Consider the following 68332-nt stretch of genomic DNA (forward strand, 5'->3'; position numbering starts at 1 on the left):
TTTATGATGTAAGCAGGATATTATTCTTTTTGGTATAACCAGGAAGTTGCCTTTGGTTGGATTATTCTTTTTTATGTAAATAGTTGTTAATTGCAAAGCAGTGTCAAATGCATGATCTTTGTTTTTCTTACCAAGTTTTTTTATTAGTATTTGGCTATGTTTTACTGTGAAGGATTAAATATGTAGGGACACAACATGCACTCTTGAAAAGTCAGATGGGCAAAGTTCACAAAAGGATACCAATAAGCATGCAGTCTTGAAGTGGTGCTACTTATCACTTCCACCACTCACTAACTATTCTCAAAAGTCGTGTAATTGACAAGAAAATTAGAGTCTAACAACAAGAAGAAATATAGAGCCATCCGTTGAAAATATGATGAACCGTATGACATTCGTTATAATGTAAACTCCAATTACATTGAAATTCATAAACAAACAAATTCTGCAAATTAGTGCACGATCACAACCTCCTACACAAAATCATAAAACAACATTAGAACAGACCATTTCAAATTTTTTTTATAGAATGATAATCAAAATTTTTTAGATTATTACAAAAAAAATCAAAACAAAACCAAAAAAGGGGTCGAGTCAGAATACCAGTTTCTTCTGACAAACTTTTCGGGACGGCTAATCAGTTAATCGGCCGAACGGCCAAATGGAATTTTACTGACTCGGGTCGAGTCAAAAGAGTGGTTTTCAAGTTAGTCGGATGAACAATCCTAGTTCTAATGGGGCTCAAATTGTATCATTGTCTAGTCCTTCTAGAGTATAGGTTATGTGTCTTAGGTCTTTCATTGGGGCGTTATAGACTTTCTACGGTTGCAATGTCTATTTTGGTTGTTGTACTTCCAGATTTCCAATACCACCACATTCATGCCCATTGTAATCCTTTTATTTTTCGATGTATAGAATTTTTGAATTTCATTCTTCTATGGTTTCACATTCCTTGTTCAAATGTCTCTTTGTTATATAGTTTGGCAATGAATTGTCTACAGTTTGTTTATAACATCTATTCACATATTGTACTTTTTGTTTGGTTACATTGTTTAGTAATTATAGGTTTGTTGAAGGGGTTTTTTTCCCCCAATTGATCAGGCTAAGTTTTTGCTTGTAGGCTATAGGTCAATTTACATTTACCTGTTTCTATCCCTAATTGTCTCCATCAATTTTAGAACACGGTAATTTCTGGCTCTCTTCATTGGTGATACTGGTGAAATTCGAGCAGAAGTGAGAGAAAAAATTGACATAAAGGTAGCAAAGTGGAGGGAGGAAGGGAAGGTAGAGATCATACTCGGTGTTCTCTTCATTGATGAGGTGCACATGCTCGATTTCCTAAATCGTGCTTTGGAGAATGAAATGGCTCTAATGTTGTCTGTTGCTACCAACATAGGGATTACAACAATCAAAGGTACAAATTGCAAGTCCGCCTACGTATCATCACAACTCAAACTTACATAGAGGATGAAATCCAAAAGATTTAAGACATCAGGTGCTAAGAGGAAGACGTGGAAATGTCTGAAGAGGCAAAGTGCTTTTTGACAAAGATGGGGGTAGAAACAACATTATTGAGATATGCCATTCATCTCATCATAGCTACAACATTGGCTTCCCAGAAGCGAAAAGGAAAGAATGTGGAGATGAAAAACATTAATTGAAATTATCATCTGTTTTTGGATGTAAAGAGATCAACACAGTACTTGATAGAGTTTCAAAACCAATACATCAATAGAACTGGGGATGGGGGTGGTGATGAAGATGATGCAAATACAATGGTCACTAAAGTTATCTTGATCACTTGAAATTTGAAGGGTTTCTCATCCACCTAGTTTGGATTAACAGTAGTTTGGTAGTTTTCAATTTGCAGGGTGAATAGGTTAATCTTTTGCATGCTGTATCTACAACATCTTTATAGGACCGACTATGGTTGAATGCAGGATTGGCCATTGAGTGGCTTCTATCGGCCACCCAATGGTGACCCGAAAAGTGCCACTTTGAGGAGGTTGTTGTTTTTCATTAAAATCTCTTTTTTATTTTAAAAAAAAATCATATATCTGAGTAGATATCAGTAGGTCGACCCACATGTAAAATATTTGCATTTGGATCTATACTCAAATATCTCTGAATATCTTGACCTAGATGAACAGTAATATAGTATACAATTATGTAATAATATTATTTTGATTTTGACTTTTACTTTTGATTTGATGTGTTTAAATATAATAAAAAATATTATTATATTTAAAGTTGTCTATGAATTAGTTGTTAGCTTATCACTACTCCAAAAAAAAAAAAACCATATTTGCTTGAAGAAGCTTGTTCAGGTATGCATAAATGAAACATTCGCCGAGTAAGGAAAGAAAGAAAAAGATAAGATAAATAGCTTTGTTTGAAAAGTAAATTTATCTCAACTCATTATTACAATTTTTTCAAATTTTAACATAAAATATAATAAACAATTCAAATTTTTTAAATTCTAAAATAATAATAATAATAATAATATTAAAAAATAATATTCTAACAATATATTATCATTTCAACTCAACTCAACTCAACTCACTTTAACATTCAAACGCAGCTAAATAGCTTGGATCAAACTTGTGTAGTAGATATCAGATGTGCTTCATACTGCTCGTGATCCCAAGAGGAATAAGAGGGTCTTTTAAACCACGTACGTAAAATATGAGATATTTTTATCATTTAACTAATTATTCAGCTAGCTAGCTAAAGGATACTATCAACTAATTTTAATTTTCTTAAACTAAAGAGATTCTTCATGTCCCGCAGCACCCGTCATGAACTTCAAGCTAAAAGCCTTCAATACTACATGACTGCACACTTTTCAACAAAGACTCATGATCGTACGTAGCAATAAAAGCCATAATTTTATATATATATATATATATATATATATATGGTGTAAATAAGTAATTAATATGGGCAGGTGCTATTTAATGTATTTTGGAATTAACTGCAGCAGACATTAATATTAGACATGTGAAAATAAATTCCAATAATGAACATTAATGTTAGCTAGCTAGGTAGTGCATCAATCAATCTCGCAGCCACTGCCGCCCGCCCACTTCTAATTTCTACGTACAAACACAAACTTCATGCCTTAATTAGACCAATGACCATTAATATGATCATATAGCACGCTATATATGTTGAATTTTCCTCCTTCAGATAAGAAATATTACTAGTCAAAGAGCTGCCTGGAACATTGGCTTGTCTGCTTTCATACCCGAAAACAACAGACGTTGCACCACGACGCTTCCGTGCTTGCTAGCAAGAGCTCATAATTCTCCTTCAATCATGCACTGATTTAAGGTTAAACTTACACTATTTACCATAGAAATTTAAAATATGAAATAATAATTACATGTTACGTCTATTCCCTAATTTTAAAATATATATTTACCTTCTTTGAAAGATAGAAGTTGATTTAATTTCTTATAATTGGTAACATGATATATTTAAAGTACTACTAGTGAATCATTTACTACTCTCATACATTATGTGCGGCAAATTGGAAAAATGCATAAATTAAGAAAATACTCTTAAGATAGATAGATAGATAATATGAAAGAGCTATCTAGCAACATATATATATATATATATATATATATATAATATATCTTCCTATTTTGTAGCAGAAAGTAAATATCTCCATTGGATAATTAATCTACGTTCATCATCAAGTCTCCTAATCCCATCCCCAACACATTCTAATAAAAACTTGGTCGGTTTGATTTCAATCAGCCGCTGGATAATCAAAGGGCAACGGCGAGAGGGAGGAATCCAGTCTATCCCGGTGCATGAAACCAAATTTACGAAGCACCTGATTGTCGGCGAAATTCAAAGCCCTGCGCATCCCATCCCAGCATGACCCGCCAGCGTACATCTGATTGTGGTCCCCGCTGCATGGCTGACATCCCGTGAAGTGCGTTATGAACGGCCTTCTCCAGCTCCCTCTCCCGTTCCCCGCTTCTTTCAGATAACACCGCGCCCTATACGCACCGTATTGCTCGCTCTCTACCTCTGCGTGTCTCCTCCTCAATGTATCCTCCTCTCTCTCCATCTCCCTGTACCTCCCCGTTATGTTATCCATCGTCCCTATTATCTCGTGCCAGTATCCCTCGAAATAGTATTCTCCCTCCAAATATACCTTCTCCCCCCATTTCTCTTTCTCTTTGTACAGCAGGTAAATCAGGCCCGTCTGATCGTCCGACTCTGGAAACAGCTTGTCCTTGAACGTCGATCTCAGTATTTGGCCCCACTTCTTGTATTCCGATGTCTGCGGACCCATGCTCGCCCACACCTCCATGAGGTCCATCGACCACTGACAGTTCCTGATCAGGAACACACCGGCGTTCAGCCCCGTCCAGCTCTTGTCGTCGTAAATCAAGTGGGCCCAGCCGTGCACGACGAGGTTGTGATCCTTGTACCGTTCCAATGGCAGCTTGAACTCCATGTCCGTGAACAATGCGTCCGAGTCCACCCACCAGATCCACTCCGCCTCCGGATGGGCCACCATGGCGGCCCGAACCACCGGCAGCTTGGCCCAATACGAGCCCATCTTCGGGTGCAGCAACGCATTGTTGTAGAAGACATCGCACCCGTGGATCCGGCAGTAGTCCACCTTGTTCTTGAAGAACCTCAGCAGCAGATGATCTCCGATAGGGTTCTTGCACGGCGACGGCTGCGATCCACTCACCAAGAGAACGCGGTCCCGTGCTCCGGCGGCAAACGACGGGTGCTGCTTAAGCCACTCTTTTCGCTTCTCGTCCCAGTTCTCCAACGGTTTCCCAATCGAATAACTCAGCTCCGGTTCGTCGTAGAAGGTCGTCTCGACCGAGTCCTCCCCGCAATTCAGCCAGTCTGCGCCACTCGCGGACTTGGATTGAGAGTCGCCTAAGGGCCCAAGGTTAGGAGAAGGGTCGGTGGTAGGAGTGAGGAAGGACCAGAGGCTCCAAACCAGCAAAAGAGCGAAGAATGCTCCGCCGATAAAGAGGAGACTATCGCTGAGACAGAAAGAGGATTTGTTGCGTGGGACGGAGGGTTTAGCCATGGGAGAGGTGGTGTGAAGGCGTGGGTGGTCAGGCGACACCATCAAAAGGATTGAGCTTTGAAAGGAGGTTTAAATTTTGGGTTTGTGCTGTCACTCTCTGCATCTGACACGATCGTCGTGGCTGTGATTTTTTTTTTTTTTTCTTTTTTTGCGTCAATCTGTTGTCGTTTGGCTTGAATTTAGGGGAGAGAGAGGGTTCAACGCTTGGTTTTATTTTTACTACGGGCAAGGTGAGTGAAGGAACGAGTAATAAGCTTCCACAAATGGCGTCCCGAGATTGAGGTGTGAGAGAGAGTGACAGCAGAATGTGTGGTGTAAGGTTACGGTTTAAGGAGTGTGTCGGTTTGGTAGAGCCGGATTTGCTAGAATGCGCGACCGTTTGGACGGGATAAGGCGTGAAGTACGGTAACGGAGGGCCCCAACCGTTTAACAATTAAAAAAACACGTAAATATGTTTATAGCGTTGACAGGTGGAAACTTACCGACACTTTGCTTTCTATTCCTCGGGTCACCCTGTCTTGTCAGTGCTGCAAGTAACGGGCTTCACGTGAATGCTGTGCATTCTAAAGAACAGGGCATTAAAAAAAAAAAAAAAAAAAAAGAAAAGGAACGGAAAAGAAGATTATTGTTGGATTATTAATGGAGTGTAGTGTTCGAATAAATTAAAAATAAAAAAGGGTGCAATATCTAACTGGGTAACAATTTTTTTGTCTTTAATTATTGGTTTCCACGGCCAGCGGTGGACTTGAAAATGGATCTTGTATCAATAATGTATGGACACTGTATGGACACGTGGTGGATGTGGGTCAACTGGGATGTTTGTCACAGTTTATTTATTTAAATAATAATGCAATGAAAATGACATATTTACTGTACATTTAATACATCCTATTTTTATAATGGAACAAAGAATGATGAAATAGAGATACATAATTTCTTTATAATTAGTCAATTATTTTTTACCGAAATTGGGTTTTGAGTTTTATATCATTTTATTTGTTTAAAATAAAATTGTAAAATGGATTATTAACAAAATTGTGTTTGTAATATTACTCGTGCAAAAAAAAAAAAAAAAAAAAAAAAAGTCTTTGTCCATCCCCATGAATGAAGCACAATCCCCGTCACATTTATATGCATATATATAAACATGCGTGTGAGCAAGCACTTTAATACATAGATGCAACTATTTTCTATAATATATATATATATATATATATATTTATGGCATATCGAAAAAGTAAAAGTGAGAGCTTTACCAAAATATTGTCACTCAAGTCACTAACAATTATCGAGTTGAGTGCCTTCTTTCTGTGAAAGTCCTTGATGCCTTCACCCGAACCAGTGTCATTGGAAGTCAGAAACCCATTATTTCCTACTATTGAACAAGTTGATCTATGTTATAAACTTCTTTATTTAGTGTTTCTGCCTAAAGATGATGTAACAAAAGGCGCACATGGTGGGCAGCCAGCAGCATAACCTATAAATTAACTTTTTAAGCCACTTTATTTATGCATTATGGTTGGACATTTAAGCCAGTCGGAGGGGCTGCCTCCTTAGTGTCATGTGTGGATTCTTTGCACTACGAGAAATTAAAATCCTTCTCTATGTAAATGTGTCTCTCTAATCCTGACATTTTTACGTTATGAAAAATGTGAGTATTATTCTGATTTTATTAAGTATCACACTCCATCATCTATAAGATGATTTCAGATGAACAATAATGATGAGAAATTCTGTAAAACAACCACACTTGATCTGAATTTGTTGCTCGAGATGAACTAATATTCTGATCTAGTTTTTTTTTTTTTTTATCAGATGATGATTTTTGAAATTAAAAGAGATAAATAGTACTAGGATAATAAAAACTATTATATAATCTATTTTAATATTTTTATTTTTTCTAAGAAATAATATTTAAAAAAAAGCTTTTAAACATCTTCGTCAATTTATACAAGATGCCAAGATCCATCGGTTGTAGCTGAAAGTAGTCGAATAGAAACAGTGTGGTCAAAAAATATTTATCACAACCAATGCCAATTAATTATATGGCTAGAAATGTAACATTGACAATAATAATAATAAAGAATTAGACAGTTTATTATCATGGTTTGAATATTGGGAATATTTTACTATTATTTATTATTTTATTATTATTATTTATTTATTTTTTACTATTATTTTATATTTTATCATTATTTTTTAATTAATTTATTTTATTATTTATAGAATATATGAAAATATCTCACTATTTAAACACTAACCAAGAAGAATGAATAAAAGATTTGGTATTATCTGCTGCTTAAATTACGAAGAGCAATAAAACTGATTGGCACTGCCACTACTCTTTGTATATCCGTATTTATGGATATCTTCTGTAATTATTAATTTCCCAAAGTTTTTGTGTGCAATTTAAAATTTAAAAATAGTTTAGGCTTGGATTATCCAGTGATTTGAAGACTGACGAGAGAGGTGGACTTATCAAATGGCATTTTTCTTTTCCTTTTTTGGGTGGGTCCGTGAGATTTTAGGGTGCTTGAAAAAAGCAACGAAGTTGAGTTGGGTCAAAAAGTAGGCAAATTTGTGTTAGACGAGGAGGGAGTGAGGAGGCAAGCACCTCACCACCCAGCGGCAGCAACAAAATGATGCCTCCATCACACAAAAAGTGTGTTTAAAAGTGGAAATCATCCTCAAATCATGCATTATTTTAAGCATCCGATTCCAAAGATACTAAAATACGTACTCGTACGCAATAACCCAAAAAAAAGAAAGAAAGTGGACAACCTGTTATTTGGGATCTGGGTTGAAGCTTGTGGGGGAGTTGGCTTGTTGGCTTGAGGGATCGAGGAGTATTGCTTCAGGAAGTAACGGTATTAACGGCTAGTCAATACGGTGCATTGAGTATTAATAAAATGGTGCGCACCGGGGATGTTGGGTTTTAATAAAACGGTTCGTTTTAAGTTGTTACAGGTTATAAAGAATCGAGTTGCGCATCATCGTTTTGTTTCTCGATTGAATTAGGAAGTTTCTCGAGTTGTTAGTTAAGTCTATTAGTTTTTCTATAAAAGGGGGAATGATGTAAAGGAAAGCATTCTTGATCATTTGGTTAAACTACCATTGTAAGGAGTTTAGGGATTGCTTGAAAATCTCTCCATTAGTCTAGTAATATTGTGATTCATTCTTGTATCGTACTTCATTGATCATCTGCTCTAGTATTTAAATCTTTCATTGTTGTGCTCTCTGAGAACCAGTTCTGTAGACCTAGTGCATAAGTGAAGAACGTACGTAACACAACCCCCCAATACCCATCTAAATTTTATTGAATGCACATTAAACCACTTGGCCTAAAAAACTATACAAACACCTAACTCGCATGAAATTCTTTCACCGCTATATTTAATTTTTTATAAATAGTAGGACGGATGATCAAACGGTTGAAATTTCAAGGATTCTTCTGCACTTGGTTCCAACACGTGTCCGCAACGTATATGGGAGGAGGGGGATAGCCATAGATAGAATGGCGTATAAACTCAAGTTAATGGTCTCATGAATCCATGATACACTAATTCCGCTCTAATTAAGGTATCCCTATCTCATGGGCTGACAGAATAAAGTTTATAGAGGTGATTCCAGGATTTGGAAAGAGTTCATTATAGGGAGTCACCTAAGATTTCCATTTGACTCTATCTCTCCCTCCCCTTCCCCCGAACCATGTATGGTTGAGAAAGAGACAACAAAGGCTGGCCTTTACAGTTTCTTTTATTTTGCGATATTACAAATACTGAACCGTTCTATCAGAAAGCTTTCATAGCTCAGTTGGTTAGAGCACCCGTTTAGTAAGCGGGAGGTCTTGAGTTCGACTCTCAATGAAAGCACACCTGTCAATAGTTTTGATGAATTCGGAAACATTGTCAAACCAACAAATACATTGCCAACCAAACAAAATCCCACTGACAACAAGAGCAGGGAATCATTGTTCATGAGTCATTGGCAAAAACCATATTTTCGGATGACAAATTTATAATAGTTTTACATGATGATGAACATCCCTCAATTCCATTTTTATTCTGCTAAAAGTCACCTATCATGTGCACATTTACAAAGTAATAATCTGCTTCACCTATCCATGATGCAAACAACAGACACGACCCTCACCAACACGCCAATCTTCAAGTGCTTTCCTATTAACAACCTTGAAGATCGCGCCACCTGAGATAAACCAACCCTGCACGGTAATGAGTGTATGCTCCGGCAACCACTAGTACATGAAATAGTTGGTGGCTGTGCCCTGCAATGTCAAATTTCCCAGGCATCCATCGTTCAGGAATCCTTGTGGCATAAACAAGCGCTCCAAGCCCATAGAAAGCCCCCATCAGCAACTCGTATCCAAATGTGTGGAGAGCTTCGGGTTGGCCCCAAAACCAGATGAGCTTGTGCATGATTGGTGCTATCCCACTGAAGCCCATGGCACAGAATAGACATGCACGGACGGTACGGAACTGTGGGGTTTGAAAAACTGGAAGGAGAGAAAACAAAACTGTAGTAATTCCCAAGACAGTTATAAACCCAATGTAGAGGTTACAGAAGAAAGGGTTGCACATGAAGGAGTAGTAGACAGGAGGGTAGAAGGAGGTAGATATTAGGGCAGTAATTCCAGCATAATCAAGCCTGAGCATGATGTATGATAGGCGTTCAGAGGTGCAAGAGATGAGGTGGCAGGTGCTGCTCGCTAGCAAGCAAAACATTGCCCCACCCAAAAATGCAAAAAATGGCCACCGCGTAATTGGTCTCACCATCAAGGGTGCTAGAATGTTTGCCAATTCTTCCTTCACGCTACGCTGCTTTAATCAAAAAGAAGGATAGATTTTTTATGAGTAAAAACAAAGGATACATTAGTTAGTTACGTGTAGCTTTCGAAAGCAAGTCCATCAATGATATAAAATAAGATAATGAAAGACAAAAGCCAATCGATGATAATGAAAACAAATAACAGTATATGATTCAGAATGACTCATTTTACATGTGATATTAACCGCACAAAAAATCCATGTTGACAGGTATAATCTCCGTCTCTGTAATATACTCTAACCAAGAACCTGCTGTCCAACACATTTGCGTGAACTAGTGACAGTGATAATTAGTGTATCAGGCCATTTAAAAAAAAAGGGGGGGAAAAAGTCTCAATAGCCGAATAAAACAAAGCTGATTTAATGAAGACTTACAAACAGTTAGTGACAGCATTGTGAAAGAATCAACCACTTAAAGATATGAACTACCAGCATCAAATAGGTTCTATTGTAAATGTGAAGGTACGGAGCATAATTCTTTGTTCCATGATAGAATTACCCATAATAGAATCATGAGCATTTTTTTTGGGTAAAAGTAGAAATCATGAAAACCTATTATATGCATGATGGGCTCTCAAACTTCAGAGAATTAAGGTGTGAGTAGGTAACTGTGTTTATCAAAGACAAAATATACCATAACTGTTTTTTTCCTTACAAAAGGCTTGGATGTAATTTAAACTGAAGCACATTATGCCTTTGCTGGCATTGACAAACCTGCCTTCAAGTTCAAGCTACGGTTTGGTGAATATAGCTCCAGATAAAGAAATCAGGCCAAATGTTTTACACGACCTTTTTTTAGTACTGTCTTTGGTTGGGAAGCTTCAAACTATAAAGTTCATATATTAATCCTCTTTACTTTTTTTTTTTCTTCCTATCAAAATCATGAGCATCACGAAACCTTTGAAAGGAAAGTCTCTGAAATACGGCCAAACCACATCCATCCACACAACAATAACTACAAGTTCAAGGAATTCTGCAGTGGCAATACTGCTGTAAAGCCATGAAGGCAGATTCTACTAAAAAAAGCTCTGAGAAAGAAGCTGCCACAAAGCCAGATTTTAGTAAAAGAACTTAATGAAAAACATATGTAATTATCTACATTGATTAAACCAATCATGCAAGTGACTGTGTTTGAGTGTTTAGGGAAAAACATTACCAAAACACAAACATCAGTATAGTTGCCACTGGAAAATCGCTCAGGCAAACAATTATATAGGAGCTCCCTAATATGCCAACTCGAGAGTGATGGAAGATAATCCATTGAAGGTAATGTAGTCTTTAACTCCTCCCTAAGCCTGTGCAGATCAGGCATGTTGGGCAAGGAGGGGAGGCATGTCATGAGTTCTGCATGCACTTTGTGAAGGTCGGCCTTTTTCAGCACATCAGGAAAATGCTGTAGAGTGTGAAGATCCACAACCTTTGGAACCTTCATTGCAGTGTAAATGGTCAGGGAAAGGAAGAGGAAGAACCCGATCAAATGCCTGTACAAAATGCATGAGTTTAATGAAAAGAAACTTGGAGGGGGAGGGGATCCTTGTATCTTTCTGAACCGCAAATCAAGCAACAATCATGTATCAACGTACACAAGTGAACATTGGTAAATTAGTAAATGTGTTATAGAAAGATTAGAAAGCAAAGCATTATACAGCCTAAACAAATTTAGTACCACAGTCAACCCACTGCATCTGTCCAATTGCTAAGCATTTTTAAATTTAACACCATGTTTTTTCTTGGTAAATGCGGTATGTACTCATGCACCAAAGGGGATACCCTAACAAAATCATACAGTCAGTCACAATTAGCACTTCTGTTATTTTATAGATAAATACAACTCACCAACCCACAAGATTGATCCCAAGACCTCCTCTAAGCTTGTTTATGGGGTGAGGAAATGCAACTTAGTCCCATTCATAGCCTTTCAGCTTTTCATATTCTCTCTTCTATCGTCTTATATGTCATTTTGATAACTTCTATAACCATCAACTTACCTACTAACCAAAAATATCAATAAACCCATATTAGGCAAGAATGTTTTGGGTTCTACAAATAACCTTGGATCTGGTTGACTGTCTTGACTAAATCACATTCAACTACAACTGAAGTAAAACATCTTATCTGTTCTAAGATTGTCATTGATACCTTAAGTCTTTATAACTTTCGGAACAATGTCTGTCAGTAAGCATATTTATTCCATTTGTTTTCCTTTCAATGTTTTCCTTTAAAGAAATTGATGGTCTTCTTCCCAGCAACTCTCATTTCCAAACAAAAGATTATGCACACAACTAAAATACTTCTTTCCCCACATGTCCAACTAAAATGCTTTTATTAAAATTAAAATATGATGAATCCCATGAAACTCTTTTCAAGATGAGGAAACGGTGAACTTACGTCCAAACATTCAGTGTCTCGTTGTGAATGGAAAAGATGCTAAGCAGGGCCTGCTTCAATGGCCACTCGGACCGGTAATGGCCAACAACGAAATCATTGTCCCTCAAATAACCAGGCAAAGAGTGGTACTCAACTAGCTGGTACTTCACCTTCTGCCACAATCTCTTCTCTTTCCCTTCATTTGAAGAACGTGTCTGATGATTCTCCAATGCTTCAGAAGATAAATTCATATTCTCACCGCTTTGATGAGCGTCGTCCATCCTTTGATTAACCTAGCAGAAAAAACTAAATTAAACAACCCAAGAACGGAACAATGCTCTGTTTGGTCGCCGAGAAAATGGTGGGAAATAAAAGGAGATAAAGAAAACCCAATATTCTAATTTTCATCACGTAAAGCTCCAGCTCAGCATGTTACAGCAGACCCGGTTGGCATTAATTACAAGTTTTCGTTCTTTTCAAATAAAAGCAACGGAAAATTAAACCGGTAAAAAGATTTCGATTTGGTCTATTTTTTAACTAGACAAACAATGGAATCATGGATATGCAAAGAAAGAAAATCGGAGAAAAACAACCAGAGGGCACCTGAAATTGGAGAACCAGCAGCTGAGAATGAAAGAAGCCCCAGAAGACGATTCTTCGGGTGCTCCTTTATATAACAAATACAATAAGAATTCCAGGCGGAGATTCAGGTACAGATGATCATTGAAATCAGAATTGGAAAGCAAATGGTGACAAAGTGCGCGGCTTGGTCGATAATTCTTGGCGGTTGGAAATACCCACGGGAGTTATGAACAGAAGAGATTCTTCAATCAGATGCGGAGATGCCAAGGCATGATTCTTCGAGTGTCGACACATATTTATACGAGTAATGGCCGCACAACACATTTCCCACCGGTAAAATAAGGATATTTTTATAAAGTGATCTTAATTTTATAAGATATTTTATTAAAAATTCACATCTTTTTAAAATATTATTATATAAAATATTATGAAAAATGACGTGTTTATCATTTTTCTATTTGTATACACGTGCGGTGACGTTTTCCTACAAGAATTCGGAGTTTTCGGACCATTACATTTGTGGACCCCATCTACTGTGTTACTTTGGTACTGTTCTTGTCCATCAATTTTGGAAGCTAATTGTGGAGTCGGTTACTGATTAGGAGCGTTGGATCAAATATCCAACGGCTGGAGTTTATGTAACGTGCGTTAAGATCAGTCGTTAAGAGATTAAAGAAGATTTGATCGGATCGATACTCAAAGCTAGTTAGTTTTAAATTTTGAAAGCCTTTCTGACGCAGGTAGATGTGTTCTTATTTTTGGAGCTTTTGTGTTTTGTTTTGTTGGTGGTGTCCCCTAGGCATATAGCATAAATGGGGGTAGGTGGATAAATGTTTTGAATATCAGTAACCGTTTCGATCCAGACGAGATATTTTAATATTAATATCGTTTTAAAATAATTTATATATATATATATATAAATTATAAATAGATTGATTTGAATTGAGAGATCCAAAAATGAACCTACAATTTAAAGAAATAAAAAAAAATGTAAAGGTCAAAATATGTATATCGGCCGAAATTCGATATATCAGCTGATACATATCGATATATCGGCCGATACAGGCCGATTCAATCGAAATTTTGGCCAGTACGAAATAATATATATGCTTGTACTGACTACTTGACCGGTACAACATATTTCGACCTTACCGGCTAATACGAATTGGAGTTTAAAATACAAAATTGGATGGAAAGAAATCATCATGGACAATGAGTAAGTCGGTCGAGGTTATTAGCTCACAACTAGCTTTGGAAATTAAAGTTTAGTTTGAGTAGTAGTATAAAAGAATATCTCATTATTATTTATTATTTTATTTTTATATTTTATTTATTTTTTACTATTATTTATTATTATTTAATATTTTATCATTATTTCTTACTACTATTCACAAAATATTTAAAAATATCTAATTATCCGAACGCAAGAAGTGGACAACATAAAGTCATTTTTCAATTATGTCTTACCGATAAGCTCAAAGACTGATTTTTTTTTTTTTATGTTAAAAAAAAAAAAAAAAAAGTCTTTTTCCTTCTTATTGATAGGGAGTACAAAACTCTCATGGGCTCTTCAAAACTAACAAATTTTTTATTTTGTATATGTCGATTGAAGGTAGCATTTTTAGATGGGGAAAGTAAAAAGTAAGAGGGTAATTCATTCGAGGCTTTTCTACTACTTGCTTTCGGGCCTTTGTCCATATGTTGCCTGGACTGACCGCACAACTGGGTTACTTGACAAAGCCCATATCGTTATTATTCATTCATCACTACACATGAAAATAAATAAATAAATAAATAAATAAAAGAACTATTGAAACTGGTGTCGAATCCAACTCACTCATTGCTGCAAATTGAACATATATTTCCAAGAATTTTAACTATTCTCTTTGGCCATTCAAATCCACTATAAAAATCAATTTCGATCAGGAATTATACATTTTTTATTTGCAAAGACTACTAAAAAACGATGCCTTTTTGAAAGTTTGTATTTTTTGCATAGGATATAACAATATAGTTCAAATATTGACTTCAAAACAAAAACACAAACCAAATACAAAGTATTACAAATCTGAACAGTTATGATAGATTTATTATACGACAATTTCAACTCCCCATTGTAGAACTTAAGAGACAGATCACACAAACCTTGATTTGGACTAAACCATGGAAAGCTCTAGGGGTAATAAAACTAGATAAAATAGGCTTACCATATCTTCAAATAATAAGTTTGTGGGTATTAATATTTTGATACTTTTAGTCAAGATGTAATCCTTAAGTGATATTTGTTACTATAGTTATCCTCCGCCACAAGTGAGGTCTTTATTTATATATTTATAAAAGAAAAATCAATGGACGGTGGACACGGGCATTCTTTGCTAATGATGATTCTTGGAATCAAGATCCATCCTATCATTTAAAAGATAAATATACGACGTGACTCATAAAAAAATTAAAGCAGATAAACACATGAAACGCATTTTACAACCTTCATTAAATAATTAATGTCGGTTGAAAGATTTAGGCTATGTTTAGATATTGAGGTGATTTCAAATGATCTGTAAATAATAGTGAAAAAGTAATTAATAGTAGTAAAAAAAAATTATTCATCAGTCCCACATACTACACTTTTTATTTATTTATTTACATTTTTGTTGGCTTAATTCTTCTTAAACTAATTGAATTATTTTACTCATCATTCATATATCACATATTTTGTAAGAAAAAAAAAAAGTGTAGTGTGTAGTGTATGAGAATTATGAGTAGTAAAACTCGTAAAAAAATAATAAATAGTTTATGAATAGTATTAAAGTAGTACGAGATGATCTCACTAATCAAACGTAGCCTTATGCTTTGTTTTCAATCCCAGTGGATAGTAGCCCAGGTCCATACGGTTTTGGATCCGATTTTTTTCGTCATTGTTGGACCTTGGTGAAGAATGATTTGCTGGAGGCTGTGTGATAATTTTTCTTGGGTTTTTCTCTTCCCAGGTATTATACATCTTCATTTATTGTGTTAATTCCAAAGGTTCCGAACTCTTGTTCCTTTGAAAAATTTAGACCAATAAGCCTATGCTCAGTGGTTTATAAGATTTGTTCTAAGCTAGTGGTTGGAAGATTGACGATAGTTTTGAGTAGATTTATTTATACGGAGCAAGGTGTGTTCTTGCCTGGAAGAAGTATTTTTAAAAATATAAGCATTACTCAAGAGTTGGTGAATGATATTAACAAGTCGGCTAGAGTTGAAAATATTATGATAAAGATAGACATAGCCAAGGCATACGATACTGTTGATTGAGACTTTCTTTTCCAAGTCTTGAGTGCATTTGGTTTTTCGACTGAGGTTTGCAATTTTGTTAAACAATGTGTCACTACACCTTGGTATTTGGTTGTTATGAATGCTATGGCTAAAGGTTTTTTTAAGGGTGGATGGGGTCTTCATTATGGGGATCATATATCGCTTTATTTATTTATTATTGTGGATGAGGTCTTCTCTCGTCTTTTGCGTAGCAAATTTCAAGTTGGTTAGATTGGTTTATTTTCTCAGCCACGAAATGGTCCATTAATTTCACATTTACTTTATGTGGATGCTATGATGATTTTTGCTAATGGTGGTAAAAGATCCCTTAAGATGATAAAAGAAACTCTCAATCTGTATGCTAGTTGGTCGGGGCAGGTGGTCAATGAACAAAGTCTTCTATTTTTTTCTCGTTCAAAATTTCTTCTAATAGATGCTGTGAAATATTGAGCTTAACAGGTTTTAGTTTTTACAGCAGGGAGTTTTCCTGCTAAATACCTTGGCATCACTATCATTTCTGGTCCGATGAAGCCTATGTATTTGGAAGATTTGTTATTGAGAATTCGTAAGAAAATAGAAGGATGAAAGATGAGATTTCTATCATTAGGGGCACAATTAATTCTTTTAAAGCATGTTTTATCAAGCTTATCGGTTCATTTGTTGGCTACAAGCTCCGAAGTCAGTTTTCAAGTTGATTAATAGGTTGTTTAGCACTTTCTTTTGGGGTTCAATTGAGGGAAAGCCAAAAAAAAAAAAAAAGGATAAATGGGACTTGATGTGTAAACCAGTTGATGAGGGAGGAGTTGGTTTAAGAAATCTGATCGACATTCAAAAGTCCTTGCATTTTAAATTTTCTTAGAAATTGCTGACTGAAAATTCTTTGAGGACAAATCTTTTTAAGGCCAAATATGTGAAGGATCAGCATATTTCATTAGTCAATCCTTTGAAGGGGTCCCGATTTTGGAAGATGGTTATGGATTCAATTTCGTTTGTGCTTAATCATTCGAAATGTCATGTAAAGGATTGAAATATTTCCTTTTGGAGAGATAAGTAGTTGGAGCCAAGACCTATATGTGAAAAGCTCAGAATTTTTGATTTCCCGAAATTGAAAATTAAGCAATGTATGGTGGAGAATAGTTGGGATGTGGACCTCTTAGTACAACTTGTGGGTCGGGAATTATTGGACAAGATTTTATTTAATATAGGGGTACAAAAAATGATTCCGATATTTTGATTTGGTTGGAAAATTCGGATGGCAGGTTTACTACTTCAAATGTGTGAGACTTTGTTCGTGTAGTTGCCCCAAAATGGCAATGGTCAGAATGGATATGGCGTACTGTTTTGCCAAAGAAATTTTTTATTTCCATGTGGAAAGTTTTTTCACAAAGTTTGAGTGTAGATGAACATATAAGGCACATAGGTATAAATATGATGTCCAAGTGTGAATGTTGTGAAGAGGGAGCATCTAAAGACTTAAACCATGTTGTGTATGGGGGTAGAAGATCGATCTTGGTTTGAGTCGGTAGAAGCATAGTTTAGAAGAACAAATAAGGCTTCACAGGTAAGGAATCTGGTTGGTTTGATTCTTGTTATTTTGACTTGGAGTTTGTGGTCTTGGCACTGCTCTGCTCTGCTCGAATGGAAGGTCGAAAGGAACCCTTTGGTTCCTTATGAAGGTCAGTTAAATATTGGATCAGCTAGGTAGGTAGTAGGCTGCGTGTTGCAGATCGATTAAATCAAAGGGGCATTACAATTCTTTAGGAGTTGAAGCTGCCGATTACTCATACTCATTCAAAACAGGTTTATGCAGTCTTTTGGCATAAGTCAAGTCCAGGATGGTTTAAGTTAAATGTGGATGGAAGCAGTTGAAATAATCCAGGGGAATCTAGTGTTGGAGGAGTGTTAAGAAATCATGATGAAAGTTTGTAGTTTGCGTTTGCAACTTCTACTGGTTTCGGCTCTAATTATCAAGCAGAGCTGATGGCTCTTCTACTTGGTTTGCGCCGTTGCAAGAATTTTAGATTCAATAATGTTATTCTGAAACTAGACTCACTTTTGATTATTAACTGGCTGAAGGAAGGCATATCTAATGTTTGGTATTTGGAGGACTTTTGGGAGGAAATAAGAAACCTTATCTTAGTGTTGAGAATTTGGTATCAACATGTTTTTTGAGGAAAACTCTGCAATAGATTGGCTTGCGAGATTGGGAAGTAGGGGCTACAACTAGGAGTTTTCAGAAGGAAATATTCCTAATTTGCTTAGGGGCATATTGCACACTAATCGTAATGGGCTGCCGTATTTGAAAATTATATAAGTGTTGGTTATGGCTTCGGTTTCCTGCAATTTTTACATGGCTAAGCCTTGGTCTTGTTTTGTTTATTTTGATCTTTATTTCATTTTTTTGGAATAAGTTTGTAATGGGCATGAGTTATGTATAAAGTGTTCTTCCATCAAAAGCGAGAGTTTTTTCTAACCGTAGGATATTCCTTTTTTTTTAAAAAAAAAAAAAAAAAAGCCTTATGCGAGAAGGAATAAATAGTGTAATATCCATTTTATGTATACACGTATATCTGTCCTATTAGACATCCTCGAATTCAGTGGAATCTTTTCCTTCTTTTGCAGATCTTCTCTCTGAACCAATTCATGTTCTAATGCAATGAGATGCCTCCCAGTTCAACTATTTGGTAGAGACAAAATGTATTGTTTTGGAAAAATAATTTCTCATCATTACTCACCTTCTCAGACTCCACACCTTATAAAAATATTCTCATATCTTATAAAATATATCCCTACATTTTTATGAAAAAATTATAGATGTGAGGTGTATAATATGAATAGTAATTGATTTATAGCAAAACTTTTACTTTGGATACCGTGGTATTTCGTTGATTCTTTTGATCAATTGTGACGAAATCTGAAAAGAAGTGACGCGACATATTGACACAATCCAATCTGCTCATTCTCAAGATTCCAAATTGCCCAAAATCAGCTATGGAATCATCACCATAATTCTCGGAATAGTCATTGATTTGTAAATATTAATTCTTTCCTTATATTTGTTTATTTCCATACTTAATCTAGCCTCTTGTATCTATTTAAACAAGAACATATCATTGTATTAAGTAGGCCATTGAAATAAAATTATTCTGTTCCTTACATTTCTGACATGGTATCAGACTAAATACGATCATTTCCCCTTCCCGCAACCTCCATGACTTCCTCGTCATCTTCTACCATGTCTTCCTCTTCAACCTCCACTGTTACCTCTCCATATGCCCTCCACCCCTCTGATTCTCCTAGTCTAATCCTTGTCTCTGGTCTCCTTACAATAGATAATTTTCCAAAATGGCAAAAAGCCATGACTCGAGCACTCAACGCCAAGAACAAACTTAGTTTTGTCGATGGCTCTCTCCCCACTCCTGATCCGAACTCTCCAGAATACAAACAATGGAACCAAACCAAGGACATGGTTCTTACCTGGATTTTAAACTCCATTAGTCCATCTCTAGCCAACTCCCTTGAATACCACACCAATCTACGAGAAGTTTGGATTGACCTTCAATCTCGTTTCAGCCACGGCAATAATGCTTGTCTCTATCACCTCAAACGTGAGCTTTCCTCTCTGCAACAAAACACCACCTCTATCCATGAGTATTACAACCATATCAAACAAATATAGGATGAATTAAGCCATCTTCAAAACAACACTAACCTCAAGGATTTGCAAAAACAAGTGGACGATGAACGCGTCTTCCAATTTCTTCTTGGCCTAAATGATTTTTTTGCCCAACTCAGAACCCAAATCCTATGGAACCCCTTCCCCACATTACAAAATTTTTTTCTATCTTATTTCAGGAATAGCAGCAGCGCCTCCTGCACATCCGCCCATTGCCCTACAGAATCCATGGCCTTCGCAGCAGCCAACTCCGACACCACCCAAAGTCATCTCTGTTGCACTGAATGTGGCAAAACGGGTCACACCTGTGATCGATGTTAGAGAGTTATTGGTTACCCATCAGGCCGCGATCCACGCTCCAAGCCACGCCCATCTCTACTCGGCAAACCACCGTTTGGCTTGGCTCCGGTCGCAAATCAAGCCTCTTTCTCCTCAGACCCTTCGCCAGTACCGGGATTGATGTCGGAGCTCTACCAAAAATTGCTGGACTTGCTCACCCCGACACCCCCTTCCTCCAATTTTGTCGGTAATGCTATTTCTTCTCCCTCCTCCTTTGACGGCCAACACGACTGGGTCGTGGATAGCGGCGCTAGTGCGCACATGTGCCACGATTGCCGTCTGTTTTCTGATTTCAAATCCCCTCCCCCTTCTCTCTCAGTGAAGTTGCCGAATGGCCATACCCTCTCCATTATGGGTATCGGCTCCTGCAACTTGTCCCCAAATCTTACCCTCTCAAACGTCTATTATATCCCTGACTTCCATTTTAATCTCCTATCTATTCCTCAGCTTACAACTAACACAAATTGCATTGTTTCTTTTTTCTCTAAAAATTTTTTGTTTCAGGACCCACAGTCGACAAGGCTAATTGGGGCGGGTGATTTTTGCAATGGGTTTTATGTGTACCGGTCCAACAATGTTCTGGCTCTCTCCGTACAATCCACTGCTAATAAAGACTTATGGCATCGACGCCTAGGCCATCCTTCACGTCTTCTTATTCCTCAATTATTTAATAATTCTCATGTTATTTCAAATTGTGATGTTTGTGCTCGTTCTAAGCACACACGTTTGCCTTTTTCCTCTAGTGATAATAAAAGTTCTTTTGCTTTCAATAGAATTTTTTGTGACATTTGGGGTGACTACCATACTTCTTCCATTTGTAGTTCTCGTTATTTTCTCACTATAGTTGATGATTTTTTCCACACCACTTGGATCTATCTTATGCGTTATAAATCAGAGGCATATACAAATCTCATACATTTTTTTGCTCTTGTTCAAACTCAGTTCAATTGCACGGTAAAAAAAAATCGCACTGATAATGGACAATAATTTCTTTCGCAAAAATTTCAATCCTATCTTCACAATCACGGCATTATTCATGAACGTACCTGCGTTGAAACTCCGCAACAAAATGGCGTTGCGGAGCGAAAACACAGGCACCTTCTAAATATTACTCGTAGTCTTCGCTTCCAAGCACACTTGCCTCTAAAATTTTGGGGAGAATGTGTACTCACAACGGCATATCTCATTAACCGTACACCGAGTCGCATTCTTCAAAATAAATCTCCTTTTGAAATTATCTTCAACACCATTCCAAATTACAATCACCTCTGTGTGTTTGGTTGTTTATGTTATGCACAAACCCTCTGTGCTCATCGAGATAAATTCTCTCCCCGCGCCTCCAAATGCATATTTCTTGGCTATCCCAGTAACCACAAAGCATACAAACTCTATAATCTCGACACATAAAAAATCTTTCTTTCTCGAGATGTTACCTTCTATGAAGACATCTTTCCTTTTCAAGATCTTCCAGATATTTCTCATCCCTCTCTCCCTATTCTTCATTTACCCGTTCCCAAACTCATCCTCTCATTACCTGTTCCTGAACCAATCCTACCAACCCCACCCCCTCCTTCTTCTATTACCACCACAGACTCTCCTTCTCCCTCTACTTCTCTTCATCCTCGCCGCACTACTTCTTGACCAGCTTACCTCCAGGATTATGTTTGTCTGACTCTACATGCAGAGCCCACGACATCATCACTCGCTACATCAACCTCAGGTACTGCTCATCCTTTATCTGCTTTTCTTTCATATTCTTGTTTCTCACATTCTCATCTTACATTTTTACATGCTCTCACCTCTTGTGTTGAACCTTATTGCTATTCCACTGCCCTTCGTCATTCCCATTGGCGTGAAGCAATATCTATTGAGCTCCGTGCCCTTGAAGCCAATTCTACTTGGACACTTGAACCACTCCCTCCTGGTAAAAAGCCCATTGGTTGCAAATGGGTTTTTAAAACCAAACTCAAAGCAGATGGTTCAATTGAAAGGTATAAAGCTCGTCTGGTTGTAAAAGGCTATACTCAAGTTGAAGGCCTCGATTATCATGAGACTTTTGCACCTGTTGCAAAAATGACTACTGTCAGGTGCTTGTTAGCTATAGCCGCCACTCAGCAATGGATCATTCACCAACTCGATGTCAACAATGCCTTCTTACATGGTGATCTTGATGAAGAAGTATACATGACACCACCTCCTGGATATTGCCCTAACAGGGAGACTCGTGTTTGCCGCCTCCGCAAATCTCTCTACGGCCTCAAACAAGCATCCCGCAACTGGTTTTTTAAACTAACAATTGTGCTTCTTGATGCAGGTTTTACTCAATCACAGGCAGATCACTCTTTATTCACCTTGGTCACACCCACGAGTATCACCATTGTACTTGTCTACATTGATGATATTCTGGTTGCTGGAAATGATCTTTCCCAAATTGAGACATTCAAACATGCACTCTCTACCAATTTCAAAACCAAAGATCTCAGCTCCCTCAAATATTTTCTTAGTCTCGAAGTTGTTCGTTCACCAAAAGGCATTTTCCTTAATCAACGAAAATATGCTCTTGATATTCTGAATGACAGTGGCCAACTTGGTGCCCGGATCACTTCCTTTCCCATGGAACAAAACTTGAAGCTCACAAATCAAGATGGCGCCCTTCTTTCCGACCCTAGTGCCTATCGGCGACTCGTGGGACAACTCATCTACTTGACCATCACTCGTCCTGATATTGTCTTCGCAGTGAACATCCTCAGCAAGTTTATGCATGCCCCCCGCCTTCCGCACATGCAAGCCGCCACTCGTGTTCTTCGATACATTAAAGGCAGTCCAGGCCAAGCCATTTTCTTTCCCTCTTCCACTACTTTACATGTAACTGCTTATACTGATTCAGATTGGGCCAGCTGTCCCACTACTCGTCAGTCTACTACCGGCTATTTCATTCAGCTTGGCACGAGTCCTATTTCATGGCGCACCAAGAAACAAACGACAATAGCTCGCTCTTCTACTGAAGCTGAATATCGTGTCATGACCGTCACCACTTGCGAGCTCACCTGGTTAAAACAACTCCTCGCTGATTTTGGTATTTCTCATCCTGAACCTTTCAGCTTATATTGTGATAATCAATCTGCTCTGCACATTGCTCATAATCCTGTGTTCTATGAACGTATCAAGCATATTGAGATTGATTGTCACATTATTTGAGATAAGATCCGGTCTGGTCTTCTCACTGCAGTCCATACATCATCACATGAGCAAATTGCGGATGTCTTCACCAAAGCCCTCGGCCGAGAACTTTTTCATCATTTTTTATGCAAGTTGGGCATTACGGATCTTCATGCACCAATTTGAGAGGGAGTATTGACACAATTCAATCTGCTCATTCTCAGGATTCCAAATTGCACAAAATCAGCTACAAAATCATCACCATAATTCTAAGAATAGTCATTAATTTGTAAATATTAATTCTTTCCTTATATTTGTTTATTTCCATACTTAGTTTAGCCTCTTGTATCTATTTAAACAAGAACATATCATTGTATTAAGTAGGCCATTGAAATAAAATTATTCTGTTCCTTACATTTCTGACACGACACGAGTCTCACGTCCACCGCTAGCAAACCCAATATGCTTTTATGGATACTACTGGTGAAGAGAAACTTCCTTTCTCAACATCATTGATCATTCACCCTTTCGTGCAGTCACGTACGATGTCCACGTGAATTAACGCAAGGAACTCCAGCCATAGAAAAAAGGACACTGATGATCCTTTTTAGTTTGATAGCAATGTTTGTCCTGCCCTACAGCAAGCTCCTAGGATCCTTCCTTGTCTCCTGTCTTTTACTGCGCTCCTGTTTTAATGTATTCAACTTCAGCTGCTAATTGGGATTTGGGTGAAAATAATCATGTCATGTACTGATCATGTAAGCAATAGGTCCTCTTGCCTGGTGGGTCTTGTCTGTTTGAATGAATAGGTCCTCTCCCTTTCATGAGATTCGTATGTGGAGGGTTGGTCATGCCAAAATGTTGTTGCAAGACGTTATAGGCATGTCACGTTTGAGGACTATTATTTCCTTATTTGTAGCATGAAATATCCATACGTTGTAACACTAAAACACTAGAACAGAGAAAGAACAGCATAAAAACCCCTATTATACGGCATCTCATCTGGTAGGTAATTTTTGTCTGTTCCAAAGAAAGCATTTTAAGCGCATGTTTCAAGTGCATGATCTGTGTGAAAAAGCTTATTAAATTATTCTATAATTTCCATCGATGTGAGAGTGGATCATATAATAGTTAGCCAACCGAGACAAACAAATAATGTCCTATTTTTTTTTTCTCTTTTTCTTGGGGTTGGGGTTTGGGGTTGGGGGAGTGGGGGCTGTTTCTAAAACAACGCAAAGTCGTAAAACCAATAGGAAAATGATAAGCCTAGGATTAATCTTTACAGAAGAATCAACCCCTAGATATATTCCTCAACGACCATGGGAAAAGGTTAAATGAGTCCTTCAAGCGGTCCTGGACAAGTTTTTCAGACACACAGGTATTCATTGAAAAAAAAAAAGGAATGAATTTCAACAAGGGGTTTGCTTGTACAGGTAATATCTTTATGTACAGGTAATAAGTAAATCAGGAGTTTGATTTACATTTTTAGGGAAGAAAAAAGGAATCTGTCCAACACAAGATAAATTAATAATGTCAATCATCATTATTGTTTGCATATGTTAAAAAACTTCCTTCACAATCATCTTACAATGCAGTAGTAACACACGAGACAAAACCTTCAAAGAATCGAAGAAATAGTAGGAAGAAGGAAAAGACCCAAAAAGAAAAAAGAAAAAAGAAAAACAGTTTTGCATGCTTTCAGCAATAGTTCAAATCATTGAATATTGGCTTGACTTCAAGTCCTTGTTACCCCAGTTTTTTTAGCATTACAAGCTTCTGCCAAGACCTGCTTCAAACTCTGCAACAGGAATAATTGGTGGCACTGGCTGCAACTTCTGCTGTTTAACGTGTCCCAATAGACATTTGTTCTGCTTCATAAGTTCGCAACATGTTTTCACGGATTCCTGTACCCAGCAATGCCAATTATTGTTAAAATATGTATGCTTCTGTTACCTGGCTCACACTTTAGGACTTTGAAACAAAAAAAAGTACATTTGTTGGAAACAAAATACAATGTCATCCACTTATCCATCGTTTTCATATATGAGAGTATCCTAAACTGCCGGCTCTCTCTTTCTTTTATCTTTATCATCAGGACCACTTTTAAGAGGCCAACAACTGCTTTGTGTCTGGTGTTAATACAAAAGAAAAACAGGATAAAACGACAGTGGTGGTGCTTCTCAGGTAGTATAAATTAACATTCTTTGGGGATTATAATGCCAATAAAAGGCCTATTTTCATTTGTTGTCTTTGTCAATTCGAAAAAGTTAGCTGGAAATTAATAAGTAGCTTGTAAATGCAGTTTGGAAAGACTATACACTTGAGCCATATCGGCAACCAGTATATTGATAATTGCAAATTGCAGGGCGAGGCTTACTTTGCTTACTCTCTTGTGAAAGTAGCCCAACTCCCGGTGATCCATATTCTGATCTGTTGCGCATAGCACAGCAGCCGCTGCTATTGCAGATGGTGGACAATCCAAGAAATCCATCACTGTTGAGAACATCTCTGTGAGCTACGATTGGAGAGAGAGAGAGAGAGAGAGAGAGTTCTGATTTGAGAATTACCCCGACACGTGCTAATAATAAGATCTGAGGCACGCGAGAATGCTTGACTGTAATCATTTAGTGGACGTGGAGAGCCAAGACATGAAAGCTTAGAAATGAAATAGGGGACGAAATCAAAAGGCGTAGTTATGCGCAATCGCCACTTAAGATTGGCCATGACGAGGAGTTCCATCCGTTGAACTGTTTTGGGCTTGAACAAGAATTTGGGTTCCTTCACCTGCAGGTCTAATAAAAGTGGCACGCTTGTTTCCTCCATTTTTGCTGCCAGAGCCAGGCAAGCAACGGACAATAGCTGCAGAGGCCATCCTCTACCTTGCTGCTGATAAAGTGTAACAAGTTGATATATGGCCCAAACAAGCTGGTTCTAGCTATAAATGTTAAATGATAAATGATATAATTTGATCAAGTGCCATTACTCTAATTTTGAAGTTTCCTTGGAATAAGAGAAATTACCGGCAAAGAATGAGAGGAGAGAAAACGATCCAGATAGTTTACAGAAAGATATGCCGTTTCGGGCCTAAACCGGTAGCAAGCATGCACCTGTAAAGATGCAAAAATAATTGTGAAGGAAATAATGCAAAACCGAATATTAGATGCTTTTTGAAGAATAGATTACCTTCAGCATCCAATTGACGGCGTCTTTTCTAGCACTGATAAGGCCAGAATCCCCACGAACATGACGTAGCGATTCAAGTTCCCGCATTTGATCAATCTCAGAATCAAAGAGACTAATGATAAAGCTGTCGTCGTAAGACAGGAAATCCAGAGTTGCATCCTCAACGTCATGGTCACAGATCAAGTCCGCATTTGGGGAGACCACTTCAGCGGCTACCTCATTGCAGTATAAGTTGGGAGTTGAGTAGGCTGAGGACATGAACATTATATCAGTGTCCGACAGTGAATTAGTAGAGACTGAGCATCATCGTTTTCCGATCACTCTCTGTTTCACGGCTCGGTTCAGGAATTTTATTGAGTTGGTTCTATTAGGGTGGCTAAGCCAAGCCCTGTCCGAAGATTTATTTATTATAAAGTGGGAGAGCGAGATGAGACGGCAGCTTGGTTGATGAAAGTGAGCCCTGTGCATGAAGCTTCGTTGAAAGATAGCAAAAATTTGAGTAGGTCCAATTCTTGTCTTGTCCCGGATTAAAGACTTTATGAAGCCTTGTTTTATATCATTAATTAATTAAATCCATATCTTAGCAACCCTCTGAGATTCCTGACGTTATTATTTCTTAATGGTTCATTGTACTAATCTACGGGAAAACTTGGAAGCACCAGATGCAGCACAAAAATGACTCTACTTTGTACAGGAGAAAATAGAAATGTTCTTGGAGTTGGTACTCACGTAGCAAGCAAGCATTAATCTTCATTTAGAGGTCAACAACTGTAGTCTGTACATTCCCCTGAAATATCTCTCTTGCTATGAGGGAGGTACATACATAATCAGCATAACAATAAATTAGAAGAGGTTTGCTCACTTGACTGAATCAATATGAGGTTGCTTATCCACCTAATTATGAATTCCAAACTAATTAAGCGTACCCTCCAAACAACTATTTAATACCATATCTAGTGGAGGAAATCCTTTCTAGAATGTTAAAAAAGCGAATGAGTTGGGAAAGATAGTTCCTTTTTATCATCCAAAGGGGACTCCTACTATTTCCCATCTTCTCCATGCTGATGATATAGTATTTTTGCTAATGGAGAAAAAGCATCTTTGAGGACAATTTCGAAGGTGCTCAAGCAGTATGAAGAATGGTCTGGACAAGTGGTTAATAAGAGGAAATCTTCTATCAGTTTTTCGAAGACTATCTCTCCAGCACGGCGTCATATGCTCCTTCATTTAACGGGTTTTAGTGAAGGTGGCTTTCCTTATAATTAGTTGGGAGTCCCCATAGTCTCTAGTAGATTACTTACAGCTAATTTTGAGGGGTTGATCAATAAAGTTCGGGATCGGTTAGAGGGATGGAAGGCTAGATTATTATCTAGTGGATCTCGACTTTTGTTACTAAAACATGTTTTGCAAAGAGTTCCTATTCATTGACTTTCTATTTAACAAACCCCTAAGTCAGTGATTGATTAGTTAAAGAGGATAATGAGCAATTTCTTTTGGGGTGTTCGAGATGGGAAGCCGAAAAAAAATGGCGTGCTTGGGATGATCTCTATAGGCTGGTGTTTGAGGGTGGTGTGGGTCTATGGACGCCGAATGCTTAGGGAATTTTTTCAACTTGTAGCGCATGGGAATGCATACGGACTCGTGCACCACAAGTTCCTTGGGTGAATTGGATGGGCATCCTTCACTGCGGAAGAAAATGTCAGTCACTATGTGGAAGACCATGCATGGTTGCTTACCAGTGGATGATCGGATTCGACGAGCGGGCATTGCTCTAGTATCCAAATATGGTTGTTGTCTCTTAGGGAGCTATGAGGATCAGAATCATATCCTTGCATTGGGGGTCTTTGCTGAGCAAGTTTAGCGTCTATGTTCAATACAGCTTGGAATGTGTATATTGGTTGGACAAACCTGAAGAGAAAAGATTTGAGTTTTGGTATCAGCGTGCAAAGAACTCTTCTCAGAGTGGTCAACTAATTGGCATTCTACCTACAATAATCACTTGGAGGTTTTGGTGGAGATGATGCAAAGCGAGAATGGAGGGAGTGCAAAGTCTTTACAGTCGGTATGGACTTCGATTAAATATTGGTTGTCTTGGGCAGGTGAGAAATTAAAGGAGTCCTCATCTTTGAGTCGGCGTGATGAGGGAGTGTTGAGTATTCTAAAAAAGTTATCTGCTCAGATTGTGCAATGGATGCGTCCTGTGGAGGGATGGTACAAGTTAAATGTAGACGACAGTTCCTTAAGAAATCCGAGATCTTCAAGTGCGGGGGGTGTTATCAGAGACTCTAGGGGGGAAATGATTTCTGGGTTTACTATCCATACTGGTATATGTACAAATAACTATGCTGAGTTTATGGGTTTGCTTCATGGGTTGCGTTGCGTGAGGTACCTAGATTTGCAAAGCTGGAGATTGAGATAGATTCCATGTTGGTGATAAAATGGTTGAGGAAACAGAGATGTGGACTTTGGTATATGGAGGATTACTGGGAGGAATTGTTAAGATTGTTGGATGGTTTATGTTATAGACATATATATAGGGAGTGTAATTCCTTGGCTGATGGACTGGCACGCATTGGAGCAGCAGGTTTAAGCCTTTCATGGAATAACAGTTTTGAGCTACCTTCTAGCCTGCGAGGTTTGTTTAGATAGGATAAGGGGGACGCACCTATAAGATAGTGCTAGTGGCACGCTCAGCGGTCAAAACTATAATAAGGGGGCTTCACCTTCATTTTTATTAAAAAAAAAAATATTAATACCATATCTAATTTTGGAGCTTCTAACACTTGAGCTCCTCCTTATTGACATCATCATGATATTCAATTATCCTCTGCCATTTCAGACATGATTAACAGTATTTTAATTTCCACAAGGCATGCTTTCTGGTTCTCCAAACTTTTAGGAGTTACGACGGATAAAACCATCTTGGCAATCATCCACTTAAACAAATTTCTGAGGTTTTCATCAGCTACATTCAAACAAAATTTAACTAAGTTCCCTCTTTATATTGCAGCCTGTTACATTTTTTTCAAGAACGAGTGGAAACTGATCAACCATATGTAAGGTTGTATATGAATCAGTTTGTTCATAGTCCAATTGATATTCGTCCTGTTAAACTTGAATCAAATTCGACTCGTGAAAAATTCACTTATTTATGCTTGAGTCGACTTGTTAGCTTGATTCAATTAAAATTCTTCCATACATTCATAAATATATATATAAACATAACATATTTTATAATTAAATATATAGTATATAATCTAATTACTTATGTCTAATCACTTGTGCTTATATATTGAATATGGTTCGTAACTATATTTTATAATTTATACAATAGTTAGTAGATATGATTTAATAATTCGATTAAAGCGCTAACCATACGGAGCCGAACTACCGTGAATCCGTGATTGACAGGCACTGTAGTACAAACTCCAAGCTCATTAAATCGGGTCCATGGTCGTCGCACAATGGCTTGATTTGGGTATGGACATGGACATGAAGAAGCCCATGGAAATTACGTTTGGGTCCAAAGGAGAATGGTAATACAATTTTGAATTTTCCCCCACACGTGTGGGAGACGACACACGGTAAACAAAACAGGTATTTGAAATTTTAAATAATTACGATTGGACCCATAAAAAAGAGAGGTGAATTTTGACATCTCTTCTTGCCCACAATAATATCGATACCGACTACTAATCATTCTCAGTGGAGAGTGGATGATTGATGGAAATAATGGATTTTTAAGGTCATGGAAGAACAACTTGTAATCTGGTATAAATTCATTGTGAGGGGTGGCTGTCTTGGTGGCCTTTTACCCTCCAAAATGACCAATAATAATATGTTTGGTAAGGGACTTGACCAATAATAATAATAAATTCGTTAGAATCCCACTTTCACCTTCCATTGAAAGTTGGAAAACCCGTGGCCTTTGCTTAGGATTTGGTTGAATTTATACTCAATTTTGCAACAATTTTTTTTTTTCGATGTATAGCATTGTAGAGTCAGCAAGAAACTTAATATATTTAAATAATAAATTCAATTACTTAAATGTTGTGCCATGTGGGTTATAAAAATAAAAAATAAAAAAAATCTATTCATCATTTATTTTTTTATTATTTTTTTATCTTTGAGAAAAAATATTTATTATTATAAATTGTACAACTGATACGTACTCGTTTTAAAAAAAAAAATGAATAAAATATAAGATTTACATAAATTATATATTTTTTTAATTATATATAAAATTACTCTTATCTTAAATAATCTAACATTAAATAATAAGTTTCCGGTGCTAGTACTATACTTACCTATAAAAAAATAATGTTAAACTCTAATATCCGGTTGTCCTTTTTGCGTAGAGATAAAGATATATTCAATTCAATTCAAGAATCCCATGCATAATGATGAGGTAAGTATCCATTACAGACAAAAGAAACCAAAAATAAAGTAACCCCTACTCCCAACTTGAAAGGAACTGACAAAACGCAGAAGAAAATGGGAGAGATTTGATCAGAGAGAGAGAGAGAAGAAAACCAGCAAGCAAAGCTGGGGGGGAAGAATCAATCAGGAATCTTACGTCTTTCAATCGCTCAATCACATCCCCAAATTGTGAGTGAGCATGCACCAAAACCTGATCCAATTTAAAACTCAACTACTAAACTGAACATTCACATTACCATTCAAATCTATATAAAAACATATTCATAAATAACAACAACGTGCCGTTTCTTGTCAGATCAATGACCGATTACGACACTCGAATTCAATTTAGATCCCACACCCAGACCCGGCCCCACGCCGACCCCCCCCAACATACGCACGCGTGCTCTCTCTCTCTCTCTATCTCTGGTACAAAGTCACTAGTCATACCTATGGACGCAACCCCGGCCAGGTGTTTTTGCAGATCTAACACGTCTCAAACAAAAATAAAAAGTTTCTGTTCCTCTTCAATTTGCCCACTTGAGTCTCAATGTCTGTAAATTGCATTTTTTAAAAATATTTAAATATTTTTAAAAAAATAAAAAATATCAATGCATTAATAATAACTTTTTTAATAAAAAAATTACATCTCAAAATGAGAGTACAAAATAAAAAAACTAATATTATTCTTTATTTCCATCTCATTCATATATATATATATATATATATATAATTATTATAATATGATTTAAAGCACCCCAAATGCCCAACACCACCTCCATATATACCGCATTTATTTCCCTTTCCTTTTCATATTCAAGACACCTCATCATCTTAATCACCCTTTGTTTTTCTTCTGTATGATCAACTCAATCATTAGAGACAATTTTAAGGTCCTCTAATTATAGGTACATCTAGTAATACTAGTATCAATATTCATACTATATATATATATATATATATATCCGATCCTTATATGTATCTCTCCACTTATTTATTACACACCCATAAGAATCACGTCCCTTGATCTTCACCCCTACTTATTTAGCCATTCTTTGATTTCACCGCTCTCAACGCACCCAAACTTGCACCAAACCCTCTCTTCACCGACTCACTAACTAATACCCCGACCAGAGTTTCCTACCTATTTCATTCCGCGGAACAATAAAGGCACCGCCTTCGATCTGTTTCAAGTTAGATCATTGTAGTACGTACGTTCTCGGAGCTTTGGCGCTATGGGGAATTGTCAGGCTGCAGAAGCGGCGACGGTCGTTATTCAACACCCCGGCAACAAGATCGAGAGAGTTTACTGGTCGGTTAGCGCTCATGAGGTCATGACTTCCAACCCCGGACACTACGTCGCGCTCCTGGTCACCTCCCCCACCGCCAAGTCCGACAACGGTACGCCTTTGAAGCAGCTCAAGCTTCTCCGACCGGACGACACCTTGCTCATCGGACACGTTTACCGTTTGATTAGCTTCGAAGGTAACTACGTACAAATTATAATATATGCAAAAAACAGTACGTGTACTGAATCTAACTACCATTTTCAATATCTAATTGTTCCACGACACGCATATTTCAGATGTGTTGAAGGAGTTTGCTGCGAAGAAGTGCGTGAAACTGGGCAAGTTGCTCGAGAGAGGAGGTTTTGGGGTTGAAACAATGAGGAAGGAGTCGGGTGGTTCGGATCCGAAATCGAAATTCGATAACTCCAGTTCTGTTAAGGTACACATTTCCAGTTACAACCCCTTCGTCCATTTCTTTAAATTTTTATTTTTTGGCCGGGCCGGCCGGTGCTTGGATTTCGAGGAGGACTGATTTCTTTGAAGGACAGGAGAATCTTTACTTTTTAGACTTTTATCATCTTTTAAATAGAAAAGGCATTGATTATTTAAGTCTTTTAACCATCATTTCATTTCATCTTATTTTATTATTATAATTTTTTTAAATTTTTATATAAAATAAAATAATTAATTAATTTTTTTAAATTTTAAAATAAAAATAATATTAAAAAATATATTCTAATAATATTTTATTTAACTTTTTAATTTTAATCTTATCCTATCTTTAAAAATAAACGAAACCTTAGTTCACAAAAAATTAAATGATATTACGAGAAAAAATAAATAGAAAGGGCAGCAAAAAAGGCTTGATATTATTTGTGTGCTGGGAAGGAAATATGGATGATGATTTTATCATGCCTTCGTTGGGAAGAATCTCATGGGTTTGTCTGAGATTCCCTTAAATAAAATCCTTATAATAAATATGCCAAACTGGGAAATTAAAATCTGCAGCTAGCGGATCTAGAAATTTATCATTAGGGTCTACCTACATAAAGTGATGATGATGAAATAATTCTCATCTGAAGATATGTTAGTCATATAATATATAAAAGGATGTAAAAAGAGAAGAATCGAATAATCATTCATCAATCTTCAACTATCGGAAATTAAAAAAAGAAAAGAAAAAAGCAACATGTATAAATTTACTACTTGATCACATATAAATTGGAACAATGCTGCACGTACTTCATTTTTATTTCTGCTTTTAAACATGCCACGCTGCATGCTTGTCAGTTGGTTTCCTTCACATGATATCCATGCTAATTTATAAGTAATTCATGAGCCAATCACATCAATTTCGATACATGCATGATTGGTACCTGCATGCGTTTATAAATCCGTTAATTGATTTCTCGCTAGCTGTTCACTTCAACCCGGCCTGTTATCACTTTTGCCGAAAAGAAATTATCACGCGCAAGCTAGCTGCTAGCTCTTCCCCACTTAATCATGATCTTTTTGTTCTTTAGCATCTGTTCACTGAATTAAGTACTTTATGCTGTGGAGTGTGCGTGGGCCATTGAACCGAAAAGTAGCTAGATCATATAGAATAATACTAATTGAAAGATACTGTTAATTATGCATATAGCTAAGCTGATAGCTAGCAAATTTCTATGCATATATAATCAAGTAGTGATGCTTTTCGTTGATGGCATCTTTTTTTATGGTGGGATGATGAATCCTCGCACTTTTTGACATTTTGTGGAGTTTTTGAGTTGGTTTCGAAAACTTGTTGCTAGTTTTTTTTTTTTTTTTTAATGAATTGTCAGTCTCACAGATGGAGCAGCAGGAGCTTCACCGCCTGGGAAGCAACGGTGGCAGTGACAGCAGCAGCATGAGAGGCGTGGGTAGGCTTTATGGTGGTGGGGGGCAGTGGAGGCCAGCCTTGCACAGCATCGCTGAGGTTGGAACTTGAACGCACTACCCATCCATGGGGGCCCCCTCACTTTCATTCCCTCTTCCACCAAAAAAAACCAATATTTATCATTTCTCTCTTTTTCCAGTACGGTTATATATATCTAAATTCCGTATCTTTGGTTTAAGGCACTTGTTATCCCTTACCAGTAGGCCTAGCTAGCTAGAGCTAGCTAGGATTTTGTGTTAGATTTAGTAGCCCAGAAAGTTGGACTTCTGCGCTGTAGTATTAATATATACTCGATCGATCCTATGTATGAAGATTAGCTTAATCCGGCCTCGATCGATATGCTTAATTGTAATTAGCCATGGCTTATCTTTTGAATGTCTTGCAACGGACAGTTGAATCTTTTCAGTGAGAGTCGTATGGCAGAGAAATGGTACCTTATCACGCGGTACTGCTATAAATGAGAAAAATGGAAATTAAGGCTGCATATATTGGGGTGATTTTTTTTTTATATGAATAGTAATGAGATAAAATAGTAAAGTCAAATCTATTTAAAATGAGTTTAAATATATTTAGATATATTTATAGAAAATTGAAAAAGATTTTAGATTTACGTGTAAAATGGTGTTGAGTTGAAAAAAATTGTAAATTTTATGTGAAATTTTTTTTTGAATTGAGATGAGTTTAGTAATTTGAGAGTTTAATATTTAAATATTAAAAGAGGTTTAAACCAGCTGAGTTGGGTCAAAAAACTGAAACAGCCTAAATTTGTTCGAATAAAAATATTTAAAAAAAAAATTGATACTGGAAAAAAATTTGACGTTTAATTGTATTGAAAAACATGATTGTTTTTACTGCTGTCGTATGCTATGAAAGAGTGTTTTACAAGTTGAACTTTAAATAATTTGCTTGAAAGACTTGCAATGGTATTTACGCCTGGAGATACTGAAATAGATGTAAAAGAAGTAAAGAAATGTGTTTTTTCTGCTACAGATTGTCAGGATAGAGATGAAGCAGGTCACCAGCGTTGTATTCAATTCTATTATATTTCTCTCATGAATGCATAAAGTCGATCGTCTCGTGGCTACTTTAGTGGATGGGATGGAAGGAAAGGGTGGTTGGTTCTGATTTTTATGACTCTGGATCAAATTATGCCCTTCACCCCTATCCTGACCCCATTTTCCATATAATAAACTTTAAATTTTAGAGGAGTTCAAGCCATTTTACATGACTAATGACTATACATAATAAAGGAAAATTTTATTACAGCGATTGGCACTCATCTAATAAGGCCCAAAATTAAGCAAGGATGCCCAATCATATCCTGAATGGGCTTGGGTTTGATGTCTGAAGAAGAAAAGCCCACTACCACTCTCGTATCATCTTCTGCCCATCTATTACATCTACTGTAGTCGCACTGTCGGTTGATTATTCTCCCCCGACTACTGATCAATCTCCGACAATATTAATGAACATGAAATGTACGTACGACCTTCTCACAAATATTACTAACGACGAGAGTCATCAGCTTCGAGGTCATGGCACCCACATACACATTACTTTCTTACGCGTGGATAAGCTAATAAGCGAGCAGGGTCAATATTAACTAGTTGATCTTGTGGTCGATAAATCATATATACTTTTATTTTCATGTTTTTATTTTTCTGAATTTTTTAATCTGTTGTATTTATGTCCAATTTCTGATGATGAAAAAAATGGTAGATTATATATATATATATATATATATATATATATATATTGGTAGTATGAGGACCGGGGTTGATTACAATTAATTGAGTGATAATTTGAGAGTATTTAATTTGTATATTTTTCCCTTTTATTTTCTGCCATCTCATGGTTTGATCATTGCATTTAGTTTAACCTCGAGCCCGCTATAAGAGTAATGATGATAAGAATACAATATATATATATATATATTTATAAATACTCCATTTAATTTGAATGGAAGACGACTGCGTAAAACTTAGAATTAGATACTATGATCACATTGAGATGTTGTAAAATAAATTGTAAAATATTAATAACATAGTATACATATGCTTTTAGATTACGTTTGATTAAAAATAATCCATAAAGATCAATATTTATACGAATATTGAATACTATATATATAAAGTACAGTATATATATATATATATTATATAGTCTATAATTAAAATTAATAAGAATAGTATTACAACACGATCGAGTAGTACCCTACAAAATCAAGTAGAAAGGAAGAACTTGTACTTTGCTTAATGATTACTGAATGGGTTTGGAACCACGTACGCACTTTATTCTCTCTCTCACACACAATTATATTCCTCGATCCTCGATCCTCGATCCATATAGCTGGACAGCATCGTATTCTTCACCACCTTCTCAAGGCAGATATATATTTGGGATTCGATTTATTCGATTCACAAAAAGAAATTTTATCCATAAGTTAGTATTCACTTTCGCAACTTATTTATAATTTTTTTTTATCTTAAGATATAGAGTGTGTGATAATAAATAGTAATTGATGAGAATAATTTTTTTATCACAAAAATATAGTAAAAATAAATTAAGATGGTTAGATTACACTTTTTTTATAATAAAATTTGTTATAATTCGACATCTTACCCCAAATAGCTAGTTATAGTAGACGTGCATGACATCAGTTTGTAAGCTTTAGTACTTTTTTTGGTTTTTTAACAGCAAGTTAGTTCTCTTCATGTGAGAATAAATTAAAACTTCTGTTCAGGTTCCGAATCGATCTCAACCAACCTTCGCCGCATTTCTTCGTTGAGAAGGAGGCCGATTCTACGGAAAGAGAGATGAGTTATGACAACCAGCAACATCCAGCTCCAAATAGTTTTCATGAAGGTACGAGTTTTGGCTCCTCGATTGACAGTAGTGGAATATATTTGTTTGTACGGTTAAAATAGATACTATTGAGAGGGATATATATTTCTAATATTATAATATGACGTTACTACTTGTAGGCGGATATCGAAAGAATGCGTATTATCCCAATTCTGGCGTTGATCTTCCTGACCAAGGTACGTGCTTTAGCTCTTGGATCATGTTAGCTAGCTAGCTGTTTATAAACTAGGTTGTGCGTGCGATGACAAGTCTAGCTGTATATGCATGTTGTTTAATGGTAATTATTGTACGTTGATAGTGGTTATTTGTTTAATATATCCAATTAATATGGTAATACTTGTAGGGGACAGTTGCCCTCCACCGGAATACCCACAGCAAGGAAATCCTTCCCAAGCTGGTGCTCGGCCTGATCCCCTTGATGGAGGTAGGTATTTTGGCTTTCGCAATTTCTACTGCTGGGAGGTTAGTTGATAAATATATATTTACATTGATGGGGTTATGATGTGTTCAATCCGATCCATGGCAATACTAGTTGGGCATAATTCGAAGGATGCACGTACTACTCCACCTGGTAGCCCTACCCACAGTCGCCTTCCTGCACAGGGATACCCGCAGCAAGTTGGCAATTCGAAGGATGCAGTACTACGTCCTCCACCTCCCCCCGATCAAGGTAGCTGTTTTGATTTTCGAAATTTTCAGTACGTACTAATATATTGGTAGTTGGAAATTTGGTAGGTTGTGTACGTAGTAGCGATCTTGAGAATTTCTTGTTGAAAGATATATAATTATTATTGATGCTTGTAACTCTCATTTAGTCCTTGAAGGTCGAACCTCGTACGTACGTCCTGATCATCATCATCAAGGTTGGTGTTTTGGCTCTAGTAATAATATTTTCTTCCATCAATCGATCGGTATTTTATTGTTGTTGTTGTAGTTGTAAAACTAGCAAGACTACTTATGAGTGATGGCGAGGTTTCGTCACTACAAGAAAAACAGATTTTTGTGATCAATTTATTGTAACTAAAAGACTATTCGCAACCAATTTTAGTAACAAATAGTTATTTCGCTGAAATTAACTAGTCACAAAAGTTCGTTTTTTCTTGTAGTGTGTTCTTTGATGAGGTTGTTTGTTTAGTTCAATAATAATGGTGGTAGGGAACCCAATAGATCACGATCTTCCTAGCTAGCTCCAAGGTGGCGTAACGACGATCCCCGTAGCAAGGAAAAATTCATCACCATGAAGGTGGTGTTTCTAGCTAGCTAGTACTTGATGATCAAATGACGTTCTTGAAATTTCTGCATGGGTTTTTTACTACTAGTATTTAGTTACTTATAAATTTAGTTGTGCAAACGATGGGTTTTTTCTTGTTCAAATAACGAAACTATTATCGAGGGCAATACCTGTTTAATTAGCACAACTGTATTAACCTTGTTATGGACGTGTTTCACCATCACTGCCTCACAATCACCTGTAACCAAAGAGCAAGACGGCTTGGGAGTTTGAGAGAATGCCTCTGATGCCTAAGTCAGTGATAAAAAATAACTCTTTAATACCAAAGAATCAGATGGTCTTTACGTACCTGGGTTCTCCTCTTATATAGAGCTTTTGAACTGTTCTGTTGTTAAATGATAATAGACATGTCTATTATTCAAATTCAGACATGGAGATGAGGGTTCATCCTCTAATGAATTCGAATGATAACCGTTTTTATCCCTTGCCACCACCGTTGAATAGTTATCTAGTCGATATGGGTTATGGGTTGAACTCTCTTGATATCGAGCTGGGCTTTAGGCAGTGAGATAGGCTTCGTGTTTGAGTAAGGGCCCAAACCCATGTGGGACTAATCGGTCTGAACTCCAGTTACCTCGTCAAGTCTCATTACACATGGCATGATGGGACTTGAATTCATTTCACTTTTCGAGGTGCTTGTCAGGGCGTCATTTCGCATTTGCACCCTGTGTACCTCAACCGTCAACTTTTATTTAAGACTCTTGGGGTCTTGTTTTCCCTCCTCTCTTGAACTTTTTGCTCTTTCGCATTTCTTGCTAACTTCCTGGGTTCTTGCCTTTTGTCTGGACAATATTTCATTTTTCTCGTGATTTCTCTCATTCATTCATGGCTTCTTCTTCTAAAGGCAAAGTCGTGGCTTCTGCTCGCGGCCCTTCACCACCCCGCGACTCCTCTCCTCAAGTCGTGGGTCGTCAATGGTCCTCGAATGTCTCCTCTCGCGAACTTGAGAATGCTCGAAACAACTTCAACATTCCCGATTATGTTCATATGAAGGTACCTACTCAAAACTAGAAGCTTATCGATGTGAAAGGTATGGTCATTTCCATTGTTCTTTATCCTGCCATGTTCATTATGGGGCTTTGATTGCCCTTTGTGCAGCTAGTCTATGACGTGTTAGACGTCTTAGGGCTTGCCCCCGCCCAATTGGTGCCCAACGCCTAGAGAATCTTGATGGCCTATTGCATTTTGTGGCGAAGGGTATTAGAGCCTGTGGGTGATGAGTATCCTGACTTTTGGAGGGGAATATTTGTAGTTTTAGATCCCGTAGTAAATTGGTTGAATTAGAGCCTAAGTATTCTCATGCAAAAGGCTAGGGAAACAAATTTTTCTTTCTCTCTAGTTTGAGTTGGGAATTTCTTGTTGATAAAGCTCCTAGTTAGGAGTTTACCATTAGGGCTTGTTGGTCCCATGTTCTCGATGAGGATGACTTTAAGGTCCTTTTTTCCCCTCATGAGGAGGCACATGTGCAATTAGTAAAGGCTTGGGCCCAGGATCATCCCCAGTCATGCTTTTCGGATGTGATTTTAAATCCTAGCAATATTGAGAGGTTTTTTATGGTTCCTAGTCAAGCCCACATATCAGGCTATGAGTTTTTGAGTGCCCCCTCGTTGGCGGGTGATTTAAATAGGAAAACCCATCATAGTGCCGGTGGGCAAAAGAAGAGAAAACTTAAGAGGGCACGTATTTCTCCTCATTCAGATGAGTCTATCTCATCTAGGTGCGATTCCTCACCTCCTCCCCCGTTGAGTGGAGGTATTAAGTCAGCTACTCCTTAGGTGCAACCGAGCAGAGTGGCACCCCAGACGAGTGGAAGTGTCAAGTTGGCGGTTCCTCAGGAGAATTCGAGCAAAATGACCACCTTCGCTAGTGGAAGTGTCAGTTGGGGCTCCTCGGGAGCAACCGAGCAAAGTGACCATCTTCGCAACTCCACCAACCCTTTCCTTGGATGATGTGATGGCTTTAGCCGATGAGGATCTTGAAGCCATAATTGTGGGGGAGGTTGCTGTCGAAGCTCCTGCTTAGTGCTTTCAGTGCCTTCATCTACAGTTGCGGACTTCCAATCCTTCAAGGCTCCTCTACTTACAGTATCTTTATCTCCACCTGTCATTGCTCAGTCCTTTGATGTTCTCGCGGAATCTCCATGGGTGGAACATGTCGAGAAGATTGTAGCAGTGCCTTTATCTCCACCGATCACTTCCCACTCCTTCGATGTTCCCACAAACTCTCCATGGGCGGGACATGTCGAGGAGGCAACAGCAGTGCCTAGCTCGCCCCTTGCTTCGACAATTTCTTGCGAAGTTACCTCGATTTGCCTTTTGTGTTCCTAGCAGTTTTTCTTGCGAGTGGGAGTAGGATTTTGATTCCTTCTCCACCATTTAGAATTTCTCCTAGAGGGGATGACGAACCATCCTTGATTGCTCCTAAGGAGGACTTTCGAATTAATCAAGCACCTCTTCATTTGGATGATGCTGAAGTGCGCTCGGGTCCACGTTGATGCTCCTGCCGGCATTCCTTCATTTGTTCCTCCCAGACCGACTGAGGGAGCTTCTCCTCGGGAACATTTTGCTAACATCTCTTTCAAAGCCTTCAATTCGAGAGGTTCTTCTAGTTCTCTCCCATTGAGCTCCTCGCCATTCCCACGTGCTCGCCGTGTAGAAGCTTTCAACTCCACTATTCAACATCTCAAAAGAAATTTTGCATCAGTAATTTCTTTGTACTCATTTTTCCTTTCTGTATGCTTGTTCATCAGTTCTGATTTTTTTTATTAGGGGGTTGACCGCCTTGTTGCCGACTTGGTAGAAGATAGGTTGCAACTTGAAGAGGAGAATCAGTCCATACATACCTTCATCGGTTAGGCTTATAATGCTGTTTGCACAACTCGTGTCGAGAAGAATCAAATGGCCAGTGAGTTGTCCCAATTGGAAGCTCGTTCCCACATGGCTGATGGCGAACTGGCTGCACTCCATGCCCAAGTTGATTCACTTCAGGAAGTGTTGGCAAGTTCTGCTGCAGATGCCATCATTATCATTAAGAAATGACAATGATTGGGAGGGAGTGAGCTAAATGACCTTGCCACTCACCTAAACCAGGCGAAGACGGTTGAACAGGAGCCAGATGACTTGGCTGCTCGCCTTCACCAAGTAGAAGTAGTCGTACAAGAACGAGATGACTTGGCCACCTAGGTGGAGACCTTTGTCAAAGAATGAGATGAACTGGTTACTCGAGCAGAGATTACTTTGAAAGAGCGAGATGACTTGGTCGCCAATTTTGATTGAGCGAAGGCAGAGCTTGAAGAGTTAAAGAAAACCAAGTCTGATTATGCCTCTAGCCTGGTTTCTCTTGAAAGAAGGGGTGAAAGCTGAGGCTGAGAAGAAATTGATTGAGGTGAAAAGCCACCTCAAAGATAGTAACCGTCAGTATCTTTAACTCAATGAAGTTGTTGAGTCCGCCAAAAAGAAGATTTTCCTTCTTTTGGCGATTTGTAGTTGTACTTGTAAAACCAGGTTATGCAACTACGAGTTTTTAGTTAATGATAATTATTAATACAAATTGGTTTATTTGTCTAAAAGGGTTATAATACTTGTAGGGCATCGGAAGGTTTGTACTCTTGTAAATGGGTATCCTGACATGCACGGTTACCTTTTACTTATTCGTGTTCATGATCTTGTCAAGCCTAGTGGAACCAAATTGTCCCTCGGAGCCAACAAAGTTTTAAAAAAAAATCAACTTTTGCCCCCAAAAAGATTTTTTTATGGTTCTCCACCTGCCTGTAGGTACGTGCTTTTGGCTTTTAAGTTCCTACAAATGATAATTGTAATTAAATTAGGTTGTTTCAAAATTTAAATCAAAATGTAGTATAAAAGGGGTTTTTATATATACCTTTCAATCAAAAGTTGGCATATCATATTTTTCATCATAATTAAAATATATTCACTCACACACAGTTAGAACTAAAACCAACTAGTGTAGCTGCTGGCTCGTACTTGAATCCAACAAGTTCTAGTGAACTTTGGCAGTTGGAGATCACCTGCTGTGAGATTTCAGTGAACTCTGGCAACTTCTTGAAGTCGCGGCCACCTCCCTAAGTAACTGCCAGAATAGTGGCTAAGAAACCTCTTTGAATTAATTAGCATTAGAGTTCTTAAGATTAACATTATAGTTCTAAAGAGTTCTAAAGAGTTTAATTTGGTGTGATTTAGTTTATTGAGAATTGGTAGGATCATGGCGCGATGGGTAGAATCATAATATTTTTGTTGTTGAATGAAACTATGTATCATTGATGGTGATAATTGTTCAATTCATGAATGGTAATACTTGTAGTGCATTTGGATTGCGTTTGTCCTCCAGTTGGGAATGATGTCCAACGTCAAACTTCACCAGGAAACCTACATCAAGGAAAACCTTCGACTGATGTTCCTTCTTTGGATAAAGGTAGGTGTTTAGGCTATCGAAAATTTCACTTCCAGTAGACTAGTAGTTTTAAATTGGATTGTTCAGTGTTGAAAATTTCATGCTTTATTTAAGGATAATTATCGCTAATGCATGTTATACTCCGTTTGAAGGTCCTAATTTATTGATCAAGTATGAGTTTTGGCCCTCGTGTTTTGTACTAGTGGTAATTGTTGAAAAGCTAGGTTGTGTAATGTTGAGGTTTAATTTTTCTTTAATGATAGTTATTGTTGATGGGGTTTGTATGAATATAATCCTTAATTTATTAGTATTTGCAGGTCCTAATTTTCATGATCAAGATATGAGTTAGTTCTACTTGTAAAACCAGGTCATGTAACTATGAGTTTTTGTTCTTAATTGAATGATAATTATTAATACTGATTAGGTTATTTGGTTAAAATAGTGATAATACTCGGAAGGCATTGGAAGGATTCTCCTCCACCCAGATACCCTAGCGTCCAAGGTTTACCTTTTACCCATTCGTGTTCATGATCTTGTCAAGCTTGCAGACAGGAGGAACCAAATCTTCCTTTGGGACACCAGAATTTTTTATAAAAATCAACTTTTGTCCCAAAAACAAATGTACATATAGTTTTGCACCTGCTTGCAGGTATGTGATTTTGGCTTTCAAGCATAGTTTTCAATTTCTTTCTATTCTGTCATTTTGGTATGTATTTTTCAATATGGTGCAATACCTAATATACTATACCTCCTCATTCCTTGTTGTTCCAAACTCCAGCGCGATTAAGCCATTACGGTCAAATTCCGACCATTCCAACCAAAATCGACATTTTGGGCCCTATTGCATTCTGAACATTTTTAATAGCTATTTTATAATTTTTTTTTTAATTTGGATGGAATATTTATAGATTTTAAATCTATAAGGCATTTAATTAAATCTAAAATATACTTATATAATTTTAATTTGGTTCCTCCTGTCTGCAAGCTTGTGATATTTTTAATATTATATTTTGACACTAATATCTCTATTTTTTTTAATATTCTCAATGTATACTCATTTTATAAATAGTCAATTCTTCCATAGTATATATATATATATATATATATATATATATATATATGTATGTATGTATATGTTAGTTAATCCCGAACCTATACATTGAAAGACAATGGTATCGAAATATTTTGTTCTAGTACTTAAACCTGAATGATCGCCAAACAGAATTTAAGACATTGCTTTCAAGTTCCTACAAATGGTAGTTGTTATTAAATTAGCTTGTTTAAAAATTTTAAATCAAAATGTCGTGTAAAATGGGGTTTTTAATCATATTTTTCATCATCAAAATGTGATTCTGATGAATTAACTTCTTGAAATGGCGGCCACCACCCTAAGTAGCTATTCGAATAGTGACTAAAAAACTTCTTTGAATTAATTAGCATTAGAGATTTAAAGAGTTTATGGTTCATATTTAGGGATTTAGAATCTTCTTTCTAAGAGATTAAATTGGTGTGATTTAGTTTAATGTAGAATTGGTAGAATCATAGTCTTTTTGTTGCTCAACAAAATTATGTATAATTGATGGTGAAAGATGTTCAATTCATGAATGGTAATACTTGTAGCGCATTCCGACGAACTCTGGAAACTTCTTGAAGTACCACCCCATAGTGACTAAAAGCTCTCTTACATTTGTAGGATTAACATTATAGTTCTAAAGAGTTTGTGGTTCAAATTTCAGGGATTTAGAATCTTCCATTTTAAAAAAATTTAATTTGGTGTGATTTAGTTTATTGTAGAATTGGTAGAATCATGGCGCGATGGGTAGAATCATAATCTTTTTGTTGTTGGATGAAACTATGTATTATTGATGGTGATAGTTGTTCGATTCAGCAATGGTAATACTTGTAGTGCATTTTGATTGTGCTTTTCCTCCAGCTTGGAAAGTTGTCCAAGGTCAAACATCACCAGGAAACCTGCAGGAAGAAAAACCTTCGACAGATGTTCCTTCTTTGAATAAAGGTAGGTGTTTAGGCTTTCAAAAATCTCACTTCTAGTAGGCTTGTAGTTGTAAATTGGATTTTTCAGTGATGAAAATTTCATATTTTATTAATGGATAATTATTTCATGTTTTGGTACTTGTATTTTGTACTAGTGGTAGTTGTTGTAAAGCTAGGTTGTGTTATGTTGACTTTTAATTTTCTTTAATGATAGTTATTATTTATTTAATATGATGATATGAACAGTTGTACAGGTTCTGCAAGATTCTTCGGGTCCAGTCGGGGGCTCTGTCCCAGGTTTCCCTCCTAAGAAGGAGGCCAACTGCATTAGAAAATGGTCTCTCTCTCTCATCCTTCCACAACAAATATTTAAATGCAAAAAAGAAAAACACACATTAACTCTCATACTGTGATGGCAGTTTGTACTTGGTCCAAATGGATTTATTTATTTATATATTTTTGTGTATATGAGTTTCCAAACTAGTGTAGCATTAAGCTGCATATACTATATGTGTGTGTGTGTGTTGTCCTCTAAAATGTGAACAAATATGGGTCACTGATATAGCATTGTTGGCTTTGATTAGGATGGATTATTAATAATTAAGATGTGTTGTTATGAATTAAAATTAAATATTTAACTAATTAATATGATGATTTGATAAAATTGACACATTGGTATTTGCTTTTTGCAGTCTAGCAGCACTTTCACCATGTTGTGGTTGATCTTGACAAGAACATCCTTCGGTCAGCTATCTAGCCATGGTAATGATTTATTAATTCATAATTGCTCTATCAAGGAGCATTATACAAGCATTTCATGTGTACATGTTAAAACTTAAGTACTGATGCAATGGGAGATGTAAGGATATGAGTTAAGGAATATTAAACCCAAAACGATCTAGAATCCACTAGAAAAATAGACCAAGTAGTTAAAATCCCAATGATCTTTCTCCACAATTTTATTTTTGGACTGACAAAGGCAACGAAGATTTAGATAAGCCCCTTTTTACTTGAGTATTCAGTAATGATGTTGAACTAGCTACGTTTATGGAAGTAAGTGGGAAAGGATCGTTGGTTTGATTCGTAATGGGGGTTATTTTTATTGTAATATTTTATTGTCTTTGATTACTTGCTATAGAAAATGTAGGGTTTGTAAGAGTGTTCCAATAGCCCTTCTCCCCTATGGAACACAAACTCGAACTCGAACTTCATGTTATCACATACATCTGTTTAGGTAATTGATTGCTTGGGGAGACTTTTCTCAACAGTGCTCCGCAATGGGTGGGATTCTCTTTTTTGGTAGGTTTTATGTCATTTTCGCTAGGGGGTGCCCATGGTGGCACCCACCCCCATCCGATGACTATGTCATCGATGGGGACGGCAAATGCGAGTGATTGAAGGAAGATTCCGTACGTCCAAGCAGTGGCTATCCATGCAGCGCCACACTCTTTCGAACTCCTGATGTAGTATCCTGTGGACATTGATGGTGAACCGGGTTTTGTGTTTACAGAGACAAAGATGTCCAAGCCAGTAGAGGATTTCTGGTTTGCCCTCGTTCTGAAGTTTTTGCATTCACATCCACCCATTGATAATATACGCCTATCTATCATCAAAACATGGGGTTTTCTTGATGTCCCAACGATTAGTGTTATGGATAAGTATCATGTTATGGTGCAGTTGAGGAATCAGCGAGACTTAGTGCATGGCTTGGCATGTGAAGGTCGTATGATTGAAAGTTGTGCCTTTCATTTATTCAATTGGAATAAGGATTTTGAACTATCCACGGAATCACCGCTTACGACTCAATGGATTTTCCTACCTGGTCTGCCATTGTAAATATATCGTACCGACTGTCTTTAGATTTTGGCAACACGTTTTGGACAGTTTTGTAGATTGATAATGCTACCCTTAATAGAACATAGGCATTAGGGGCACGAATGTGTGTTGATGTTGATATATCTGAGGAGCCAGTTCAAGGTTTTCCCATTGTGGTTGTGGCAAACAAGAAGATTTGGCAGGAGGCCAAATATGAAAAATAGAGCTTCTATTGTAAGAAGTGCCATTGGCAAGGGCACACTTTTGTGGTCTATCGAGCATGGATGAAACGCCAGGAAGGGGGACAGGAGAATACCAGGTAGAATGTGAAGAAGATATGAAAAGAAAAAAAATAAAAAAAGACAAGGCGAATGATGTGGATACAATGTTGGAGAATGTTGAGACGGAGGGGGTGGATAATGAGACATCTTTTCCAGAGGTCCAGTTAGCTGAAGGTCAACCCTCTAATTCGAAAACAAAAGATGATGGAGAGATTGAAGGGGACAAGGTGTTTGAAGGATCAAGGGTGGAGATGAACCATGGGGATGTAAAGTTGGGTAATGATGTGCATGAATATAAGGTTTGTGAGAATGTTGGATGTGTAGAGGGTCCACAAAATGATATGACTATCGCAGGTGGTATGAAGGAGAAGGAGTCTAGCAGTTTTCCTTTTGTACAGCTTGAAGAAGTTTTTTTACTTGAAGCATATCCTTTGAATAATATGAGTCATGAGGAGGTGGATAGCAGCAAGTGGGTTACAGTCACGGAGCTCTTGGAAATGGAGAGTAGGTGGCTGCATCCTCGCTTGCATGAAAGAGGAGTACAGTCTTGCAGTTTTAGCCAAGGAAAAAGGTTATGACACAGAGTCTATTATCCACTCTACAATGGCACAACTAAAAGAAACTTTGAATCTCAGAGTGTGTCAATCCAATGAGTGTCTATCCGACCAAACAAACTGAATTTATGATTGACTCAATTCTTGTATGGAACATAAGGGGGTTAGGCAGGTGTCGGAAAAAATTAAAAAGTCCGGTGAGGAAAAATCATGTGGTAGTGGTGGCAATTTCGGAACCTTTTGCAGTGGAAAATCAAATGCCTAAGTTGGCGAGTTTTTTGGATTTTAAGCATTTTTGTTGTAAAGGAGTAGGGGAAGCTTTGGTTGTTTTGGAGAGAAGAAGTGGTCTTTGATATGGTGAATATGTCTGGCCAACTTTTAACATGTTGGTTCACTCTGGACAACAAACGATTATTGGTCACTTTTGTGTATGCAAAATGCAATCAAGTTGAGCGCAGGGAATTATGGAAAGAGCTCGAAGATTCCCGAACTGATGAGCATATGTGGTTAGTTGTGTGGGATTTTAACACTATTCAGGAGGATGGAGAGAGGATTGGAGGTAATCCTAGGCCTTTATCATCTATGGAGGAATTTAATACATATTTGGAAATTTGTAGATTGGTGGAGATGGCGCTCCAAGGAAAAAGCATGTCCTGGTGCAATGGTCAAGAGGGAGGTTCTCGGTGTTGGGCGAGGTTTGATCGACCAGTCCCCAATGTAGCTTGTACTAATCTTTTTGGCTCTGCACGTTTAGAGTATCTAGTAAGGAAAACTTCGAATCACTGCCCAACGTTTTTAAATCTAGATAGACCTATGATTTCTTATGGGCTAACCTCATTTAGATTCCATAGTATGTATTGTATTTATGACAAGTTTTTTTCTTGTGTGGAGGGGGTATGGCAACAACCGGAAGCTACCAAGCGGCTGGTGAAATTAGCAGCGAAGTTAAAGAAGACCAAGATTGCGTTGAGAGCTTTGAACCAGCAAATCTTTGGTCATGTGGATCATACTATTAAGTCTCTTAAGGAAAGGCTGGAGGTGCTTAAGCACCAGCTACAAATGGAATACTTGCAGGAGGCGGAAACAGATTATCTAGTGACCAAAGTTGAGCTAGGCGTATGGGAAACGAGCAACATGCTTTGCCAAGAGCCTACAGAGGGAGAGGTTAAAGAGATTGTCTTCTCAATACCAAAACATAGTGCTCTTGGGCCAGAAGGTTTCGATTCAGATTTCTATAGGTCCTTTTGGGATTTGATCAAGGATGATGTGGTAAAGGTTGCTAAGGACTTTTTTAATGGTGCTTCTTTACCAAGGTTTTATACTCCCTCTTTCATTGTGCTTATTCCGAAAGTGAATGACCCAAGGAATGGCTATTCCGAAAGTGACTGCTAATGCGGATGATTTAGGGAAGATTTCGTGCATCCAAGCAGTGGCTATCCATGCGGTGCCACCCTTTTTCAATCTCCTGATGTGGTATCCTGTGGACATTGATGATGAACCCAGTTTTGTGTTTACAGAGACAGAGATGCCTAAGGCTATAGAGGATTTCCAATTTGCCCTGGTTCTGAAGTTTTTGCGTTTAGATCCACCCATTGATAATATACGCCTATCTATCATAAAAACATAGGGTTTCCTTGATGTCCCAACGATTAGTGTTATGGATGAGTATCATGTTCTGGTGCAATTGGGAATGAGCAAGACTTAGTGCATGGCCTGGCACATGGAGGTCATATGATTGAAAGTTGTGCCTTTCATTTATTCAGTTGGAATTAGGATTTTGACCAATCTACAGAGTCACTGCTTACGACCTAATGGATTTTTCTATCTGGTCTGCCATTGCAAATGTATCGTATTGACTGTCTTTAGATTTTGGCAACACATTTGAGATGATTTTTGGGGACTGATAATGTTACGCTTAATAGAACACGGGCGTCAGGGGCACAAATGTGCGTTGAGAATGATCTATCTGAGGAGCCAGTTTAGGGTTTTCCCATTGTGGTTGTGGCAAACAAGAAGATTTGGCATGAGGCCAAATATGAAAATAGAGCTTCTATTGTACGGAGTGTCATTGGCAAGGGGACACTTTTGTGACCTGTCGAGCAGGGATGACACGCTAAGAAGGGGGACAGGAGAATACTATGCAGAATGTGAAGAAGATATGGATAGAAAAAAAAATCAAAAAGACAAGGCAAATTATGTAGATACTGTTTTGGAGAATGTTGAGCCTGAGGGGGTGGATAACAAGACATCTTTTCCAGAGGTCCAGTTGGCCGAGGGACAACCCTCTAATTCCAAAACAAAGGATGATGGGGAGATTGAGGGAGACAAGGTGTTTGAAGGATCAAGTCTGGAGATGAACCATGGGATGCAAAGTTGGGTAATGATGTGCAGGAATATACGGTCTGTGAGAATGTTGGATGTATAGAGGGTCCCTAGAATGATATGGCAGTAGCGGGTGGTATGAAGGATAAAGAGTCTGGCGGTCTTCCATTTGTATAGCTTGAAGACGTTTTTCTATTTGACGCAGATCCTTTGAATAATATGAGTCATGAGGAGGTGGATAGCAACCAATGGGATACAATCACGGAGCTCTTGGAAATGGAGAGCAGGTGGTTGCCTCCTTGCTTGCATGGTGCAGGTCCAACTGATGTACTAAATGAATGTGTTTCTGAGAAAGAGGAGGAGTACAGTCTTGCAGTTTTAGCCAAGGAAAAAGGTTATGACTCAGAGTCTGATATCCACTCCACGTTGGACTAAAAGAAAATTTGAATCCTATAGTACGTCAATCCCAGCGGGTGTCTACCTAACCAAACAAACTGAATTAATGATTGACACAATTCTTGTACGGAACATTATGGGGTTTGGTAGGTATCAGAAAAAATTAAAAAGTCTGGTAAGGAAAAATCATGTGGTAGTGGTGGCAATTTTGGAACCTTTTGCTGTGAAAAGTCAAATGTTGAAACTTGCAAGTTTTTTGGATTTAAGCATTTTTGTTGTAATAAGTAATGGGGAGGGAGCTTTGGTTGTTTTGGAGAGAATAATTAGTCTTTGATATGGTGAATATGTCTACTAGCCTTTAACAAGTTGGTTCACTCCGGACAACAAACAATTACTGGCCACTTTTGTGTATGCAAAATGCACTCAAGTTGAGTGCAGGGAATTATGGAAAGAGCTCGAACATTCCCGAACTGATGAGCATCCAGGGTTAGTTGTGGGGGGTTTTAACGCTATCCGGGAGGATGGGGAGAGGATTGGAGGTAATCCTAGGCCTTTATCGTCGATGAAGGAATTTAATACATGTTTGGATAATTGTTGTTGATTGGTAGAGATGGCATTCCAAGGAAGAAGCATGTCCTGGTGCAATGGTCAAGAGGTATGTTCTCGGCATTGGGCGAGGCTTGATTGGGCAGTCTCCAATGTAGTTTTTACTAATCTCTTTGCTATGCACGTTTAGAGTAGCCAGTGCGAAAAACTTCAGATGACTGCCCAATGGCTTTGCATCTAGAGATACCTATGATTTCTTATAGGCGAACCCCATTTAGATTCCATAGTATGTGGTGTACCCATGATAAGTTGTTTTCTTGTGTGGATGAGGTATGACAGCAATCGGAAGCTACCAAGGGGCTGGTGAAATTAGCAGCGAAGTTAAAGAAGACCAAGATTACGTTGATAACTTTGAACCAGCAAATCTTTGGTCATGTGGATCATACTATTAAGTCGCTTGAGGAGAGGCTGGAGGTACTTGAGCACCAGTTACAAACAAAATACTCGCAGGAGCTAGAAATCGATTACCTAGTGACCAAAGTTGAGCTAGGCGTATGGGAAACAAGGGAGGGGATTCGTTTGGCACAAAAAGCAAAGAAGAAGTGGTTACTAAAAGGGGACCACTATTCTTCCATGCTATTGTCAATCAAAGGCGGAAGGCTTATACTATTTCTTTCATGCAGCTTGAAGATGGGACGGTTTTGGATTATCCTGTTGCAGTTCATCAAGGTGCTACCAGTTATTTTCAAGAATTCCTTACGAGTTCTCCCGATTTAGAACAAGCTGATTTATCATCTTTTGTGGATAAAGTGGTCACGGATGTTGAAAACAACATACTTTGCCAAGAGCCTACAAAGGAAGAGGTTAAAGAGATTGTCTTCTCAATATTGAAACATAGTGCTCCTAGGCCGAACGGTTTCAGTTCAGGTTTATGTATATCCTTTTGGAATTTGATCAAGGATGATGTGGTAGAGGCTGCTAGGGACTTTTTTAATGGTGCTTCTTTACCAAGGTTTTATACTCCCTCTTTCATTGTGCTTATTCCAAAAGTGAAGGACCTAAAGAGTGGCTATTCTGAAAGTGACGACTAATCCAGGTGATTCTGGGAAGATTTTGTACGTCCAGTTAGTGGCAATGCATGCAGCACCACCCTCTTTCAAACTCCTGATGCGGTATCCTGTGGACATTGATGGTGAACCAGGTTTTGTGTTTACAGAGACGGAGATGTCCAAAGCCGCAAAGGATTTTTTATTTGCCCTCGTCCTGAAGTTTTTGTGTTCACATCGACCCATTGATAATATATGCCTATCTATCATAAAAACATGGGGTTTTCTTGATGTCCCAACGATTAGTGCTATGGATGAGTATCATGTTCTGGTGTAGTTGAGGAATGAGCGAGACTTAGTGCATGGCCTAGCACGTGAAGGTCGTATGGTCGAAAGTTGTGCCTTTAATTTATTCAGATGGAATAATGATTTTGAACTATCTACAGAGTCACCGTTTACGACTCAATGGATTTTCCTGCCTGGTCTACCATTGCCTATGTATCGTACCAACTGTCTTAGATTTTGGTGACATGTTTTGGACAATTTTTAGGGACTAATAATGCAATGCTTAATAGAACACAGGTGTCAAGGGCACAAATGTGCATTGAGGTTGATCTATTTGAGGAGCCAGTTCAGGGTTTTCCCATTGTGGTTACGACAAAGATGAAGATTTGGCAGGAGATCAAATATAAAAACAGAGCTTCTATTGTACGAAGTGCCATCGGCAAGGACACACTTCTGTGGTCTGTGGGCTAGAATGAAATGCCAAGAAGGAGGACAGAAGGATACCAGGCAGAATGTGAAGAAGATATAGATAGTAAATTTTCAAAAAGACAAGGCGAATGATGTGGATACAGCATTGGAGAACAAGACATCCTTTCCAGAGGTCCAGTTGGCCAAGGGTCAACCCTCTAATTCCAAAACAGATGATGATGGGGAGATTGAAGGGTACTCTTATACTGAAAATATCTGTAAGTGCACAAAATCGTAACAAGTAGTAAAATATTTTAAAGAAAGTAAATATCAAACCCACAAAGATTAATTATGCTATTGATTACTGAAATTTACTAAATTAATTACTATTTGAAAAATCAAATTTTAAAAAATAGATTACCTAAATTAAACTGAAGAAAAGACTATTAAAATCAAGATTTTAAAGATAATAAGAATAGATCTAGAGTGTTTGATTTCACTTAGCGAATATCACATAATTTATTCTTCCTTGTTATAGAATTCCAATTATCCCAAGTTGATGATAAAAATTTCTGAACTATTCAATATTTTATCTTGAACAATATTAAAAATATCTCCAATTAATAATTTCATATCTCTATATGAATTTAATTAGTTGAAAATTCTTTAATTTTTTTGGATTTTTCTTAAAAGTCACACTAATCGTGGTAAAATATCTCTACTTTTGCTCAATTAATGGTGCTTAATCCTAGAGCTCTAATCACAAATCACCTCTCGGTTTCGTTGCGATTCAATAGATCGAACAATAATTAGCTAGAAAATTACAAGTATTAAGAACAAGGAATAAATACTCAATCATGGAAATATTGAAAATAAAATAACTTAGAATATGAATTGTGTGTTCAATACTAGACTACATCGAAACTCTAGAAAATAAAATTAGCTCATAATGAATTGAAAAAAAAAAGAATAAAATTAATATTCTTCGCTGGAGTAAGTTGATGAAACATGCGGCTCTCACTTCTGTCCTCCAGATCCACCTCCTTGAAAGAAACTTAAAGAATAATATCTGGACAATTAGACTCTAAAACTCAAACTCTTCTCCCAATTTCATACTAATGGTATGCTTATATAGGGTAGAAAATAAACCCTAACGTTTTCATGATTCCCGCCTAAAAAATGCCTAATTGTTAGGACTTATATTGGCAATCTCGTACGCTCTTCAGAAGTCAGAATTTAAAAATCCTTATTAGAGAAAAGTTGTCACCCTGTAAGATAGCTTTCCAACCCATTAAAAATTGCACTAATCAGATATGTTAGTAGAGAGTTATGATCAAAACACTAAAGTATATCTAGGTTATCTCCTAGTGCATTTCGAGCTTGGACTTCTTGTGGATTCCCTTTATGATTTCTTTCTCTTTTTCTTGATCCAAATTACTCTCAAACTTTTTTCTATTTGTTGTCCATGATTTTATTTAGGTTGGTCTTTTAAGTATGTCGTTTAGACTGGTCACTCAATCTAACCTCTCGGAGCCTTGTTGCCAAGTCTGGTCGTCATTAGGTCTGCTCGCCAAAATCTATTCATTCCTTTGAATTCAAGAAAATAAAGAAAAATATATAGAAATAAAATAAAATCAATAGAATTGAAGGAAAACACTTTTCATAAATAAAAGAGTAATAAAAATCATACTTATCAAATACTCCCAAACTTAAGTTTTGCTAGCCCTCGAGCAAAAAAAAAAAAAAACAATTAAAATAAGTATTGGTTTGATTCATAAAATTTATTGCCTCAAAAATTGCCTAAAGTTTATAATTCAAATGAATCATTAAAAATCAACCAAGTCCAAAAATTAATTCAACACTCAATTCCACCGCATTATTCATCCTCACATTCATGCATACCTATCATTCTCACTTCATCATTAGCTCCCCGGATTGTTTTATGCAAACAAGTAAATAAATAACAGATCTCTAAAAACTTCATAGGTTTGCTTTTCAAATCATTCTCCACTAATATAGAACAGAAATTATCACCAAGAATCAATAGATCTTTATTAAGCTTGTAATGTAAGGTTAGGGTGAGGGCTACAAAGAAAAGATAAGATTCAAACAAAAAAAAATAACTTAAGTTTAAACACCAACTGAACAATAGAGCATTTTCACTTCTAACACGAACATCTCTTCTCAATCATTATGAATCTCTCAACATACCTCTCTTTATTGTACTTTCAAGTATCTCTCTCTTTACCCATCTATTTGGTAGGTCGGACTTTCTTTCTTTTTTTTTTTTCGAAATAAACCATATATTTTCAACTGCCTTTTGTGCATGACTCTCGTCGGCCTTTTCTTGTCGGCCACAGAGTAGCCGAGTTGACTTTTCACACCCCCAACTTATGATTTTGATAATATGGCTATAATTAACTTTACTTATCGACCTTCTACCTCTCTTGTGAGTCTGTGAAAAATCTGTGACTTTTTACAGACTTTCATGCTCTTGTGAGTCTATGACTTAATGTAAACATAGTTCTCTTGAAAGGTAAAAAAATCGGTATTTAAATTCAAACAGGGTAGGGAATATGAGGTTTACAAGGGAAAAAATATAAGACCAAAATATAATTCAATAAAACTCAAAGGAGTGACTAGGGATAAAGATATTAATTAGATAAGTTTGAAAGGTTCAATCAGTCCAAAGAATGCCTTAATCATTTTTCCAATAATATTTTGTCTAAAATTTCGCCTTAAGTGTAATCAAACAAGTTCTAGAGTAAGTTGAGACCATACAAATATACAATATTCACATGAAATTTCTCTAGGTATGCAAAACAATTAATGATCATGATAAGCATTCATTGAATATAGAAAATATTAAATTAAGCAAGATCAAGTAAAGAATTAACAACTAGACTTAAGCAATGAGAATTTTTACCAAAAATTATAATCAATTTCAATCATATTCTTATCATAGGCTTTTTATTCATCACACCATACTGTTTTTATTACTATTTTTTTAAATAAATAAAATAATTTCATTTCTCCCAAACTTAAATATCACATTGTTCTCAATGGGAAAGAGGAAGAAAAACAAAACAAGGGAATAAGAAAATATAAGAGATGCTCCCCTGGTTTTTTACATGTTCTTCCAATTGAATATCCTCCTTGAAGGTGAAGTCATGTACCCTTTGAAGATCTCTCTGACCTCTTCATTCTTTAAATTTGATGAAAGCGGTTTGACTTCAAGCTTGGTTGGTTCCTTACTTGGAGATGTTGGCCGAGATGAGTTTAGCTATTCCACTTTCGATTTTATTGAAGGAGGAAAGGATGGTACAGCTTCCAAATATCTCTTACACTCCCAAATCTCTTCATCTTCAGATTCAATAGACATAGAGTGAGTAAGACATACCTCAAGTGATAGCTTTGAAAATTCATCTCCATAAGTCTTGTCAGCCATGACCATATCTTGGTTGCTTTTTTGAAAACAAGAATGTACCTCGAAAGGAAATTTCATAGATTTAAATACATCAAAAGTGACTTGCTCCACTCTGAACCTCAAAATAAGTTTTCCTTGCTGAACATCAATTAAGGTTCTCCTCGTCGCAAGGAAAAGTTGGCACAATATCAAATAGATCTCCTTGTCCTCCTCCATATCGAGAGCAATGATGTCGGCCGGGAAGATGAGCTTATCAATTTTTACTAATACATCCTCAATGAGTCCTCTTGGATATTTAAAAGATTTGTCAACCAACCGTAGAGAGATGGTGGTCAGCTTTGCTTCAGCAAAACCTAGTTTCCTGAAAATAGAGAGAGACATTAGATTAATACTTACCCCTAATTCACATAAAGATTTATCAAAATAGGAATTTCCTATAGTGTAAGGGATAGTGAAACTCCCTCGGATCTTTCAACTTAGGAGGCCACTTCTTTTGTAAAATTGCACTGCTCTTCTCGGTCAGCATTACAGTCTGATGCTCCTCCAACTTCCACTTGTTTGATAATATATCCTTAAAAATTTTTGCATATTTAGGCATTTGTTTTAAAGTTTCAATGAGAGGAATATTGATATGCAGTTGATTAAATATACTCAGAAATTTAAAGAACTGATTATAAATCTTTTCTTAATCTTTGCGGAAAATGAATTGATGGATCATAAATTGAAGGAGAGTAAGTTTCAGATATAAACTCCTTGGATTTCTTGGATTTTGCAGCCCTTTTATTCTCCTTAGTCTTCTCAACTTGCTAGTCGGCTGCATCCCGCTCTGCTTTTTTCACCTCGGACTCAGCTTCCTTCATCTCAGACTCCACATTTTTAGCAGCTTCTACATCTCACTCGGTACTTACTGTATGTGGGTGGTCATATGTCCCCCCCCCCCCCCCACTTCTCAATGTTATGGCTTTGACATGTTCTTTTGGATTGATCACAGTGTTGCTTGGTAAAGTCTCTACTATCCACTTGGTAAACATATTTGAGAGCTGACCGGTTTGCGCCTCAAGATTGCGGATTGAAGCCGAGTTGTTTTGGCTCATCATATCAGTCTTTTGCATATACTGCATAAACATATCCTCAAGTGTTGATTTCTTCTCTTGTTGTAGAAACTGTTGAGATGGTCTAGCCGACCTTTGATTATTGCTCCATGAAAAGTTTGAGTGATTTCTCCAATCGGGAATGAACACGTATGACTGGGTTAATTGGGTTTTTCTTTTAAAAGTGCTTGATGGCTTTGGTTTTTCGCATGAGTTTTGCTACTTGGTAGCGGAGTTTGTGCAATCTCCTTGGTTTTCGGTCATGATGAATGGAACCTATGAAGGCTTTTTCCAACCATCTAGGGGGTTACGGAAAGGGGATCCTTTATCTCTCTATTTATTTATTTTGATGGAGGAAACTTTATCTCGCCTTTTAAGAAGGCAGTTTGAAGCAGGGAAGATTGGCAGGTTTTATCATTCGATGGGGGCCCTGTTGATTTCTTGTTTACTCTACGCAGATGATCTTTTGGTGATTGATAATGGAGAGAAAAGGTCTATGAGAATGCTCATGAAAACGCTGGGAATTTATGAGAAATGGTCAAGCAAGATTATTAGCAAAGAGAAGTCGGCTATTTTTCCTTCTAAGCACATGAATTTGGCAAGGAAATGTGGGCTTTTTAGGGTTCTGGGTTTTGTGGAAGGAAGTTTTCCTATGACTTATTTGGGTGTGCTTCTAGTAACTGGCAGACTTAAGGCTAGAATACTAGAGCCTCTTGTTGCTCAAGTTCGTAATAAGGTGGCGGGTTGGAAGTATAAGCTGTTATCACAAGGGGATAGACTTATCCTTTTGAAACATGTCCTCACTTCCATGTCTACTCAATTATTAGTAGTCCTAGATCTGCTGAAGGTGGTCTTCAAGAAATTAAATTCTCTCCTCTTTACTTTTTTTTTTTGGGAGAAATAAATGGTCAGGCGAAAATGAAGTGATGTGCTTGGTCCAATCTTTGTATACCTGTGCAGGAGGAAGGTTTGGGGTTACGAGACCTTGCTAAGATACAACGGGCTCTGCACATGAAATTTGCATGGCATCTAATGTCAATTGATAATATTTGGACAAGGTTTTTCAGAGCCAAGTATGTGAAGAAGGGACACCTCATGCTAGCTTCAATGTCAGTCGCGTGTTCTCGATTTTGGAAGTCGGTTCTCAAGGTTCTTCCTAAAGTTTGGGACAATGTGCATCTGAAAGTGAGTGAGGGTAAAGCTTCCTTTTGGTATGATTGATGGTTGTTAGATGGTCCCCTTTGTAGTCAAGTCAACATTGTTCCTAACCCTCTTCTTCAAATTAGGGAATGTTGGATTGATAATGCATGGAATTATGATTTATTAGAGGAGCTTGTTGGCAGCGATATGGCAAAGGTTATTATACGGAAAGTTATAGTAAGGAGAGAGGGACCTGGTACTTTTATATGGAAACCTACCACAAATGGCCTTTTCTCGATAGCTAGTGTGTGGGAACTCATTCGGGTGAACAGAGAATTGATTTAGGGGATGGACTAGTTTTGGCATCCAGTCTTGCCAAAGAAGGTAACGGTCAGTATGTGGCAGGCAAGGTTTCATTGCCTACCTGTGGATAACAGAGTGCAAGCACATGGTATCCGTTTAGCGTCAAAATGTGATTGTTGTGTTCAACATCATGTGGAAACAATTGACCATGTTCTTAGCACGGGGGAGTTTGCACAAAAAATTTGGTCTCAAGCGACAATGGTTCTGGGGGTTTCGTGCATACAGATGGGGACGTAGTGGGCATGTGTTTCACATTGGGAAGCTTGTGCTAGAAAATCCTTGCAACAGGGCATTCTCATCAGCCTAATCCCAAGTCTAATCACTTGCAGGTTGTGTTATCAACGGTTTAATGCTCGCATGGAGGGCCAGCTGGAGATGGTAGTAAAAGTTTGGTTGTCCATTAAACATTGGCTTTAGCGGCTATCTGAGGGCTACATGCCAACTTTGATTCACCTTCAATATTAGTTGGCTTAAACTTAACCAATTGGCAATTGAATTGCTTGATGATTATGAAGTTTTCAACGATGATAAATCATGGTTTTTGTTTCTCATTGAAACATGATTCATCATACAAGAGCCTCCAATATTGATTTTAGGGTATCAAGCAACTAAGTAAGATATGTATCTGCAAAAGCTTACATTATTTCAAGTACAACTCTAATGACATGCATTGGTATTGAAATCTGCAATTACAACTCTAAATTTCTTAGATCTGACCCTTCCATGCACCCCACCTTGTATGATAAATGGCAACGCATGTAGTAAAAATAACTAACTTTGCTCAGTGATTGCATGGTGGGGTGGATGGTGACACTTGTACATATGAGTTAGCAATGTTAGTTATTTTTATTGCAAGTGTAGATTAGTATAATTCTTTGTATATAAAAGGCCTCATCTTGTACAAATCATATACATCGAGCAATAGAAAAGTTTCTTCCAACCTTTATTGCTTTCTTGATTTTCTCCCTAGTTTCTTACTTGATAGCTCGGTAGCAATCATCTTTGGGTACTAATTGGATCATATGTTCTTCACTTTCTCCTCATGGTATCCGATCAATCTGATCACCATTGATGATGTTTTCTTCCTCTACGTATATTCTTAACCCTATAGATGATTCTTCGAGTTCCTACTATCTCAATAATGCAGAGAATCCTAGAATCATTTTGGTTACACAACCTTTGACTGGGGATAATTACCGCACACGGTGCCAATTGATGCGAATTGCTTTGAGATCCATGAACTAACTCTGCTTAATCGATGGCAATCTCACTTTACTAACCGATTTATCTGATCTTGCATATAATGCTTGGTTACGATGTAATGAAATGGTGTTTTCATGGATACTCAACTCAGTGTCATAGGAAATAGAGGCCAATTGCATCTATATAGAAACAACAAGAGAACTTTGGTGTGATTTGTAGCAACGTTACTTACAAACTATTTCCCCAAGAATATTTCAAGTCCAAAAGGAAGTTTGTGAGTTGGTTCAATACGATATCATTGTAAGGGCCTATTTTACTTGATTAAAGACTCTTTAGGATGAATCAATGAATTATATTGCTTTACCTCGTTGTGGTTGTAGAACAAATTGTACTTGCTTGAAAACTGTGCTTGAATACAGACAATGAGAGTATGTGATGCATCTTTTAATAGAACTTAAATGATATTTTTACACATGTTCGAAGCTTAGATTCTTTTGATAGACCCATTTCCTAATATAAACAAAGTGTTGTGCTTAATCTTGCAAGAAGAAAGACATTTTGGTATTCACCTTAATGGTAGAATTGTGAATCTTGACTCTACTACTTCGACCTCTACAACTTAACAACATAGTTCTCAAAAAAATATCTCAAGAAACAAGTTTTCTTCAAAACCAAAGCCATAATATATAGTAATTGTGGTATGACGGGTCATACAAAGGAGAAATGTTACAAGCTTCATAGATATCCTTCAGGTTATAAGCCTATGAGACCTAGGTTTAACTCAGTCAATGGTAATTCTTTCGATGCTATTTCACAAGAGCCACAAAACTTGTGAGGCACCTAATTACCGTTTCCTCAAGAACAGTGCCAACAACTTCTCATCATAATATGGTTCACCCTCATTACATAAATCTTCTAATAAATCAGCTATGATTCACCAAGTAGGAACAACCCAGCCAAATCCTCAATCATTCTTCAATCAATAAGGTATATTACACTTTTCTCATCATTTTTATTGCAACTAAGTTTGATTATTTTACTTCATTAAGCAATAAAGTTGACACAACCCTTTGATACACCTTGGATCATTGATATTGGTGCAACTAATCATATGGTCAATTCTGTTTCTTTTTTTAGGTCTTTTTCATATGTTCATTCTACTTTTGTGACACTTCCTAATGGTCACAAAGTCAGTGTTACACACATAGTCATAGTCAAGATTTCTAATTCTTTAACCTTGACTAATCATTTTCATTATTTTTACCATCTGTTTTTAAACATTCCAAGAGTCTAATTCGGCAAGGTGATGTTAATTTCTGGTATAATAATTGGCTAGGAGATAGTGCTATCTTTGAGACACAAGAGGTGAGAGGGAACCCATGGCTTAGAGTGGCTGATGTATGGACATCGAATGGGTGGGATATTGGCAGATTATAGGACTTGGTTTCAGCAGATTGTGTGCAAAAAATAATTCACTGGAAAGGATCATTAAAGTCTGGAAAAGATATTCGCATTTGGCAGCCTAATATAGATGGGATCTTCACCACTAAATCAGCTTCAGATATAATCCAAGATCATGTGAATATTTATCCATGGCGTAAATGGCTATGACAAAAATATGTTCCAAAAAAAATGTCATTTGTACGTTGGCGAGCTCGGAGAGAAGCTTTACCAGTAGATGAGAGGATTAGTAAGCTTGGCATTTCGATGGCTTCAAAATGTAATTGTTGTATTGCTCCTCAACAAGAAACCATGGATCATGTGTTGTGTAATGGTGAATTAGCTTCTAAAGTTTGGAAATATTTTGCTAATGTGTTGGGAGTTAGATTGACTCATTTCTACTGATGGCAAGGTATTATGAATTTTTTGTGGTTAAGAGGGTCGACATCTACCCAGGTTGCACTTTGCAGAGGTATTTTGCCTATAGTGATCACTTGGGCCTTATGGAAAAATCGGTATGTAGTTAGAATGGAGGATTTGACGTCAGATTGTTATGATGTTATTCAGGTGGTTAAAGGTTCTTTTGTTGATATCTTTTCCCAACAGCAAAAATTTAGAAAGAGTCATGTTAATGATGAGAAAATTATGAAGGAGTTAAATTGCCCTGTGGCTACGTTGATTAACAAAATTTCTAAAATGGTGGCTTGAAAAAAACCAAATAGATGAGTTTTTAAACTCAATGTGGATAGTTGCTCCATGGGAAATCCTGGCGAAGCAGGAGGGGGAGGAATGACTCAGGATGCAAGGGTAACTCCATTGTTGGTTTTTCAAGGTATTATGGGATTGCTACAAACACTTTGGCAGAAGGATGTGCTTTACTTGATGGGTTATGCTTAGCTAAACATCTGGGACTCGCTAATATTTTAATAGAATTTGATTCCAAAGTAGTAGTACAATAGATCCGAAATGGTGCTTGTAATTTTTGGTATATGTGAGATTTTTATGAAGAAATACAAAACTTGCTAAGGATGTTAAGATGTTCTATCAGTCATATTTATAGAGAACCTAACATCATGGAGGATTTTCTAGCCAATGAGGGTGCGAAGAATTTTGATTGGATTATCATGGGTGCTGATTTTGGACCTAATAAAATTCGAGGCCTTTTACGTACAGATCGTTGGGAATTTCCTTATTTACGTGCATATTCATTGTATTTTTTCATTGGTTATTGGTTTTTTGGTTTCAGCACAAGGGATGCTTTTCTTTGTTTCTTTTGTAACCCTTTGTACTTTTTGTTTTACCACAATATTTCTCCACCATAAATAAGGTTCTTAATAAACTTAGGGAGGAGCTACTCTTGGACATGTGGTCACCAACTCTTTATAAAAATTAAAAAAAAAAAGCCCCTGCCTTTAACCATAAAGCTTTAGACCTTTGTCTCCATAATATTTCATACCTTTCAAGCCAACATTGTAATTCATCTCTAGCTTTCTAAAGTTCATCCCTACTCAAGGAATAGGTGTTGCCTGCTTGAATTTTTTCCAAACGATCTCTTCCTTGTTGAATCTTTTTATGCACAATTCCAAAACTCTGTTTATTCCATTTTGTGAGGCTTTCACTGCACCCAAAAATATTTTGCATGACATCTCCCATGGCCCCTTCTCTAGTAATGAGATTCCAAGATTTTTCAATAACCTTTTCACATTTTTCAGCTTCAAACCTGAAGGGTTTAGAACCCCTTTCTTCTTGAAAAATTACCTTATGTTTGTAGGACAATGGGCAAGGATATGAATGTGTTGTTGTGGCATGAACCACTTTAGCATTAGGAAACATATTGGACCAAGCATGACTTGCTAAAAATATGTCCAACCTTTCACATATGTTGTTCTCCCTCTCTTTCTATTATTCCACCAAGTGAACTTTGATCCTTCATAACCCAAGTTAAGCAATGCACATTCGTTCACATCTTGCCTAAACCCTTCCATTTGTCTCTCAAGTCTATCTTTATTACCACATTTCTCATTTCTGCTCAGGATTTCATTGAAGTCACCAAATACAAGCCATCCACTATGATCGCCACTATTTAATAATCTAAGCAACTCCCAAGTCTCATGTCTTCTAATAGTCTCAAGTTGTCCATAAATCCCAGTTAACTGCCACTCATTTTTCCCTCTACCCTCCTCAGTGACCATAGCATCAATGTGGTGTTTTGAGAAGTTATAGATAGTTAAAATCACCTCATGTCTCCACATCAAACTTAGTCCTCCACTACGCCCCTCACTGTCGACTGCCAAACAATTTCCAAATCCAAGCTAAAACTTAGCCTTCTCCATTTTGTTCCTTAACAATTTTGTCTCCTGTAAAAATAGAATATCGGGACCTTCCTTCTTGACCAGTCGCAAAGGGCTCGAATTCCTCGTGGGTTCCTAAGCCCACGGGGATTCCAACTTATTATTTTCATTACTTTCGACGGGGCTGAATTTCAGTCTCCACCGATATCACTGTATAGTTATTATCCTTGGTAATCACCACCCTTCGTTGTTTATTTTTTATAGCCTATTCCTCACCACTGGAATCTCTATCCTCCTTCTCCTTTCTCTTCTGAGAAGTGTTCAACTTTTCTTTTGAAGTAAGCTTCATATTGTTTCTCCTAAGTCGTTGCCACTTCTTTCCAGCAACCACTTTTTGGTTCTCAACAAACTGGGTGATTAACTCAATTTCTTGGGCCTCCTCCTCCCCTTGCTGCTGGGCCACCAAAGGCTCAACCCCTATTGCTTGATGGGCTCATTTAAGTGCCTATCCGTTATGTCATCCATAGGATCATTACTTGAGTTGTTATCTTGAGCACTATTCTTTCCTTTCTTCAGCTGATGTACCGTTACCACTTCACTATTGTCAGGCAACTGATTGTCCTTCCTTATCTGAAAAATTTCCCTCTTTATTAGTTACCATAACCTCCTCCGCCGATCTCGTATTTATTTCCTGGCTACTAGCTTTCTTTCTCTATATAATTTCTTCCTTAACAGCTCCCATAATGTCTCCTTCATTGTGGATGTTAATACCGCAATTTATGCTATCTCCTTTGCTCCCGATTGATCTCAGCTCTGTGTCAACCAATTTTTCAGCCATATCTCCCGCACTTTCCTTGGCATGATTGTAGGGTCACATTTTCGAAGAGCTTCAATCGGACTCTGTCTGCTGATCAAGGTGGTAACGATCCTTCCTTGAGTAAACTCGAGCTCTTAGCCATGGACGATAGGGAAGACAGTCCTCTATGTACAACCTTTGTTTTGGCTGCCACCCTCTGCAATCTTTATGGTTATGTCCCATCTACCACACACATAACAAAAGTTAGGCAGCCTTTCGTAGACAAATCTGATCTAGCATGCACCCTGAGAACTCAAGTTGATATGCTTGCCTCTTCTCATCAATGGTTTTGTAACATCCAGTTTCACGAAAACCCAGATAAATTCTCCCCATGCTACCTCACCATGCTCCACATCAATATCTTCCACTCTTCCTATGTTATTCCCAATCATTCGTGCGACATGTTCATTCATAGCATGTAATGGGAGATCATATAAACGAATCCAAAAAGCTACCTCTGTAATGTTGATATTGTTAACCTGGAGTCCCCTTCAAGTTGTTGCATCGGAACTAAGTTCTTATCAAAAGACCAAGGCCTCTCACGTTGCACACGATCCTTTTCTACTTGATCTTCAAACTCTACAAGCATCAGTCTAGAGCCCAGATCTTTAAACCATATTTTCTTCACAGGGCACCAAACCTTCTTCCTTGTCTGTTTAAATGTTGTTAGTATTTTTTTTAATAATATTTCTTTTTGTCGTTGCTTTCCTTCACCTAAATAGCAGTATTTACTATTAATAACTTTACCGCTGGAGAGAGTTTAGTGTTCAAACCGTTTATAGATTTCAAGTGGTTTTATGCCTGAGACGTTATAAAGTTAATTTCTTTAATGTTTTGAAGGGTTATTAAAGAAGGTTTTTAAGTTGTAGACGTTGGCGTATTTAACTTGTTAACGCTGGCCATTTATTTCGTTGTTATTCTTTTTCCGTTTATGTCTTTGTACATCCTGTGACTTTTCTTAGTCTTATATATATTTATATTGTTTAGTTCTTTGTACGTAACTATGGTGGAATATATTTTAGAGAAAATGAGATAAGAAAAATAAGTTTAGTGAATATATATTTTTTGAGAGATTTTCCAGATGATAGAAAGGTGTTCTTTGAGTGGAGCTTTGAGCTTAACCACTTATGCAGAATTGGTTCGGACTATACAACGATCAGTTGGGCTATTGTATCTTGGAGGAGTCAAGTCAAGAAGATTTCTGCTGCACCAGTTAATTTGAGACTTTGTATACCGCAGAGGGCTTGAATCTCTTTAAAGAGAGCGATATTTCCGTGCCTCAGTCCAAACTGGCTTCGTTTTAATTTTATTTTAATTGTAATTTTTATTATATTATTGTGTATTTTACCAACTAATGCCTCTCGATTATAATATTTTTCAGTGAGAAGAGAAACAAACAAAACACCTTTCTCCTCTTATCTTTGAACTTTCTAGCAGAGTATTATCCACCACAAGCTCCTCCTTTTCCTGCTCTAACAGTGAGAGTCGTTGGCAAAGATCTTCTAGATTGTCCTCCATCGAAAAAAGAAAACAAAGATACTAGGAGCTCAGAATCTGCACCGTGACGGGGAAAGGAGAACTTCTACTAGAGTCAAACCTCCCAAGAGGATTTTTGAATTTTTGGTTGTGAAATTTTAATTGTACTCGCAAGTGCATGAACCATACTGTAATATATTTTAGCAAGAACGAGGTCAAATCCACAAAGACTTGTACAAACGTAAGAAACCAATCAAATATAAGTCAAATATATTCTAATATAGTTCAGAAAGATAAGTTATAAAATAAAATAATCAATTAAGAACTAAATAATCAATTAATCAAAACAAGAAATAATTAATTTAATAAACTAATCACAATAAAAAGAACTAAATAAATTCTAAAGATGCAAACTAATCTAAACAACGAATAAACTATTAATGGAGAATGAACTAACATTTTGGAACGTAACCCACCTAATTAATTCATAATAATATATTTATGATAATTGATTCTTCCCAAGCATCTACATGATAATCTAGAAATCAATCTTGTTATCATGAAAAATAGCATCCTTGAAACTTTTTTGTTTTTTGGGTTTGTTTTTGGAACATATTTAAAATATGTTCTTCTTTGCTCAAAGATATAAGATTTTATTTTTAACAAAATTATGAATCATGCTCTCAACTGATTAAGATTTTTTTAGATCATGAGAAAAACATGTATGATTGAACTCATATCAATAATTTTATCTCTCTCAATTGATATCATGAAGCAAGAACAATAGATTGTTGAACGTAAAAATAAATGGAAAAAATCAATCTCATAAATAATATTATTAATCTTTAATAAGGTTTCATGCTCAACCTTAGTTGAAAATTTAGCTAGATATGTCCATAAAATTAAACTCCAAAAACTGAACGTAAATAAACATTAACGCAATATTTAAAAGAAACTGAAGGAAAATAAAAATCACAGTACTTTCAGAACATAAACATAACTGTAAAACTGGACGTAAAACTCCAGTTTTTTTCTTCAATCCAAAACGCTCCCTACTGCGGCACTGCTTGATCTGTTTTTCTGTTCTTGGTGTGCAGGGCCGTGCCCTCGTGAGAGAGTGCTTATGGTCTATTTATAAGCATGTGGAAGCCAAAGTTCCATTTTTTGCCCTTACCTTTTCGTAGGCTGCTCTCTTTTCTTTCTTGTTTTTTTCTTACTCATGATCTTCACATCAGCCTTTTCCGTGATCAGTTTCTAATGTTGGAGTCCAGCTTGGATTGCTTTACATGTCTAGCCTTCAATGCCCAGCACAGAACCTATTATCTTTTTATTATTATTTTTCTTCCTTCACGTCGTTAATTCAACGCCATTTGCTTTGTCGTTTCTCTTCTTTTTAATTTTCTCTACTATTCTCAATAGAAGTCTATCTTCTGGGACACCTCAACGTCATATTAGTAATACAATTCTTTCTCACTTTAATTCCTAATTAAGATAAAATTTAAAGTTAAGTGAGAAGATTAAGATATTTCAAAACTAATAAAAATGTTATTACTAACACTACATAATTTGGCTATTATCACTTGGTAGCTATAATCTTTGGGTGATTGGATCATCTTTTCTTCACTTTCTCCACACTTAAGCCATTTAAAGCTAGTCATCTATTCACGTTACTGCTTTTCTTAATCAAAGATTATGAGAAAGAGGAATCAGGTCTCCATCAATAACCAGTCCAAAAAACCGAAAGGCATTACTTCTCAATCTGTCAGTGATCTCCAACAGTAATCCTCGGCCAGTTGTATTGTAAAAAAATGTCATTGAGTCGACACCCCTTTGGCTTGTCGTGTCGTTGTATTGTTGGGGGATATATCCTATTTTTAGTTTTTACATCTTCTAGCTTAGTACTTACTATAATGCGATGATTGTTATGGATCGTACATCCTTTTCACGTATCTTAAATCCATTAATTAATGGAATGCTTTCCTAGTGGGAGAAAAACCATTATTTGAAGTCGGGCTTTTGGAGATCTTTTACTTTATTTTGTTTCTCAAAGTGTACTGTTGGGTATCATCTGAAAAATTTTATTTATAATATTATCCCATATTAATTTATTCTATTATGTAGGTGCATGTGTGGACTTCTCTACTATTCACATGAGAGATGAATTTCTTTAGCTAAATTCGACACTAGGAGAACACATATTCCATGTTGTAAATCAAACCCAAACACCATCACATTGAAATAACAAAAGCTTAGATTCGATATGGTTAGCATATCTATGATCTTCACGTCAGTCTGAAAAATCCTGAACACTAGACATAATAGCAACATGAGCACAATGCAACAAGAGATTTAAGTTTTCTACCTTATCACTAAAACCGAATATCTTGACCCTTTTGTCGAAGATGAGAAAGAGGCTACCATATGAAAAAATTTATAGGCCTAACTCATCTCATAAAACCGGTTCTACAAGATATGATTGTTCATTCCTTTAAACAGACCCAAGACCTTGTCCACAAATAATGTGAAATTATTCCTCAACACCACAAACGTCCACGACATCTCCTTAATTTGCATCACAAGTAACTTATAAGGAAGTTACAGAAATTAATTATCTGCAATTAAGAAGTGAATGGTAAGGATAATTCACTTGACCTAAGAGAGATGCAAATTTCAACCTTCTACTTGTCCAT

At 37.1% G+C, this 68332-nt stretch overlaps 5 protein-coding genes, 1 long non-coding RNA gene and 1 other non-coding gene across 13 annotated transcripts; 4 read left to right on the forward strand and 3 right to left on the reverse strand.

Annotated features, from left to right (window-relative positions):
* Positions 1-3581: 3581 nt before the first annotated feature.
* LOC121266582 (putative glycosyltransferase 7) lies at positions 3582-5405 on the reverse strand. The gene has a single exon (XM_041170455.1). It carries the CDS (start codon positions 5111-5113, stop codon positions 3755-3757), a length of 1359 nt encoding a protein of 452 aa, XP_041026389.1. The 5' UTR covers positions 5114-5405; the 3' UTR covers positions 3582-3754.
* A 3464-nt stretch (positions 5406-8869) lies between these two features.
* TRNAT-AGU lies at positions 8870-8943 on the forward strand. Its single transcript has one exon. It is a non-coding gene; the product is annotated as a tRNA-Thr (tRNA).
* An 85-nt stretch (positions 8944-9028) lies between these two features.
* Positions 9029-13206, reverse strand: LOC121237120 (heptahelical transmembrane protein 4-like). 3 transcript variants are annotated; one of them, XM_041133717.1, is made up of 5 exons: positions 12886-13206; positions 12304-12575; positions 11072-11396; positions 9224-9906; positions 9029-9193 (listed from the first exon to the last, which is right to left on the reverse strand). In XM_041133717.1, exons 2-4 carry the CDS (start codon positions 12561-12563, stop codon positions 9253-9255), a joined length of 1239 nt encoding a protein of 412 aa, XP_040989651.1. In that variant the 5' UTR covers positions 12564-12575; positions 12886-13206; the 3' UTR covers positions 9029-9193; positions 9224-9252. The 3 variants fall into 3 exon arrangements, with proteins under 3 accessions (XP_040989651.1, XP_040989643.1, XP_040989658.1); XM_041133709.1 differs by having other exon boundaries at positions 9224-9909; positions 12886-13190; XM_041133724.1 differs by lacking the exon at positions 12886-13206 and having other exon boundaries at positions 9224-9909; positions 11072-11341; positions 12304-12442.
* An 11650-nt stretch (positions 13207-24856) lies between these two features.
* LOC121252671 (cyclin-D1-1-like) lies at positions 24857-26953 on the reverse strand. 2 transcript variants are annotated; one of them, XM_041152460.1, is made up of 5 exons: positions 26516-26953; positions 26353-26439; positions 25900-26218; positions 25710-25825; positions 24857-25236 (listed from the first exon to the last, which is right to left on the reverse strand). In XM_041152460.1, exons 1-5 carry the CDS (start codon positions 26777-26779, stop codon positions 25099-25101), a joined length of 924 nt encoding a protein of 307 aa, XP_041008394.1. In that variant the 5' UTR covers positions 26780-26953; the 3' UTR covers positions 24857-25098. The 2 variants fall into 2 exon arrangements, with proteins under 2 accessions (XP_041008394.1, XP_041008471.1); XM_041152537.1 differs by having other exon boundaries at positions 25900-26215; positions 26516-26949.
* Positions 26954-31836: 4883 nt separating this feature from the next.
* LOC121239099 lies at positions 31837-34463 on the forward strand. Its single transcript, XM_041136238.1, has 3 exons — positions 31837-32419; positions 32520-32662; positions 34055-34463. The coding sequence occupies exons 1-3, from the start codon at positions 32170-32172 to the stop codon at positions 34190-34192; spliced, it is 531 nt and encodes a 176-aa protein (XP_040992172.1). The 5' UTR covers positions 31837-32169; the 3' UTR covers positions 34193-34463.
* Positions 32672-33064, forward strand: LOC121239134. The gene is made up of 2 exons (XR_005935245.1): positions 32672-32832; positions 33027-33064. It is a non-coding gene; the product is annotated as an uncharacterized LOC121239134 (long non-coding RNA).
* A 2226-nt stretch (positions 34464-36689) lies between the features above and the next one.
* LOC121239109 lies at positions 36690-60633 on the forward strand. Of its 4 annotated transcripts, XM_041136248.1 has the most exons (7): positions 36690-36804; positions 36885-37006; positions 42618-42728; positions 44614-44724; positions 44949-45039; positions 45395-45464; positions 59731-60633. In XM_041136248.1, the coding sequence occupies exons 2-6, from the start codon at positions 36958-36960 to the stop codon at positions 45423-45425; spliced, it is 393 nt and encodes a 130-aa protein (XP_040992182.1). In that variant the 5' UTR covers positions 36690-36804; positions 36885-36957; the 3' UTR covers positions 45426-45464; positions 59731-60633. The 4 variants fall into 4 exon arrangements, with proteins under 4 accessions (XP_040992182.1, XP_040992197.1, XP_040992205.1 ...); XM_041136263.1 differs by lacking the exon at positions 36690-36804 and having other exon boundaries at positions 36816-37006; positions 44674-44724; XM_041136271.1 differs by lacking the exon at positions 36690-36804 and having other exon boundaries at positions 36816-37006; positions 42645-42728; positions 44674-44724; positions 59731-60622.
* Positions 60634-68332: the final 7699 nt, after the last annotated feature.

The sequence above is a fragment of the Juglans microcarpa x Juglans regia genome, chromosome 1D, assembly GCF_004785595.1.
Source record: "Juglans microcarpa x Juglans regia isolate MS1-56 chromosome 1D, Jm3101_v1.0, whole genome shotgun sequence".
Lineage (NCBI taxonomy): Eukaryota > Viridiplantae > Streptophyta > Magnoliopsida > Fagales > Juglandaceae > Juglans > Juglans microcarpa x Juglans regia.

Coding starts and splice junctions, on each gene's coding strand:
- LOC121266582 (XM_041170455.1), bottom strand. CDS start 5,113: ATGGTGTCGCCTGACCACCCACGCCTTCACACCACCTCTCCCATGGCT.
- LOC121237120 (XM_041133709.1), bottom strand. CDS start 12,563: ATGGACGACGCTCATCAAAGCGGTGAGAATATGAATTTATCTTCTGAA. Junction 11,397..12,303: donor GAGACACTGAATGTTTGGAC/GTAAGTTCACCG, acceptor CATTTTGTACAG/GCATTTGATCGGGTTCTTCC. Junction 9,910..11,071: donor ATACTGATGTTTGTGTTTTG/GTAATGTTTTTC, acceptor TTTTGATTAAAG/CAGCGTAGCGTGAAGGAAGA.
- LOC121252671 (XM_041152460.1), bottom strand. CDS start 26,779: ATGTTCATGTCCTCAGCCTACTCAACTCCCAACTTATACTGCAATGAG. Junction 26,440..26,515: donor CCGTCAATTGGATGCTGAAG/GTAATCTATTCT, acceptor GCATCTTTACAG/GTGCATGCTTGCTACCGGTT. Junction 25,237..25,709: donor TTCACAAGAGAGTAAGCAAA/GTAAGCCTCGCC, acceptor TGCTGGGTACAG/GAATCCGTGAAAACATGTTG.
- LOC121239099 (XM_041136238.1), top strand. CDS start 32,170: ATGGGGAATTGTCAGGCTGCAGAAGCGGCGACGGTCGTTATTCAACAC. Junction 32,420..32,519: donor CCGTTTGATTAGCTTCGAAG/GTAACTACGTAC, acceptor CGCATATTTCAG/ATGTGTTGAAGGAGTTTGCT. Junction 32,663..34,054: donor ATAACTCCAGTTCTGTTAAG/GTACACATTTCC, acceptor TCAGTCTCACAG/ATGGAGCAGCAGGAGCTTCA.
- LOC121239109 (XM_041136248.1), top strand. CDS start 36,958: ATGAGTTATGACAACCAGCAACATCCAGCTCCAAATAGTTTTCATGAA. Junction 42,729..44,613: donor TGTTCCTTCTTTGGATAAAG/GTAGGTGTTTAG, acceptor TAATACTTGTAG/TGCATTTTGATTGTGCTTTT. Junction 45,040..45,394: donor GCCAACTGCATTAGAAAATG/GTCTCTCTCTCT, acceptor TGCTTTTTGCAG/TCTAGCAGCACTTTCACCAT.